The sequence below is a fragment of the Peromyscus eremicus genome, chromosome 9 (genome assembly GCF_949786415.1).
Source record: "Peromyscus eremicus chromosome 9, PerEre_H2_v1, whole genome shotgun sequence".
Lineage (NCBI taxonomy): Eukaryota > Metazoa > Chordata > Mammalia > Rodentia > Cricetidae > Peromyscus > Peromyscus eremicus.
The window spans coordinates 16,175,305-16,247,393 of record NC_081425.1 but is presented as its reverse complement, the minus strand read 5'-3'; positions in this window follow the sequence as shown (position 1 = coordinate 16,247,393).

Here is a 72,089-nt window from a genome sequence, read left to right as displayed (position 1 = left end):
CATCAGGTGTCAGTATAGTCCACAGACATCCTCATGTTCTTTTGTGGTAATGTGGGCAAGGGACATCAACACAGACCCTGGCTGTGGTAGGATCATACCAAAAAACTTCTTTATAAACCAATAATGGAACAAGATGAGTGATAAATGGGACTCCAGAATTAGTAAAGTGTTTAAAAATAATTTATTTGTTTATTATAAAACAGCATGGCATTCCCTAGGCTTGTCTATATTATTATATGAAATGCACATATGTACAACTATAATCATTTAGAAAAATTAAAATTGTTTGAAGTTAATATGTATTGTGCTATATATAGGTTCATTATGAACAGAGTAAATATAGGAATCTTTGGATATAATTTGTGAAGGGAAGAGCAGACAAAGAGAATCAAATTAACCTAAGAAGTTCAGAATTTAGAATTATTGTGAATTTTTCCTGGATGTAAAGGGACATTAAATAATGGTAAAAAAAGCTAATATAATTATACTTAGATTTATTAAGTAATTAAATTGTCACCATAAGCATTTTATGAGTTTTATCTAATTAATGTGTTTAATCTTATTAAATTAGGACAGAATTTTAAACTATAGATTTTACTATATGATCAATCCCTATTTTAATAATGGTGACATCATGGTTTAGACACATTAAGAAAATATCTCAGGATATTGAATTAATTAATGACAGATCTAGACTATAAATAGTACCTGTCTGAGAATAAGGGCCCAATTCAGTATAATACTTCTGAATCATTAAAATTATAAATGATATGATTAAAACTAATATAATCTATATAAATTATATATTACTTTTAATAGAAATATCTATTCAATTTTGCTTTTATGTTAACTCCTTTGCTTCATTTTTAATCTTACTTTCATTATACTGTTAAGGAAATTAATTCCTATATAATCAAATTAGTGGAATTCCATTTTTTTCATTTCCCAATGCTTCAAAACATCTATAGTAATACAATAGGCCAGTGCAATGAATCAAATGCAACAAGACAAGTTATAGTGCAGTGTTTAACATTGTCTTAATTGTTGACATAATTGAGTGGGGCAATTAAAGTCCCTATTTTGTAAGTTGTGATATAGGAGATAAAAGTAAAATGTTCTTTTCTTAATTAAATGGGTATAAAGCACCAATTCCTTCTTTATTGGTTAATTTAATTCCAAGAAGCTGCAAGCACTTTTTTCAGCAAGTGGCCCCATTCATTTTTTTTTTCTATTTAGGTATTTAGTTCTTAGATTTTAGTAGTTATAAGAAATAGAGAATTAATACTACTCTGGTGAAAGTGATTCATTAAAAACTACATTTAAGTTTTGATATTTTTAGGGTAACATATGTGGATTCTTGATAAATATATAACTAAGGATCTCTTGGAACACAAACATATATAAATGATGTGGAAATTGGATAGACGAGGCATCAATCAGCATGACATAGAAGGTACATGGAAAAGTAACATGATATAATTTATTTTACTCCAAGAAATTTTCATTCCTATGTCCTTATTATTATCAAAACATTAAACAGGCATTGAAAAGAATTTAGATTCATGATCTTTTAACTGGGTAAAAGTATTTGGTAGAAGATAACTTACTAAGAGAGGATACCTCAATTTAAAACTAAAGTTTTCTTCTTTTGAGAATGTGCATTCCAGACATGTGACACTGTGACTTGTATGTAAAAGAGAATTTCAAACAGTAATTGACTTTGTAGAAACCTTCTTATCTTATTAGTCTCTCTAAAAATTATTAATCAATATTATTCAGTGAAATCTAAAAGTAATATTCTGTTTAACAAATATTTGAGGTAAGTAAACCGGTACATGTGCATTAGAGATACTTAGAGAATAAAGTATCAACTTAAGTTGAAGATATTTACAACTTACTAATGAGAAATTCCATTTCCATGAGCCTACACACATACGTTTACCCATACTTTGTTACAGTTCAAAATGGGATCCAGCTCACTATATCTTATAAGGAAAATTGAAAAACATTAAGAAAGTAAAGTAGTAGTGCATAGTTAGAACTAAAGCCTCAAAACCAAAGTCTTTTTTTTAATGCAACATTCCACTGTTCATATATATTTATATACATTCAAAAATTCCATGCTTTTGGTTGATATAGGATTGTGGATTTATCAGGAGTACTGGGACAACATTAATATTTTATCCTTCTGGGACACTGTGAAATAAGTAGAAGGATGAATAGTCTAATAATGATAAAATACCAAAACTCTGTAATTCCAATAGTTTTATAACAAGTATTTGTTATATTCCTTAATAAACGTTTTTGTAGATTTGAAATGTTCCAAAAATAAAATTATTTGGAATTAGAAGAGATAATGTCTAATTTTCCTTTTACAGGTGTTTCCTTAAGTTCCATTCTGAAGACTATGTCATAAAATTGATATAAGTGTTTACTTTTTAATGAATGTTGCCTGTGTATAAAATATTTTCCTCATATAAAACAGTGTTCTTTGGTTTCTTGCAATTTACTTTTCACTGGCGTGCTCCGCTTGGTTTGTTTATCTTGCTTTCCCTAGTACTGCTGAGTACCTAGGACTGCAGCACACAGGAGCTGGAATCTACCACATCCTCCATCAAGCAAGAAAATGAACAGCAGACTTGCCTACAACAACTAAATCTAAAAACTCATTTTCTTAATTGAGAATCCCTCTTATCAACTAACTCTAGCTTTTGACAAGTTGACATGGAACTGACCAGGACAACTGACTGCTTTTCAACCAGACGTATACATGCCTGTTAAGCTAAAATATTAATTTTTGTTTACGAATGAATTATATTAATGTCATCAACACAATACAGAACATCACAGTATTTTTAACTTGTGTATTCATGTTGCTAAGTTTTAACCTTTTCCATTTCACTTTTGAGATTATAATACAATTAAATCATTTCTCCCTTTCTTTTTCTCCCTCAAAACTCTCCCATATTCCCCACCTCATTTGCTTTCAAACTTATGGCCTTTTTGTTTTAATTGATTTTTGTCACATGCATATATATATGTATATATATATACAGATGCATATATGTATATATGTGACAATATAGTCACATAGTCTTAAAATATCTTAACACTTAAGAATTTAAATCTTTTTATAATATTCAAAGTCTCTTTCAAAGTTCAAAGTTTCTCCAAAGTACCCAAGCTCTCTAAAATTTCAGTCTTTCTAAGACACCAAGTCACTTTGAAAGTTAAGAATCCCTCAAATGTGGGATTATATAAAATTGAAAATAAACTAAATTACATACTTTCTATTCCAAGAGGGATGAGCCAAGGTGTAATTTTTATTAACTCAAAGCAAATCCAAAGATCAACAATGTAAATGTTCAGTGCTTGACTCCTGGTTCCAATTTCTGCCTTTGTTACCTTTCTATTGCTGTTATAAAACACAATGGACAAAAGAAACATGGGTAAGAAAGAGTGTGCTCCCTCTTACAACTATAGTCCATCATCTAATGGAGTCAGGACAGACAGTCAAATCATGGGACTAGAGGAAGAACGTGATGCAGAAGCCATAGTGGAATGCTGATTACTGGCTTGCTCCTCGTGGATTTCTCAGCCTGCTTTTTTACAGCCCTCAGGTCATTATCCCAGAGATGCTACCCTCTACAGAGACCTAGCCCTCTCACATCAATTATCTATCAAAAAAAATGCACAACAGTGAAGGGGAATATTTTTCTTCATAGTTAAATTTAAAATACATTTGTAAAGTCCTTTATTGTGAATCAAAATATTTGAAAATTTCAGGTATTAATCTTCTCAGAAACTAAACATTTTCAACAATAAACTCTTAGAAAAATGAAAAAAGACCATAATATTATTTTACATAAGGAGAAAAATATTTATTGTTGAGTCTTCTGAATGGGGAATCAAGTTAATATCTATGTTCCATTTTTTTAAAAATAAATTTATTAATAAATGAGTACTTTATCATATGAAAATTGTACACTTATGGAGAAGTTAATGCCTTATCTAAGAGTTTCTTCTTCGATAAAAATGAATTAAATATACTGCATTGTAGTTTTAAAATAAATTTTAAAATGTTAATTTTTAAAACTGTGTCTTGCACTATCTTTTAAAAGAACATTGGATTTTTTTGAGGGATATTTTGGGTATTAAACTGCAAATTTCATTAGCACAATTTAGTATATAATGTCTAAAATCCAAAATGTCGACAAAGAAATAGTTTGATAAATGAGTGCTACTCAGATAATGGAAAAGGGAAAACTATTGTTGGAGTCATGTTTGTCTGAAGAAAACTATTAGCATCACAAAATGCCTGGTCTGACATTCAATGTTGCCTTTGAGTCTACATCATTGACCTCTGGGTCTTAGAAATCAAAGCAAGTAGACATTATTATAATTCTTGAATTTTGAAGACAAACAGTAACTGAAATGTGAAAACAGGGGCATGAAAGATCAAAGGAAGGAAAGGCCTTTTAAAGTTAGATATCTCTGAAGAGATTTTGATGTTATCCCCTAAACTCAAATAGTATAATTACCTGACTTCAGAAATAATGGAGACAAATCTCCTAGTTAACCTTTATCTAGCAGATGACATAGTAAGATTGAATACTGGTGCAGTGGAGCTCTGACGTGGTTTATGGCTTCACTAGGAAAGCATACATCTTGGTGTTATATGAGTTCCCCATGTTTGGAATAAGTGTAAATACATACATACTGAATAACCTAGATGTTGCTGTTTCCAAAGATTCTCACTAATTTTTATGAGATAAATTTGCCATATTGTGTCCTTATTCCATTAATTCTGATGAGAGTTCTAAGGAGTAAGTTCCTTTATTACATACCATTGCAGATACAAAGTTAATTATAAGATGCTTCTATTGAAAATGTATTCAATTACTAAAACACTGTTTATTAAAATCTATACACTACATTTAAATTGAGGTTCAATATACATCTGAAAAATCTATATTAATTAATCAGTTCTTAACTTTGGGAACCCATAAAATGTCAAATGTTATGTGTCAGGTCAGGAATCTCTAATATACTAGTATTCTCTTTAATTTATATCCTTATTATGTGCATTGATAGATAGAACACACATAGACATGTATGCTTTGCATTAAGTAAATACTTTAAAGAAACAACACAAATATAAATGCATAATAGATAATATGAAAAAAAGACATATCTACAATCTACATTGCAACATAATAGAAATGTGATGCAGTAATGGGAAGATAGCAATTAATATTGATTATGAAAATATCTGAAGGATAATATATTCTTTTTACACCATCAGATGTATGTCCTTAACATGAACTGTTTTGGACAGTTTTTTCCTTGATCCTTTCACTATATTCACCCTGTCCCAAGACCTCTGGCTCTCCTGTTATTCCAGTGGCTCCAATCCATTCAGCTAATGATATTAGAATGGGTTGTACTTCTTCACCTATGACCTAGTGCTCCTTGAAAACACTCAAGGACACAAATGGATAGAATCACTGCTTATTTCATTTGATTCTTCATTTTCATGGATGCATCATCCTTTCTTGCTCAATATGAATTATTTGGAACATCCTTTTTACAAATATATGTCCATAATTGTCTTATGTAAATGTGAAGTTAAACATTGCTGCTGCTGTTTCAATCTATTAGAAATATAAACTGGCACTTAAATTAGAATAAACATTTTCTATTATTTTGTTTTGTTTTCTGAGTGAAAACTTGGGTGACTAGAATTGTTTAAAGTATTAAGATTTTAATTTAAAATTCTTTCAGAATATTACTAATGAATTTTATCTGGAGAGATAATATTTTAAATATTAGTGGTTTGTAGAATAAGAAATATTTCAATTATAATTTCCTCAGATATATTTCCTATTCAACTTTTTGGAACATTTCCTACTCATTTGTTCTTGGAATCTCTTTCAAGCAGCATTATTTGATAATATCTGTTTGAAATATGAGTTAATTCTCCCCTCCATGAAAAAAAAGACTTATTGCACAACTTGTTACATTTAACATTTTCTGATTCTATTAGAAAAGCATTGTGGCATTGGAAAATAGTAATTGTCTAACAATATATAAAAGTATAATAATCCAATATAGTGAGATTTAAAAAAGGCATAAATTCAGCTGATAATATAAATAAAAATATGGGAAGCAAAACTGACAACAGATAGGATTAAAAATAGATAAATCTATATTAGTGAGAAATTTTAAGGACCTTTACCTGTATGATGTAACTATGATCAAGAAGAAAAAGAAGAAATATGCTAGCAGACAAATCAGCGAGGTTTCATAATTATACATAGAACTTATAGGTACACACCATTTCCAAAAATAGGAAAGCACATGCATTCTTCTCTTGATCCCATGAAGAATTTTCAGGATATTATGTATTAATTCTTATTAAATATCAAGGATGAAAATAACAAAAAAACTGGTTTATACAAAAATGAAAGTCAAAGGCATTAACTATAAGGCCAGTTAACAACAACAAAACTCTCTTTCAGACATACACAAACAAATAAATAAATGAATAAATAAAGAATTGTTTAATTCCTTTTGTGTCAGTTAGTTATTCCTAGGCATGAGGCCTGCCCTGGATGTGATTGATACAGCCAGTGCCACTATATTGGAGAAATTTGATTTTCATTTTTTCAGTGGATATCAATTGCAAATGTCTTCAAGATTAGGAGTGAGACACTTTGTCTGCATCCCAAACTCAGAGTCACGGCCGTATCTCACATGATTGTGTACAGCTTTTGTGAATGCTGCCACAGTCTCTCTGAGTTCATATGTGAGTCAGTACTGCTATGTCTGAAAGAAGCTGATTGCTTGAAGCCGTATGTCCCCTGTGGCTCTTAAAATCTTTTTGCATCTTTTTTCACATGGATCCTGAATTCTTGAATGGAAGTTTTGATGACGACATCTCATTTAGGATTAACTGCCCCAAAGTTTCTTACTTTATTCACATTGTCAAATTGGGGTTTTCTGTGCCAGTTCCCATATAATTCAAAAGGGATAGTTTCTGATATGGGATGAGTGAGTCAGGGATCAATGGGTATAGCAATATGATAGTAGGAGTCACTTTAATGCTATGTTCTTGTACCAGAATAATAGTATTAGATTTCCCCTTATGTCCATGACCTCTCTAGTTTCACATATTTGTTCACATCAGCAGTGTTAGATAATGGTTTAATCTTGTGGAAAAGGCCCTAAATCCAACTAAAAAGTTGTTGGTTATTCTCATAACATTTGTGCCATTATTGAAATAGTATATCTAGCAGATAAGTAGCTGTTATAGGTTTGAAGTTGTAAATAGATGATGTAGATAATTGTCTTTCTCCTACCATAGTGTACAGAGCACCTTCCAATTCCATGCCCAATAATCAGTAGGAGTGAGGCTTCCAATTAGTTGAGTGACTTTTCTGTGTCTGATGACAGAAATGTTTTATCTTCAGCAACAGTGCTTTACTGTTACATTGTGGAGAGAAACCAAAAACCTTGCCAGTAGCCTATGATATTTGGTGGATGGGTTACATTAGCCCATTTTTCAATGAGATGTAGCCTATTCCTGGAATGTGTGACTTTACTTGATTGCACAAGATGTCTAGTTGGGGTTAAGGTCAATAGAAATTATTTACTTGCCAGTTGGCGACAACTATTGTAGTTCAGGACCTGAATGCAGTCCAGAGCCTTTCTCAGGGTGGGCTTTTTGACACAAAAATACACAGCCTAGGTTGACACACCTCATTTAGCAAGAATAGTTAGCCATGAGCAGAACTACAGAAGCCAAAAAGCAAGATTAGTACATTTAGAGACTTTCCAGGACTGTGAACTTTTTTTAGTTTCTTGAGATACTATGGCTGTCCTGGAATTAGCCCTGTAGACCGGGCTGGCCTCAAACTCATGGAGATCCACCTACCTCTGCCTCCTGAGAGCTGGGATTACGAGCATACGCCACCACCACCCGGCCAGGACTGTGAAATTGATCAGTTGGATCTTTGGTCTTTTTTTTGGCAGGTGTTCTGCTTACATGCTGGTTTCAAGGCCTATAGGGTATTTCCATTATGGATTAAGTTGTGTTAAGGTCTGGGGACCAATTTCATTGCTAATTTTCAAGATTAAAACTGAATTTAAGAGAGATGGAATGAAGTTAAATTACAATGACAAATTACTTTCACTTTTCCAAATGCTGTCACCTCCACTATCAACTTGTTTTTTGAATTTACACTCTTTGGATGTTTGTAGAAATTCTCTTAATCTTCATAAATCCAAAAAGCTGCATTTGAGAATTTTGTTAAGCTTTTATTGTTTTTTGTAAAGTTGTGGTATTTTGGAGGTGTCTGCTATTAGCTTTAAGCAACCCAGTTTTACTTTTATAAACATCAGAAACTTTCTGAAACACCATTGTGAATTCACAGTTTATAAGTACTGTGATTGGATTCTGTGACACATTGAGTTTGCCTTCAACATATCAAGAGATTGTATTAAAGTGAAGAACTTCAGCCAAGTGTGATAGCACATGCTTATATTCATAGTATGTACTTTTGGGGGAGAGGAATAAAGATCTGAAATAAAGGTCCATCCAAGATTGCATATAGAGATTAATTTTCAAAAAAATTGAGATCATGTAATACAGTTCAATGACAGGATGTTTTCCTAGTTGATCTAGTCTCTGAGTTTGGTACAAATATTAAACAATTAAAATTAGGTAGGTAGTAATTTCATATGATACTGTTTATTAATATTATGCAAATATCTTTAGCAATATGTATTTAATGATGTTGTCTCTTGAATAGTTAAATTTTTAGTTAATTGCTATTATAATTTTGTATGTTATAGGCAAGATATCAAAACCTGAGCTGTATTCAATGATTAAAGATTATTCTTTAGAAATGTGATAGCATTTTTGTGTATAATTTTACAAGCTTGGGTTCAGTTTAGGAGAGCTATATAAATAAAATGGTAATTAAAATCACTTTGAGTCATAATTGTACAATATAGAAAATTTAGGTTATCTAAAAAATTTTCAGAATACATGTTAAAGAGAAATTAATCATGACCAAAATTTGAAAACATGCAAACATCTTACTACATATTGGAAGGTAAATGGCCATGTCCATGGTCACTGAAATGCAGTGAAGAATACAGTGTTTGATCAGCAATTATATTTTTCTTACTGGTGAGTCTATTGAGAAATTGCTTTCTTACAAGAAAAACTCTGTTTTCAGACTTGTTTGGTATTATAGTTTCATTAGAAAGGAGTTGTTCCCAATTTGTTCTTTCCTGCCCAGGTATGACCTTTGCTGATACAGTTTGGAAACCTAATTCCAGTACAGAAAAGATGAGTCAAGGGTCAAATATGAGAAGCATGGTAATATTCCCTGTACAGCTGTTACAATTCATGTCAAGGAGAGAGAGTAAAGGTCAGGGCATAGGTGGGCTCAGGAATGTTAATGGAAAGGCTATGTTAGCCATCTAGATTCTTAATGATTTTTAGTGTAGGTCATTTTTTCAGAAGGCAAATATGTAGAACATTTAATTTATCAATAATATGTATGATAATTATTTTTATATGATGTATTTTGTCACTACAAGTAAATATATTTTATATCATCTATTTCGTTAAAATAAAGGAAGGAGGTGCTTCTGTACACTGTAAATATGTATTGCTCTCATTGTTAATAAAAAGCTGATTTCCAATAGCTGGGCAGGAAGAGACTGAACGAGACAGGCTGAGACAGAGAGAATGCTGGGGTGAAGGGCAGAGTCAGAGGAGTCACCAACAGATGCAGGGAGAAGTGAGATGAGCATGCCATACTGAGAAAAGGTACTAAGCCACATGGTAGAGCATAGATAAGTAATATGAGTTAATTTAAATGCAAGAGTTAGCTAGTAACAAGCATGAGCTATTGGCGGAGCATTTGTAATTAATATTAAGCCTTTGAATGATTATTTGAGAGTGGCTGCAGGACAGGAAAACTCTGCCTGTAAGTATGTGCTGTCTCTTTGATAATATTGTTATGTTAATTTATAGCTACTGTATATATAATTTAAATTAAACATTGTATATATGCACATAGTTGCATGATGTATATATATAATTATATACATAATTATGGTTTTCTTAAATGTATTTGACATTGTAAAGGAAAATTTATTTATTATTTTAAAATAAAGTTTAATAAAAATATCTTTTGAAAGTATAATGTAGGTTTGTAATGATAGTGAATATTGTTATGCATAATAAAACTAATAAAATATTTCAGACATATATTAAGAAGAATGAAAATTACGTAAAATGAGCAGCAAAATTACAACTTTACCATAACCGTTATTTTTTTATTTTTTTTTTCATTTTACATATTACTCACAGTTCCCCCTCCATCCCCTTCTCTCACCCCCTTACCTCCTCCCCATCACATCCACCCCATCCACTCCTCAGAGGGGATATGGCCTCTCTTGGGTAGTCAATAAAGTGTGGCATACCAAGTTGGGGCAGGTCCAAGCCCCTCCCTGTTGCATCAAGGCTGAGAAAGGTGTCCCACCATAGGGAATAGGTTCCAAAAAGCCAGTTCATACACCTGGGGTAAGTCCTGGTCCCAACTGCCAGGGGCTCCACAAACAGATCAAGCCACACAACAGTCACCCACATTCAGAGCGACTAGTTCAGTCCCATGCAGGTTCCACAGTTGTCAGTCCAGAGTCCCTGAGCTCTGACTAGCTGGTGTCAATTGTCTCTGTATGGCTCCCCATTATGTTCTTGACCCCCCCTTGCTCATATAACCCCTCCTCCCTCCCTTCAAGTGATCTCCAGGAGCTCAGCCCAGTGCTTAGCTGTGGATCACTGCATCTGAAACCATCAAGTACTGGATGTAGGTTCTATGATGACGATTAGGGTAATGTAGATTTTACATTTGTGTGTTTTTGTGCATGTGTGTCTGTATATTGAGCCCCAGCAGGTAGGAAGAGGTCAGAATAAATCTATGTTGGTTCTCACATCACACATTGTTTTTGCAGTATCAGCATCTTTTCATTGTTTATTCTGCCAAAGAGAGTGTCCCATGAACTTCCAGATAGACTGCTGTCTCTACTTCTCAACTCTAGGAGGAGGAACGAGGAAACAGCAAGTTAGGTTTCACTTCTGACTTTCACATGAGCTCTGGAGATTTAAACTCAAGTCCTCAAGTTTGTGCCACATGCATTGCTACCCATCTAGTTAATTTCCTAGCCTCAGCCATTATCATTTCTAGTAATCATTTGCTTCTCAATACACCATTTATATAGTATATACTTTGATGAGTAGGAGAGTGATCAATTATGATATTCACCTAAAATGGAACAAGTATTTATCATATAATAATAACTATATGGAGATATAATTATCTCACAATCTTGCATATTAAATTGAATATTAAAATGAATCTTTGTATAGTTACAGGAGTCAAATTGTCCCTTTCCTAAAAGTTTGTTCAAATATTTCTTAATGATTTATTTATTTTGGAAGTGGCTGTGGATTGAACCTAGGCCCTGTAGGATGTACCACTGAGATAAACTGCAGGCTTTAAATATCTTATAATAATTTATGTTTTCTTCTACTATATTTTGATTACGCTTAACAGTTATTTTAAATTCTTTGAACATTGTACATTATATTCTTCTATAAATATTTTGAAATATTTATTTGAAAGTGATTAAGGCAAAATTAACCATTGTAGACTCTCATGATTTTCCTCTGCATAATATAGTATTGTATCTTTCTCTATTTTTAATTAGTGTAATTCTTCCTTAAGGGATGTAAATAATTTTCTTGTCAGTTCACCTTTTTCCTAGCCCTGTACAAAATAACCTAATATAAACCTTCAGAAGAACAGTATTATGAATGTATTTAAATTTTTACCACTTAGACTAAGAAAAAAAGCAAAGTTATTTAAGTTTTTCAATTGCATGCAAATACAGTTGACTCTATCTTTTGAAATGCTAATAAAGTGTCTACATTTTTCTTTGTACATGTTCTGTGTGTATGTGAGATTTTCTCATATTTAGAAAATTGATTTACAAATTTTTACATTAATTGAAATTGATCTTTCATATTTTATGTCAAAACATTAATAAAAATGGTCTTACTACATTTAAATTTTTAATGGTCATCCAAACAATATTACTTATTACTCTATAGGTTAAATCATTATTTTGTTATATACCATCACTTAGTGATTCTCCAATTTATATCTCAGTCCAAATATTCAATTACCTTTTATTAATATGCATGAGGAGAATAAATTTTAAAATACATCATCTTTTTCTTTTGCAAGCATTTTTTGTGTGTTTAAATTTTCATATTTAAATTTCACCTGAAGTGGTCCATTATATTTAATAACAATCAAATAAACTTTTCTTGATTATATTTGGCCTGTATATAATCTTCCTATCTGTTTATCTTTTTTAAAAGATTTTTATTTTTAGTTCCAGTGTGTGTGTGTGTGTGTGTGTGTGTGTGTGTGTGTGTGTGTATGTGTGTATCTTCACATGCTAGTGTAGGATGCTAGATCTCCTGCAGCTGGAATTAAAAACAGGCATAACTCCGAATCAATAGTTTCATTTCCATCATTTTGTCTTACCAGCAATGAGAATTTTAATTTTGCCACTGTGTTTTTATTTTCTAGTTCACAATGTGAAAAAAATACCACAAGTATTGTATTTTTTTGGGGGGGGTTAGTTTTGTTGTGTTTTGTTTTCCAAGACCACACTTCTCTTTGTAGCTCTGATTGTTCTGCAACACACTCTATAAACTAGTCTGGCCTTGAACTCAGAGAGAACCTGCTGCCTCTGCCTCCCAAGTTATGGGATCAAAGGCATGAGCTACTACCACCCAGCTGAAAATATCACATTTAGATTGCAATATTTTTTTTTTGTTTTTTTTGTTTTGTTTTTTGAGACAGGGTTTCTCTGTGTAGCTTTGCGCCTTTCCCTGGAACTCACTTGGTAGCCCAGGCTGGCCTCGAACTCACAGAGATTCGCCTGGCTCTGCCTCCCGAGTGCTGGGATTAAAGGCCTGCGCCACCACCGCCCGGCTAGATTGCAATATTTTTAACATAACAATTTTATTATTGTCAACTTGATTTGGCATTTACATCCTTAGTGTTTTAGACAGATATTCAATAACTTTTATGCAATAATTAGATGTCAAAACAATTATGTATTTTATTTTTATTATAGTCCTCTATCAGGGCTATACTAGCTAAAGATATGGAAATATTTTGTGGAGCATTTTCATAATTATAGATGTGGATCTGTCTCATACACTCTAGTTTTTACCTATAGCTAAACTATTTATTGAGATAAAACTTAAATATTTTCTTACTACTTATAGTTCTGAACAAGTGTAGAGCTTTATGAAATACATATATATATGTACATCTATATCCTTAAATACACTATTTTTCATATATTTCATTACATTTCTTTAATTTATATGGGAATTTTAAATCTCTGTAGCTTTAAGAAGATATACCAAACATGCAGGAATACATCATACCTTAACTAAGAAGTATTTCCTTTTTTAGTTCTAAAAGTAAAGTGTGGAAGCCACTATATTTATTGAAGAAGTGAAAATTTACCTGCATTTTAAAGATGATATCCTGCTGTTCAGCAGATTGGAATAAATGACATCGGAAAACCAGCTGTGAAGTTGGCAGGGACTAATATTTTTCTGAATAGCACACTGTAGCTGTGAAGTTTCCTACTAATGCTCTTTCTCTTTCATCTCTATCTTTGAGACAGTGCTGCATTTTTGCTCACCATAGAACTCTATTCACTACAACTATAACCTAGGAAACTCTTTGCTATTTGACATTACACCAGAAAAAGTTGCCTACACATATAAGAGATCTAAGCAAGCGTGGTAAAGTAAGTCAGGCCGACTTCCATACCAGGAAATCCCTGTGTCTCTGGCCACTTGTTGTGACCTCAGTCATAAATGGAAGGATTCTAGGAAGAAGAATTCTGATTTGGTTGAAATTATGAGATGTGGCCTTGGCCCCCTCTGTATAACCACTTGGTGTTGACACTGAGAAAACACACTGAGAAGGTTTAACATCATTGATACTTGTGGTGGTGTTGTGTTCCCAAAAATATTGTGCACTCTAATAAACTTATCTGGGGTCAGAGAACAGAACAGCTACAATATTAAACATAAAGGATAGGCAGTGCTAGCACAGGCCTTTAATCCAGAGGCAGAGATCTACCTGGATCTCTGTGTTCAAGGATACAACCAAGCATGGTGACTCTCCTTTAATCCCAGAAAGTGAGCCTTTAATCCCAGGAAGTGATGGCAGAAAGCAGAAAGGTATATAAGGCATGAGGACCAGGAACTAGAGCTGGTTAAGCTTTTAGGCTTTTGAGCAACAGTTCAGCTGAGATCAATTTGGACAAGGACGCAGGAGTTTCCAGTCTGAGGAAACAGGATCAGCCAAGGAATTGGCAAGGTGAGGTGCCTGTGGCTTGTTCTGCTTCTCTGATCGTCCAGCATTCACCCCAATACCCGGCTCCAGGTTTGATTTTATTAATAAGACCTTTCAGACTCGTGCAACAAATACTGGTCTCTATTCTCAATCATAGGCAACTCCTCAGCCAGAAACTAAGCAGCATCACTTGTACCAGTGGTGCTTGTCTCTTCTTAATTATAACTGATTCTCCAACAACAGTTGAATAGAACAATATTCTTAATTCAAAATATCCCAGAAATGGCCCTGACAGAGGTTTTTAGGGACTCTCAAACTTCACACTGAAATTTTAAATCTGAGGCCTCCATTATCCGAACTACTGTCTGCATTTTCTTCCAAGTTCTCCAAAACAGCCAAGTAATCTTAACCACTCAGTGATTTATATAGCTCTAAAAAAGATTATTACAAAGGTCTAAAGTCTTTGTAATAATCCTCCCCCAAACCACATGACCAGGTCTATTTCAACATGATCCCAGTTCCAAAGTCTAAATATTATAACTTAAAGCCAGTTTGTTTTTTTGTGTGTGGCAGGGTGGTTATTTGGCTTACCTTTCTTAGATTACAGATCATTGAAGGAAACCATGTCAGTAACTCAAGGCAAGATCCTAGATGCTTCAGAATACTGAAGCAGAGGCCATGGAGGAACAATGTTTGCAGGGATCTTCCCGTGGCTTGTTCAGCTAGCTTTTTCGTAAAACCCGGGACCACATGCCCAGAGGTGGCACTGCCCGTAGTGTCTAGACCCTCCCACATCAATCATTAGCCGAGAAATTGTCCCATAGGTTTGTCTACTGGACAAACTGATGGAGACATTATCTAATGATAAAATATAAAATGATCTAGTTCTATATAACCCTTTCTTGTGTCTAGTTAGCATAGAGTGAGCCTACTCCTCTCAGTCAAATTCCCTGGAAATACCCTCAAAGACACAATGAGAGGTTTGTTTCTTTCCTGATTCTTAATCCTATAAAATTCGTCACTATCTATCACATCATCTGACTCAATTCTGAGAACACACACACACACACACACACACACACACACACACACACACACACCTATTTCATTCGACTTGAGACATGGCTTTGTACATTAGTTAGGGTTTCTATTACTAAGATAAAACACTATGATTAAAGGCAATTTTTGGAGTAAAGGGTTTGTTTTCTTATACGTCCACATCATATTTTATTGTCAAAAGTAATCAGGACAGTAACTCAAACAGGAACCTAGATGCAGAAGCTGATGCAGAGGCCATGGAAGAGTGTTGCTTAGTGGCTTGCTCCTTATGGTATGCTAAGCCTACTTTCTTATAGAACCAAGACCACAAGTCTAGGACTGTCACCACCCACAGCAGGCTGGACCCTCCCACATAGATCATTAACTGAGAAAGTATCCTACATGCTTACTTATGCTCACGGCCCAAAGTTAGGGTGATATTTTCTGAGTTGAGCTTCCCTCTCCTCTGATGACTCTAGCTTCTGTCACATTGATATAAATATTATCCAGTACACTAATTGCCAGTCCATGAGGCTATGTGAGAGTTTTTTTTTTTTTTTTAAAAAAAAAACTGATCATTCTTTGTTTAAATTTTACTGGAAAGTCTTCCAAATCATCCCCAGCAACAGAAGCTTACTAATTAATGAATATTTTATAAACTAGTTTTTCAGTTTTTTCACTGGTCATTTACCCATAAAGCACTTAGAAATATTCTAAATCTTTAATTTATATAATTTTGTCAGTGCTTATTTTTAAAATAGTATTTTCTGGTCATGTAAACCAAATCTCATTATTATTGATTTATTTACATATTTTATGTCATCATTTAACAAATATTAAATCTGTGCTTTATGATCTACTTTGACTTAAAACATTGAATCTATTATATTACATATAACTTTTATTTTTTATTCATAAATAATAGATTTACTAAACTTTAGATAAAATTGAATTTCTTAATAAGTAAAAATAGAGGCCTACTCATGGCTCTTGGAGGATAATTACAGTTACTAGCCTTACTAAGCCAGCATAAATTCCACCTACATTTTAAATATTTATACATATACCCTCAGATGAGTATAGGCTTTACACTTCAACAATGTAATATCTTTTTACATCAGAATGAGACCATAACAGAAAACCACAATCAATGAAAATACAGAGAACAATGAACTATATGTGCTCAATGCCAGGTGAGATATATACATATATGTATATACATAACATCACAGAGGAATAGGGTGCAGAAATATTATAAAAGTCAGAGGAATAAGAAGTTTTCCATGACGTTATGTGTTCTAGAAATGTCAGATCTGTATTCATGGAGGTTCATCAACTTGGTTGCCTAAACAAGACCTAAACAGAGATGACATCGATAGATATGCTAACATGAAAGGAGAAAATCTCATGGAGTCTTCTCAACCATAGAAAAAGAAATAAGGGCAACTAACAAATGCTGAGAGCAGGATAAACCATCTTCCTAAAGGAAGAGCATATCATTGGTTATCCAATACCAAGTGATCAGCATAGAAGTCATATACATACAATTAACATTAGACAGAATGAGAAGATTATATTTATTTATTGGAACTGTATACTCAGGAATAATAACAATTAAATAGATGCTATGAATTTGAGAGCAAACAAGGGGGTACATTGGAAGAGTTGCAGAGAAGAAAGAAAAATGAGAAAATGATAAATTACACCTAAATTTTATGAAATAGAAAGACATATTTAAAAAGATATTATGTAAAATATATCTATTGGACTCTAGATTCCTGCTCTTCACTTAATACTTTTAATTTTATCTATAAATAGTGTACCATTTAATTCATATTCATTCCTTTTTGTCTGAATTCATTGTAAATTTATTTAACTTCATTGTAAGGTAAACTATAGTTATCAGTCATTATTTTATTTTCTTCCTTTTTGCATAATGTGACAACTGTAAAATCAAGGTATTTTTCCAAACTCTGTGTGTATATGTTTTTAATCGCTTTGGTTATAAATCTACCTATAGCACTCAGATATTTCTGTAACTCTAGATTTCATTAATTATTGCTAACCATATAAAAGGATCTAACATATTAAATGTACATCAACACCTCATCTGTAAGAGACTTCTTGTACATAATAGTCTGTTTTTATCTTTTCCATCATCTCATTGTTGCCTTAAGTTTTGTTCCTATTTCTCTTTTCCTGTAAGTACTTTAATAAGTAATCGTTGCAGTCTGAGCCTGTGATAAAAGGATTCTTTCAGTATCTCATAAAGTATATTATATTATCATTTTATTCTACTGAATAATTTCATTTTTCCACCTGCTTTAGAGATTTTTTTAAATCTTTATAGGTCATTATCATATTAGTCATAGTTATTTTAAATTTCATTTCTCAAGATAACAAAAACTGTATCACAGATGAATTCTTGCCTTGCGTTGTCTCTATACCTTCTTTTCTTGTCTTCTTGTCTTTTAATACTCCTCATAAATTTTGTTGTTGTTTTAAATTGAGCATGATGTAAACAGAGAGAGAAGGAGAGAGAGAGAAATATTAAATAGTGTGTGGATTCATGTTAGATTGTGTATGTAACCAATGTATTTTAAGAATTTACTATTAGAAAAAAACATCAAATTTTATCTTGTTTTCAGTAAATAATAGTGCATTTCCCCACTAGTTACATATTTTACCTACTTACTTTTAAAGGAAAAGTCAAGTAATATTACATGTCAACTATTCCTTAAATCTCATTCATAGTTATGATTAAGTCAGTCAATCACATGATTTTTTTTTCACTTATAGAAGATCAGCATCATGATTTTTTTCTGAAATAATTTAATCAAAAATAATGCAGCACTTTTTAGGGTACTTGTTTAAGGATCACAAGAATTTAGCAACTTTGACAGAAGAAAATGAATTTCACTCATTACAATTTTTTTCAAAGTGCAACCACTCAGTTTAAACTTAATAAATTTAAATAGGTTGATTTATGCAAGGTTATTGTGATTTGAACGAAAATTGCCGCCATAGGCTCATATTGAGTAACACTGGTGAGAGGTGTGTTCTTGTTGGGGTGGTTATAGCTTTGCTGGAGGAAATATGTCACTGAGCACAGGTTTTGAAGTTCTGAATGCTCAAACCAGGCCCAGTCAGTTACATTACACTTTCTTCCTACTGCCTGAAGATCCAGATGCAGAACTCTTGATTCTTTCTCCAGCACTATATCTGTCTGCATTTCTCCATGCTCCCTGACATGATGACAATGGACTAAACTTCTGAAGTTGTAAGCCAGCACATTGAAATGTTTTCCTTTAATAGCATTGCCACAGTCATGGTGTCTCTTCACAGAAGTAGAAGCATGAATAAGATGGAGGTGGTCACCAAGAGTGGGATATTGCTGTGACAGGCCTGACTGGGCTTTTGTTTGGAGCAGAAAAGCAGCTTTATGCTTTAAGCAGAGATTCATGGACCATCCTAATAGGAGCATGGAAGAAAGTGGTGATGAGGATGTTTTGAACTGTGGAGACCAGGCTGATGAGGTTTCAGAAGAGAAGAGTATTAGTCTGTGTCTTAGAGATGTTTTGGTGATATTGTATGTGGCCTATTAGTGAATATTAGTATATGGCCTAGTAACCATTTTTTTTTTTTTGGTGATGATTGTGGCTTCTATTTTCCCTTGTACAAAATGTCTGCTTGAGGATAAGTTGAAAAGGTTTGGTTTAATTGTGTTTAAAGAGAACAAAATGTACAATTTGTTGAGAAACGAAGACTAAGAAGTCTAAACAGATTTAAAGAAAAGCCTGATAATACATAGAATGAAGGGAGTGATGACCTCAGTGCAACATTCCAACAGCCCATGCTTCCAATGAGTGAAAAGGAATTTAAATAAAAAATGAAAGGAAACAAACAAAAAAACCTTAGGACTAGGAATGGTGGTGCACACACACCTTTAATCCCAGCACTCAGAAGACAGAGGCTGGTGGAGTTCTGAGTTGAAGGCCAGCCTAGTCAACAGAGCAAGTTCTAGGAAAGCCAAGCTTAGGCAGTGAAGGAAATCATCAAGTACAGAAAGCTAGTAAAGAAGTATTTGAACAAGGTGGCCATGTTCCTGCCTCAGCAAGCAGCAGAACTTGGCGAGTTTAGCCATTTAGCCATATGGTTCTGGCTTTAGAGTCAGTAACAAAAGAAAGTGGTTATAGAATCTAATTCAATGAGCCCAGACTTGTGGCAGAGGTGTCCCTGCATGGAAGCTCAGAAGAGCTAGTGTGAAGCTATGAGGGTAAAACCTGAATGCTTTGGATATGGGTCCTCTGGAAGAGCAGCAAAGTATTTTTAAATGCTGAGACAACTTCCTAACCCTTTCATTCCTTTTCTGTTTTTTTTTTTTTTTTATTTTTAATGTCCTACACTGTATTTACAATATGTTTATTTGTAAATTTACAATAAAGTTACAGTATGATTATTTGTAAATTAATTCTCAGAGAACATACTGCAAATCACATAATAGATTAAGTATTTGGTGACACTGAATTTTTTATAAGTTTAGTTTCACAATTTGAACATATTTAAAAATCCATGAAACAAGACCAAAGCCTGGACTCCTGCAGAATATTCACTGAACACCATAGAACAAAATTAGATTAATTTATGGATTTTAGTATATTAGAGGCTAGTTGGAAAAAGGAACCCTTTATAATCTGCAAAATACATATTAATTTTAACCACTGGAAAATTCTGACGATCTATGTTATACCCAAAATCCCATGAGTTCATTATTTTATTATTAGTTATTTTCTCATTTATACTTACATTTCTTTTAGATTTTACAAAACATTTTTGCACCTTTTTGAGAAAAAAAATCCAGAATCTATATTAATGGACCAGTATGCCATCCATGACAATATCTCTCTGGATTGGCACATCAATGAGACTCAGCATCAATTCTTATGGTAACATTTTATTAACCCTTTCTGGTTTTCACTGTATAATAATTAATATAATGTATAATTGAGAAACAACTGACTCAAATAATAAAAATGTACTTTTGATTACAAATTTTCAAGACATTTCTCCAAAAGAGGCTATTAATATGAAGTGGTTATTTAGTATTTACTAACCTCCTATGGTTTTCAGCCATAATTATATCCAACTTATTATTTGAAATAATCATTATGTGACACTACAAGAGACTTATAAAAGAACTGAATTCTCACAGGAACAAAAACACCATTCTCTATGCTTTTTATTTGCGACTACTAGGTAAGTTATTTCTGTAAATGTTTGTAATAACAGCCTGAAAAAATACAGTCAAAATATCCCTTAGTGTTTTAATCTTATATTTCATCTGATTGTAAACAATAAGTATTCAAACAATTAAATATGTCAAGATATTTAATCATTTTTTTCAATGAAAGTAATTAAAACTTTGGACACCATTTTTAATAAGTACAAGGACATCATGTAACATTTGCACCATATAGAATTAACTGTTGTTTATTTTTAGCTGAGCTTTAAGTCTATGAGCATGCATGGTACGAATACTTGCCAGTTTGAATGTGTGAATGTGTGGGCACACCCATGCCATCATCTGTGTTTAGCAATCAGAGGATGACTTCAACTGCCATTCTGTGACTTCCAACCTGCTCGAGGGTTTTTGTTGTTCACGGCTGCATATTCCACAGGCTATCTTGCCTTGAGCTTAATTCTCTTGTCTCTGCCATGCTTCCCTTTTTGCCAAAGGAACCTTGGCATTACTGACTTGCCCCTGGCTTGATGTGGTTCTAAAGGTTCAAAGTCAGGTCCTCATGCTTGTGTTTCAAATGCTCTGCCCACAGAGCCATCTCTCCAATGTCAATATGAGTTTTGATTAGGCCACTTCTAAAATTTAACTAATTTATTTATTTTATATCCTGACCATAATTTCTCCTCCTTCCTCTTCTCCCATTTCCTCCACTTACCTCAACTCTGCACCCACATCAATGCACTTCTTTATTTCTGTCCAGAAATGGACAGACCTCACATAGGTATCAACTAACCATGGCATATCAAGTTGCTGCACGACTAAGCACCTCTTATGGTATTTAGGCTGTGCAAGGCAATTCAATATGTGGGATAGGTTCCCAAGAGCCAGACCAAACTTTAGGAACAGTCCCCATTCCCACTGTTAGAACTCCCACAAATAGACCAAACTACACAACTGTCACAGGGCTTATGTACAGGGCTTAGGTTTGTCCCCTGAATGTTCCCAGATTGTTGGTTTAAACTCTGTCAATTCCTATGAGCCACGTTAGCTGTTTCTGTGGGTTTTCTTTTGATGTCCCTGACAACTCCATCTCCTATAATATTTCCTCTCTCTTTTGAGTCATATGCCCCAAGGTCTGCCTAATGTTTGGCTTTGGTATCTGTATCTATTTCTATCAGTTACTGGATGAAGGCTCTCTAATGACAATTGGAGTAATAACCAATCTGATCACAGGAGATGGCCAATTCAGGCTACACATCCACTATTGCTAGGAGTCTTAGCTGGGTTTATCCTTGTAGATTCATGGGGATTTCCCTTGAAAGAGATTTTTACCTGACCCTGAAAAGTACCCCCTCCCATTTCCAGTCATCTTTTTCAGTGCTGTCTCCTCCACCAACACCCCAACCTGATCCCTCAAGGTCTCATCCATACATACCCCCAAATCACCCAGGAGATCTCTTCAATTTCTTCTTTCCAAGGAGATACATGTCTGTCTTTCTTAAGCCCTCCTTGTTACCTAGTCTCTCTGAGTATATGGATTGTAGCATGGTTATCCCTTACTTTATAGTCAATATCCACTTATGACTGAGCGCATATCATGTTTGTCTTCCTGAGTCTAGGTTGTGTCACTTAGGGTGATTTTTTTCCAGTTTCATCTTTTTGCCTTCAACTTCCTGATGTCATTGTTTTTAACAGTTGATATCTATCACCCTGCACTAAACTCAAATCAAAGTGGATCAAAGACTTCAAAATAAATCCAGTTACAATGAACTTTATAAAAGAGAAAGTGGGTGACAGCTGTGAACACATTGGCATAGGAGACAACTTCCTGAATAGCACATCAGTAGTACACACACTAATATCAACATTTAATATGTGGGATGTCATTAAACTGAAAATTTCCAGTAAGGGAAAGGACACTGTCAATAGATCAAAAGGGAAACCTATAGACTGGGAAAAGATTGTCAGCAGCCCAAAATCAGACAGAAGGGTGATCTCTAAAATATATAAACAACTCAATAAACTAGACAACAAAAACCGAAGTAACCCCATTTAAAAAATGAGATACAGACCTAAACAGAGAACTCTCAACAGTAGAATATCAATTGGCAGAGAAACACTTATAGAAATGTTCAACATCCTTAGCCATCAGGGAAATGCAAATCAAAACGACTCTGAGATTCCATCTTATACCTGTCAGAATGGCTAAGTTCAATACACCAATGGAAAATTGAAAATCAGTCTATCACAAGACCCACTTGGGCATATATGCAAAGGATGCTCAATCATATTATGTGTTATGAATTTGCATGAATGGGGAACTCCCAGGTGGCCAGGCAAGAGTATCCCATGAGTGAGGGAAAACATGCTGGACAGCTGCAGAGGGAGCAATGACATGTGGAAAGTCATTCACACCCAGGCACTATATCCATGTGGAGAGTATAATATAATAGAGAGATGAAGAGAAAGATAGGAAAGAGGGAAACAAGAAAGAAAGAGAAGGGAGAGAAAGTAGAGGTGTGCACACCTAATGGGAATGGGAAGAGTGATAAAGAGAAAGAGAGAGAGAGAGAGAGAGAGAGAGAGAGAGAGAGAGAGAGAAAGGGGAGGAGATTTTCCTTAAAATGAGGCTTTTAAGTCAGGATGCAGGGCGGCCCCAAGTGGCGGGATTTCAAGGGGAGGGTCAGAATATTAACACTATGTTCATGATAGCTTTATTTGTAATAGCCAGAACCTGGAAACAACCTATGTGCCCCTCAACTGAAGAACGGATAAAGAAAATGTGGTACGTATACGCAATGGAGGCACTCTTTTATTCTCTAATCTTTTTGAAAAAATGTCAGGTTAGACTTGTTCAGTAGTATTGAGTCAAACTTAGAGTTTAATATCCTTTAGGTGCTATAAATGTGTATCTCTTTTTTAACCTACAAATATTCAGTTTTGATTGTCTCATTATGTCTGATATTGTGCCCTTTCTGTTCCAAAAGTGTCCTGGATTGGACATAAGCATTAAATCCAAAGCACTGTGATGAAAAATAATAGCCTGAGTTCTTGCTATTGCTACAAAGGTTATATATTTTCCCATTTATTTTATTATAAACATTAACTGAAGAACCAAGGACATACAAAACCTCAGTATGATCTCCAGGGTATATTTATGAAAAATTAAAAGATGTTATAAAACTAGAAACAATAATCTTCAGTAGATTCTGTTACTTTAGAAACAAGTACCAAAAGAAACATGCTCTGACATCAATATGAATCCTCTTGGAATTACTAGCAAAAGTACTTCATGTGCTCACAATTCCCACACAACTACAAACCTATTTTCATAGTTTTTAAGAGCAGACTCAAAAGATGAGATAATAGCAAAAAGTATAATAAAATCATTGTAATTGACACAATAAAATGAAATAATTGCATGAATTTTTAAAAATTTATTTGAACCCTTGATAGTTTAATTACATTTCTAATCAGTTTTTCAAAAACTTCTTTATTTTCTAAGTATAATGCTTATATAATATTTCATTACATTTCTGATTTTCTTGGTGTGAATTTTCAGGCCTCTCCTCTCCATTTGTTTTCCTTACTCCTGAATCAAGCTGTGGTAGGACAGAAGGAGCCAGAGACAGAATACTGAGAGAAGAGGAAAAGGCTTCTCTGGGTTGATCATCTGTAAGTTGTGATTTACCTCACCTTTAAAATCCAACGTTCTCTGTGAGTGCCTATATTAAAGTTGCTATTTTTCTTTATCATCATTTTTTTCTGCTTGCCCTGAATCTCTTCAGTGTCTGATTTAGCTTTTCACATACAATCAAGCCTTGATTTAGTATAATTTTCATTAAAACAATCTGCTTTTTCTGAAGTATATTACATACTTTGTTCATTTTATCACTACTAACTTCCTCTGAACAGACTGGGTCCATTGTTCTTGATACAGTGCCAACTGGCCTCACTGTATAGCCAGTCACTGCAGGGGATGGAACTTTCCATGCCAGGTTTTACTTCTCTCTATAGCTGAAGTCCTGAGTCTTAGGCATTGTCCTCTCAAGTGGAAATCATTTTCCCTTTTCTGCATTGCCAACAACTTTGACTCTCCTATGATAACATAATTTTCCATCTGTTTTAGCTCCATAGTTCTATGCTCTGTTCCTTCCATTATCTTTTTTTTAAGCTTTCTCCAGACCTTCATCTATACCAGTTCTCCAGAGAATAACAATATATGTTTTTGGCATGATCTCATGAGGCACACACATATTCTACATCTAGATTCAATACAATCACTGAATAAATTTGTTTTGCTATTTAAAGAGACAAAATAGTTTCTGTTGTTTCACTTCTTTGACTTCAGAGCATTAAAGTCATATCCAGATATCTGGCTTTTCTGCTTAGAAATATGGAATACAGAGATCTTAAATTAATTCAGATTATAGCTGAAATGAAAAATTAAAGAAATTATGAAGAAGAAAAAGTAGTATCAGCTCAAAGGCAATAGGGAAGTAAAAACTTGTGACCGTCATAATGGGTCTAAGCAGTCAAATTTGATAAATAGAATTAGCTTCAATTGACTTTTTAATTGCTGCAGATTTTTGGCCTACAAAGTTGATATTAATAATATATGTTATAATAAGAAAGTATCTGTTAATGGCAGTAGATAGTGTAGCTGCAATTTATATGTTCATTTGCCTAAAATTACACTTTTTCCTTACAATTGTACTTGCAATATTTGACTACTACATTTTCTTTTACCTCATTCAACTTCTTTTCAGTATAATTAAACATATAAATTTAGAAAAGTGTTTTGATTCCCAGGTCTTCTAAAAAGATCTAATGATTTTTTTTTTACCTACTTTCAATAGTAAATGCAAATGTAAAGCTAAGGAAGGGAATATTTTCACTTTTCTCGCTCCCATTAGCCCTATGCTCAAACTGTAGAAACCTGAGGTTTTTCAAAAAATTTCCATTTTACTTGTATAAATTAAAATAGACAGCATTGAGTGTGTACTATTCCTCTTTAATTTGACTTAGCACTGGTTTTCCTATTTTTTTTTAACTTTTCCATGCTTTCTTTATTATCGAATCCACCTGTAGTTAAAATATATGAGTCAATCATAATATTTATAATATTTATCTTTTATGTTATAGTACTTGTACCAGTAAGATGTCTCTTGAGATAAAGATGCCAGCCTTCAAGCATGATGCATTATATTACCCTTAAAACCCATGTTGTGGGAGAAGAGAACCCTAACAAGTTGTCCTCTGGCCCTCATACGCATTTTGAAATTCTGGAAACTTTATTTATTTTTACATTTCATGTGCAGGAACGTTTCATTTGCCTTACATCTGTGCACCATCTGTACGCATACCTGGTGCCTATCAAGGCTGGAAGTAGAAGTCAGACCCTGGAACTGGAGTGACTATGTTATGATTAGCCATGTAAGGCTGGAAATTGATCCTTGGTCCTCTGCAAGAGGAGCCAGTGCTTTTAAGTCCTGAGCAATCTTTCCTGCACCAATGTGTCACATCTTAGGCCTTCTTGTCAGATACAATATTTCCAAATTTTGAATTACACTTTTATGCTATTAAATTTAATATTTAAGTGTATATTATAATGTTTTTCTTACTTCCCAAGGCCAATTCAAGATATAGTTTTGATTCTAAATATCAGTCTGTTCGAAGTCCTCACCGTAATATATGCTTTGACAGTCATGTACAAGGTTCTTATTTAGCTATGTCCAACCTTTGTATACACAGAAAAAATTACAAGTTTGATAAGCATGATACTCTAGACTCTAATTCACATAGACAACACCAAAATTCTCTGCTTATTTGACTCGGCATACTCCTACCAAATGTATCATGGTGGCATGCTAAGGATATTAACAATATTAATGATATTAACAATATTAATGAATGGATGCACCATCCACAGTGAAGAAAATGTTATGTCAAGAGTAGAACCTGTCCTAGACATGTCAAGTGAAATGAAAATCAACCCAGCTGAAGACAAAGAAAACTATGTAAATATGGTTCACTCAATTGCATTGTGGGAAAGTTTCAAACTTGCATATATGGTCCTAGCATTTGTAAAGTTAAGGTATTATTCATATATTTAAACAGAAAAAGGCCTGGAAGTTAAGTCCTGTTTTACATGAATTAGAGTCAATGCTGGCAGAAGAGAATTCAGTTCTCATGAGAATGAGTATTAACCCAACACATTTACTAAAAATTTAGTGATATTAGGCTTAAACCAGAAAATACGACTGATGCATTTATAATATCAAACCAGATTTTTCCTTTCATATTCACAGCAGCTTTCATCTTTGTCAGATGGTAGATGGCAACAACATCTACATATTTTGAAGTGATCTTACTCTGTATATAATCAATTACATTTTAAGAAAAGACTGTGTGGTAGAATATTGTTTCATGGCGTGTTATTTTTGTTTATGCCCTGAAACATTTGTTTAATGAGGCAAAGATGTGGTACGTTTGTTACATTAATCCATGTCTTACATTAATTAAATAAAATTAACCTGTGGTCAGGAGGCTGAGTCAGCAACTAATGGAGAGAAAGTAGTAGGGAGGAACCTTGTAGAGAAGGGCTTTAAGTAGGGACTGGGGGAAGGATGAGCAGCTTTTTTTTGGAGATGCCACCAAGGAGAGGATGTGAGTTCCTTTCTACTCAGACTCTCTGATGAACAGAATTCCACATCAAACTTTAAACTTGAGTTCTTTAGAGGGACAGAGATTTAGATAAGTTCCCCTTAAAGCTTTGAAAGAGTCAGTGCCTGAGGGAACAGAATCCCCTTAGGCTGCAGGCCTCGGAGCCAAAGATTGTTGGTAGCAGCAGAGTTGTAGTTGCTGATTAGGACAGCCGTTGCTTACAGCTTTAAAGAAAGAAAACAAGGTTGCTAATAATTTTATTTAATTTTGTATTATGTTAATTCATGTTAATGTATCTATTGCTCTATTGATTGCTTAGTATATGATTTATTTATTTAGTGGATAATATTGTGAATATTCAAAGCAAATAACAATTTCTGACATTGAGCACTTGGTCTGTTAGACAGGAGTGTTTATCTCTAAATTAAACAATATATAAACTTATATTTCTAAAATCCAACAGTGTATAAAATTTTTGTGCCAACGTACATAGTGCAGTGAGAAAAGCAGCATGGTTCTGTAATTGATTCTAGAAAGATGGTGTTACTTACTACAAGAAAACCTGAGTAGTATTTATTGCTTAGTAATAAGAGACCCAGAAAGCTATTTATTTTAATTTATAAGATATCTGTTACAACTATATAATGACAAGTGAAGTGATACTTGTTTTTGCTCATTTGACTTATTTAAACTAGTTCAAGGAACAGAGGTTCTTTGCAGCAAGTTGTTATCTAGAAAGCATGGGAGTGGGAAGTTTCCTTTCTTTAAATGAAAATAATTTTTTTTTCACGCAATATATGCTGATCATCTTTCCTTTCTCATTTCTTCCCATTTTCCTGCCAATCCATCCCACACATTCATTATCTTTCCCTTTGGAAAACAGTCAAAACAAAACAAAATAACAACACCAAAAAAAAAAAAAAAACATTTTCAACTTTCATAGACAGAACTCTGGAGCATAAAGTAATCTCATTGATCAGTGTCTGCTTTTGTTGCCCATGCATTTGTGGTCCCATCTGAAAACATTGCCAGTATCAATACTGACAATTATCTTTCCAGTCTTCTTCCTTTATGATTTACATTTTACTTTCTTACACATAAATCTTATGTATGGTATTTTGTAAAATGGGGTGAACAAGGATTCAGTTTATGCTTCTGCAGATTGATGTACACCTTTAATTGATTCTTTCCAGTCAGGTTTTTGTTGCCCTCATTAGAGAGAATTTGATGAAAATGAATAAACATATTTATAGTTTCTCCACTCTTTAATGAATAAATGTATTTATAGGTTCTCCACTCTTTCCATTGATCTATATCTCCATGAGTTGGTGCTGTACTTTGAATGTATTTTAAGTTCAGATATTGTGACACCACTTGGTCTGGTCTCTTTGTATAAGATGACTTCCATTCTACAATATTTTTGATACTTTCATAGAAAATTTCCTGTCATTTCAATCTTTGAAAATGATACATCAGTTTAATTTCATGAGGATTCCTTGAACACTAGAATTGTTTGTAGGAACTATAAAGATTTAAATAATGCTAATTTCCTAAATTAAGTTTTCTGAAACACAAATTTATGTTCCTTATAATTTATATATTAATCAAATTCTTTATTTATGTTATTTTTTTTGTTTCTGCTCTTTTTTGTCTTCTCAGACTTTCTTTACTTTCTACCCAATCTTATAGATGTATATATCTTTCATGTCCTTAAAATTTTTTTCTCTTGTTTTTTATTTTTATGCTGCTATAATAGTGTCATTTCTTTTATTTCATTTTCTAATATTTTTCCTAGTTCCTGGATATGGCTGTCACTAAATAACTATTTCTTTTACCTCCTGAGTGAGTAGCATTTGTAGTTTTTTGTATCACATTAAAAGCTAATCAATTAATTTTGAGCAGCAAGGATTATATCACATATACTAGTAAGCAAGTATGACACTTATATGACATTGATAGCATTGATAACAGAAGGAAAACAGCGCTTTATCAAAATAGATGTGAAAAAATGCTTGACAATGGTGACAACCAGTTACGATATTGACTTTAAGACATCATATAAAATCAATATATTTTAAAAAATCATCACCATCATTGTGAACAGCACATACCCAGTCTTTCAAAATGATAAGGACTTAAAGTATTTTTTTAATCTCATCTGTATTTACCTTTTAAAGTAGAATGTGACCGAGCACTATATTTCCATTCAGAAGACTTGCTGGGTTACAAGACCTAGGGAAGCACAGAGTTTTATTCTCGGTACTTTGGAAAACAAACCACATGGGGAATTCTGTTTTAGCTTGTGTTCTTCTAAGACTAGAACATGCAGAATGACTACAGGGGATGAAAAATTTTAAGATGAAACTTAAGCCATCTTAATTTTTTTCCTTTTAAACATGAAGCTAAATCTCAGAATACTTCCAAGTGACAAATTATTTGGTCTACTAAGGAATCCAGCTTCTCAACAGTTAAACACTTCAGATCACAAAGTATTTTTTTTTAATCAAAGATGAGGAACAACACAAGTATGTTTATTCTTATCATCATTACTAGAAATACTAGTGAACTCTTAGGTAAGGAAGACTCAAAGCTTTGAAATTTAACAGAAATTATTTATGCTCTGATGATATTTTATTAGAGTGAATTGAAATATTAACCAGTCATTTTGATTTAATATTTGTATCTTTACTGCTTTAAACTTTATCTCCAATGTAACACTACAACAGATTAAACATTTATTTGTCTATTAATTATAGGTGTCAGAAATTTTGACAAATGATAAAATTCAAAGCTTTAGAATTGTACTGTTGTTATGCTGTGGAAATTGTAGTAGTGACAGGCAGGACTACGTTTCTCCTTGAAATAAAGCAGATCAGGCTTAGTAGCTTATTTACTAGTTATATACTCTAAACAAACTAACAGGAGATAGCATATGTTCACCATGCTTTATTTCTAGTTGTACAGGATTACCTGGATACCTCTAAGCTTAGTGACTACCAACTACAATTTTGTTTTTTGCATTTATTTTACTGGTACATTTGAGATACCATTCATAAATGTTTTTTGTTCTTTCTACCTTCATTCATTCTTTGATACTTGTAAATATTATTTTCACACTTACAGTCAGTAGTTTTGCTGCACTCACCATAGAGTTGGGTACAAAGAAAGTACACTCAATGAATACTGAGATAATCACATCGAATCTGCTAATCTAATTAAAACAGTTCAGAAAAACCCACATTTTTTTAAATGTATTACACATGTATAATGTTCAAAAGCTTGCATTTTAAATGAGGGATTATGTTATTGTGACTATTTTATTAAAACTGTGTTGCTTATTTTCCAATTTAACTCACTTTAGAGTATATAAAAAATACAATATATCTAATTTAAATTTACACTCACAAAGAAGAAATAGAACATTGTGGGTAGCAGCAAGGTAGCAGACACATAAATGGGGAAGAAGTACTCTGGCAGCCTGCATGGCTTATTAAGTAGGAATAACAACAAATATAGAAATGTTGTAGGAGTAAGACTGAGAACGGTTAAGGAAATCAGTGAGGATTTTATAATAGCAAAGAATAACAGATTGGGATTGTTTACATGGCCAAATAAGGGAAAACACACTGGGTTTTTCCATTTTTGAATGATGGCAACACTTTGCTAACATCTGCTCATATTTAGCTTACTGTGTCTGACAGTAGTTTCTTACTCTTTTTCTCTTTTTTTCTTTGTTTTGTTTTGATGATATGCAAAGAACTATTTGGTGTCATGAATCACTCAGAATAAAGAAATGTTTGGAATTGTCTTTTTCTCTCCTCATCACAGCTATCTCAAATATACATGTGCAGGTAATGAACTATTTCATTCATTAGGAAGAACATATTGCATGTACATCCTTAAGTGTCTTTCTGATGCAAGGATATTATTAAATGTATTTTAAAGGTTAATGGTTTTAGTTATTCATAAACTACTGAGCTACTCTAAAGAATTATTAAGAAGGAATATTACACATTGCTGCATTTTGATTCAAAGAAAAATGACTCTGATGAAATAATCACTGCAAATAAACTCAGTGATTACCTATAAATTTTATTTTTATAGTATAGATATTCATGTTTTATTTTCTTTTATTAAATACTAATACCGTTAAATGATCTACATTCTATTAAGAGTTTTTACGAACACTATGCTATTAAATTATATTTTATTTTTCTTTCATAGCGTAATTTAACTATCTACACTCAGGATATGATGCAGATGGTTGTGGTGAGCTTGAAATCAGCCTGTGCTACATTGTAAGACCCTGTTTTAAAAACAACAAACATAAAAATGCATATTTAAAGATGTATGTATAGGCAGTTCTGTAATTATTAAAGCAGAAATGCACTATGCAGATGCCAGTTAATTACTTTATTTTATTAAGGGATAAAATATATCAACGTTATAGTAAGAATGCACAACTTGTTTATTTATGTCACATGACGTATCTCATAATCTAACAAATCATTAGGAGAAAGGGGTATGATTCTGGTGTTTTCTGATGTATTCATGCTAAAAAATCTTATAGAACATATAGACACCTATGTGAAATGATGGATTACAGTGTGTTTATTTCAATATAAAGACCTTACTCATGATACTTAAATACTGAATATAGCTATTACCATGTTCATTATATTCAAGAAAGAATAAGAATCTTTAATAAACTAGAAGAAAGTCAGTAGTTTGTACAATAAAGGCATTTAAAGATAACATATAGCAGAGATTATGTTGAATAATGAATTACTGAATGCTTAGAGTAGCAAGTCAATTTATAGTTTCAAAAAATACTAAAAATTGTAACAGAGTTTTTAATAAGTGCAAGATTGGTTTTCCATATGGCCACCTATACAGCTACCAAGTATTTCTTTAAAGGATTTTTGAATTATCATATTCCAGAGATATCTGCACCTCAATAATTACTTTAGACCTCTTTGTCATGTATAAGTTGTGGAATAAATATAAATATCCAACAACAAAAATTAGAGAGATACTGGGTAGGGAAGCAGGCAGGCTAACTGCAGATCTTCACCTCTCCCTCTGCTTATCCAAGTCAATCCCCAGTCTCATTCCCAGCTCAGCAGCAGGTGTTCTGCTGCAGACTCCCTTCCCCTCCTGCATGCATCTCCAGTGGATCACCAGATCTTCTGCTCCAAACTTTCTTTCTCGTACTGATTGCTTTATCCCAGCCCCATGGACAACTCTGGCTAAGGAAACAGGTGTGTTAATTGCAGATCTCCACTTCCCCCTCCATTCCTCCAGGTCCCACCCCCAACTCTGATCCCTACCTCTGTAACACCATACCTTTTGCAGCATCCCCCTACCTCATCTCCACTGCATCCCACAGATCTTCCTCTCCTAATCTCACTCCAACAACTCTTTGCTTTGTACAGCCCCCAACTCCAGCCAACACTCCCTGGGGACCAACAGTACACTCTGGTAAGGTAAACAGGTAGGCTCACACCAGATACATTTTCCTCAGCCTTTTGAAATCCAATCCACCAGTCTCATGCTTGTCTCTGCCACAGATCACCTGACGAATCTTCCCCTCTTCTCCTGTCCCACTCTCCAGTAGACTACACAGATCTTAACCTCCAAACCTCCACCCTCTCACTCACTGTTTTATCCCTCCCCTCCACTCCAGCAAGTACTCTCTTCAAACTCACAGACACTACAAACAGGGAAGCAGACCTCAGACCTTCACCTCTCCTTTTGCTCCTCCAAATCAAATGTCTGAGTCTCATACCGAGCTCTGTAACAGAACACCACTTGCAATCTTCCATACTTTCTCTCATCTCCAGTGGATCCAACAAATCTTCCCTACCTAACCTCCCCTCCCCCTCATTCGTTCCTTTTTCTCCAGCCCCTAACTCTAGCATGCACTCTCTGGGAATCTACAGGCCCCTCCTTCCAGGGAGCCAGGTAGGCAAACTGTAGATCTTCACCTCTTCCTCTGTTCCACCAAGTCAATGTCCTTGTCCCATCCCCAAGATATGAGGCAGCCTCTGCTTTCAACCTCATCTCTTATTGATTCCACTACCTCTCCTAACCTCCATTCAACTACTCTTTGCTTTATCCTAGCCCCAAACTGCAGTACACACTCTGGAAATGCACAGGCCACTCTTAACAAAGTAACTAGTAGGTTAACTGCATCCCTTCATCTCTCCCTCCATTCCTCCTAGTCCAGTCCACAAACTCATCAACAGCTCTGTAGACCTTTTGCTGTGGCCTCTCTTCACTCTGTACTCCATTTCCAGAGGACTTACTAAACAGATCCTCTCTGAACACTCTGCCCCTTCACAGCTCCCAGCCCATCTGCATTTTTAAGTCATTGATCTCCAAACTCAAAAAACCATTTTAACCATAAGCCCCAGTGCTAAGTGGTCCAACTTTTTTCATTCTCTGTGTAGAGTCTCTATATTTGTTCCCATCCACAGCAGGAGAAAACATTGGTGAAAATGACTGAAAAAGGCCATGATCTATGAGGACCACTTAGCCTTAAGTGAGATGCCTCCATCATACCCTTCCCCTCTGAGCTCAGGGAAACCAGTGAAAGAGGAGGTGTAAAGAATGTAAGAGCCAGAGAGGATGGAAGATAGCAAGAAGAGAGGGCATCTAAATCAACGTGAGAGAAGCTCATATGAACTCACAGGGGTTGATTCAGGGCCTGTGACGGTCTATACCATGTCCCCTGAACTTTCATTGTGGCTTCTAGTTTAGTATTTTTATGGTATTCCTATGTGTGCAAATCATAGGAATACCTTGTGTCTTCTCTTGGGTCCTTTTCATATTATTTAATTTTATCTTGTTCAACTTTGATGTGACTTTTTTTGTTTTATCTTGTATATTTTATTTCTGTATGTTTTTGTACAATGACTGGATGAATGAATACCTAGCCACTAGGGTCAAGGTTAACAATGGAACTGTCACTTATACCTGCTGGGAGAGGGAATATCAATTTTCTCAAATTGAGTGACACTGGGTATATGAACCATTCAAGGACAGGCCTCACAATCAGGAAAAGCTGACCATAAATAATCTAAGCCACAGTTCTTTTATGTGTGCTTCTACTTGGTTACAGTTAGGAGGGTTTTTGTTTGTGTGTGTGTTTTGCTTTTTTTGGGGGTGGTGTTATATCTGTTTTCTTGGTATTGGGTGCTTTGTAGTTGTGGTTTTTTTTTTCAGAAAGAATATAAAATTCAGTGTATAGGGAGGAAGAGATAATATGAAAGGACTTGGCAGGGAAGAAGAATATGATCGAAACATATTTAAATTTGTAATAGTTTTAAATAGTAAGAAATAGAATAAAAATTATTAAATTGAAAAAATGGAAAATTTTTAAGTATAAATACAAAATAGAAAATTTATAGTCATAAATATCAAATTTATATAATTTATATAAAAATGGACATAAATGGAAAAATCTCAACAATTTAATACATTCTCAGAAAGGTTAGTATAATATGGTATCTCACATATCTGGTTCTTACATTGAATGGCTCCTCTCTAGTACAGCAACAAAACACCACTTGCACCTTACCTTACACTTGTATATCTCATTCCTCTTGTGGATCCCACATACCAGCCCATCCTGACTTAACTTTGTGCCCCAAATCCCTGAGGCACAGCCCCCAATTTAGAAAAATACCCCCTTTTACTAGTGGCCACACCTGCCTAAAGACCAAGTAGGCTGCCCATGGAACTTCTCCACTATTTCTCTTTCCCCAGATCCAATCTCCACGTATCCTCCAGAAAACTGCCAGAAAATGCTAGCCAAAGTTTCTCTTTCCTGCTGTGCACAACTCTATGGACACCAAAGACCATCCTTTCCTGACCTCCCTCCCTGAACTTATCACTGAATCTCAGCCTGCAACACCAATAGATATTCCTTGTGAATATTCCAGCAGGAGTAAAACAGGCAACACATAGTCCGTTTGTTCTGGGCTAAGTTAGTTGTAGGGCAAGAGACCACCCTGAATTCCACCCCTAACACTTTCAGAAAGGAAAAAGAAAAAAAGAGGTAGAAAACCAATACAAACAACACAACAGCAACAACAATAAAAACCCTACAATCCCAGAACATGGGATGCATGAAGAAACAAAACACCTGCCCAATAAAGACAAACCCTGAAATCAGCATGTAGACCTTTACTCACTCAAAACCCAAATGCCTAGACACCAGCCTAAGAACATAATCAATAGCAGCCAGGTATATGTCTCTACTAAAGCCCAACTATCCTACCACAGCAAGGCCCAAATATTCCAAAATTGCTGAAGCACAAGTAAACAACCTTAAAACCAGATGACAGAGGTTCTTAAAGAACCCTAATAAAACCCTAAAAGAAATGCTGGAAAACACAAACAATTGGTGGAAATAAATAAATCCCTCAAAGAAAGCCAGGAAACTCCAAACAAACAACTAGAGAAAATGAATAAATCCTTTAAAGAAAGTCAAGAAAAAACAATTAAAGGAAAAGAGTAAACTGTTCAAGACTTGACATGAATATGGAAGCAATAAAGAAAGAACAAACTGAGGGAATTCTGGAAATAAAAACTTAAGAATTCAAACAGGAAATACAGAGGCAAGCTTCAGCAACAGAATACAAGAGACAGAAGAGAGAATCTCAGTCATTGGAGATATGACAGAAGAAATAGATACATTCCTCAAAGAAAATGTGATATAGAAAAATTCCCTGGCTTGAAACATCCAGGATATTTGGTAAAATATGAAAAGACAAAACCTAAGAATAAAAGTAATTGAGAAAGACTAAGAAACCCAGCTCAAGTGCCCAGAAAATATTTCAACAAAATCACATAAATTTTTTTTCAACATAAACAAGGAGATGCTTATAAAAGTACAAGTAGCATACATAATACCTGTGGTGGTATTGTGTTCCCCAAAATATTGTGTACCTTAATAAACTTATCTGGGGTCAGAGAACAGAAAAGCCACAAGATACTTAGGCTAGAAAATGTTAGCACACACAGGATTAATTCTGATGCATCTGTGTTGGCATTGTGTTCCCTAAAATATTGTGCACCCTAATAAACTTATCTGGGGTCAGAGACAGAACAGCCACTAAATACAAAGGCTAGAAAATGGTGGTACTCACGCCTTTAATCCTAACATTCCAGAGGTAGAAATCCCTCTGGATCTCTGTGAGTTCAAGGCCACATTGGAAACAGCCAGGCATGGTAACACATGCCTTTAATCCCAAGAAGTGAGCCTTTAATCTCAGGGAGTGATGGCAAAAACAGAAAGATATATAAGGCATGAAGACCAGAAACTAGAAGCATTTGGCTGGTTAAGCTTTCAGGCTTTCAAGCAGCAATTCAGCTGAGATTCATTCCGGATGAGGACACAGAGGTTTCCAGTCTGAGGAAATAGGATCAGCTGAGAAACTAGCAAGGTGAGGAAGCTGTGGATTGTTCTACTTCTCTGATTTTCCAGCATTTACCCCAATAACTGGCCTTGGGTTTGATTTTATTAATAAGACTCTTTAAGGTTCATGCTATATGCATCCAAGAAAAACACCTCATCATCAAGAATAGACATTGCCTATGGGTAAAGGGATGAGAAAAGAAATTCCAAGAAAGTAGACCTAAGAACCAAGCTGATGAAGCCAATTTAATATCAAGCCAAATAGACTTCAAGCCAAAACTGATTAAAAGAGATGGGGACAGACACTATGTACTCTTCCAAGGAAAAAAATCATCCAACATGACATTTCAATTCTTAACATCTATTCTCCAAAACAAGGAATATTTTGTAAAAGAAACATTACTAAAGCTTAAATCATATATTAACCCTCACCTGTTGATAGCGGTAGTCTTCAATTAACCATTAACCAAATGAAAGGTCATCCAAACAATACTTAACAGAGAAATACAGGAGCTAATGGACATTATAAACCAAGAGGGTCTAACAGATATTTCAGAATATATCACACAACACAGAAGAATATACCTTCTTCTCAGCACCACACAAAACATTCTCCAAAACTTATCACATACTTGGTCACAAAGCAAGTCTCAACAGATAGGAAAATTTGAGATAGTCCCCTATGTCTTATCAGACTACCATCATTTAAAAACAATTCTGAAAAATAAAGAACTCCTGGAAGTACAACCCATCTTTGATTTTGAGTTGCACTACAGAGCTATAGTAATAAAAATTACAAGATACTGGCAAAATATAGACACATTGATCAATGGAATCTAACTGAAGGCCCAAACATAAATCCAAAAACCTATGGACACCTGATTTAAAAAAAAATAATCCAGAAGTACAGCAAATTAGGCTGGTTAAACTGGATGTCTGCATGTATGTAGAAAAATGCAAATAGATTCATACTAATCACCCTGAACAAAACTCAAGTTCAGATGGATCAGAAATCTTAACATACAGCCTGATATATACAGATCTTGGTAGAAGAGAATGCAAGGTACAACTTTAAATGCATTGACACATGAGACAACTTTCTGAACAGAACACCAATAGAGTAGGTATTGGTGAAATTATTAAGGCAATTCCACGTAGTTAAAAGGGATGTTTATTTTGTGGGGTTACTCACAAATGAAGGGATAGGTAACAGGGTCTGGGAAAGGTGTAGCACAGTCCGGTGGTGTTCTCTGGAGAACTCTGCTCGGTCTACCTCCAGCGCCCAGGGTCCAGGAACCAAGAGAGCCGGCACATCCGGATCTCGGGTTTTCAGGGTCCTCTCTTGGCCCCACCTTGTAGGCATGACAGTTACCAAAGCCTCAGTGGGGGCTGGAACTTCTATATCAAAGCTGGAACGGCTACCCACTATAAGTAGGCAGTAAGATTAATAATTAACTATTAATTTGTTCATTTATGCTTAATAAGTGGTATCTCATAAAACTTAAAACCTTCTGTAAGACAAGGACACCATTAATTGGAGAAAGTGGTAGCCTACATAACGGTAAAAGATTTTTATCAACTCCACATGTGATCGAGGATTAAACAGATCTAAACAGAGCATTCTCAATAGAGGACTTTCAAATGACTGTGAAACAAAGAAATGCTCATTGTGGGGGGAAAGGAAATTGTGATTGGGATATATTGTGTGAGAAAAGAATCTATTTTCAATAATAAAAAAGAAAATGATTGGATTTATTTGTTTTATATGCATGAGTGACATGTCTGCACCAATCAAATGTGTGCATTTCTGGTGCTCACAAAAGCTAGAAGATGTTGTCTTACTCTCTGTACTGTGTTACTGCTGGATGTAGCATGCCATGATATATCTGGGAATCAAAACCATGTCCACTGCAAGAGCTAGTGCTCAAAACCACTAAGTTGTATCTCCAGCCACATAATTCTCACATTTTATAAAGATAAAATCATGTGTGTATATGGTGATTTGAATAAAAATGGTGAAAATATGCCCCCTGGGAGTGGCACTGTTAGGAGGTGTGACCTTGTTAGGATAGGTATGATCTTTCTCTAGCAAGTTTGCTACTAGGGGTTGGCTTTTAGGTTTCAGAATCTCCAGCTAGGCCCAGGGTCACACTCTCTTCCAGCTGCTTGCCAATCCAGATGTAAAACTCTCGGCTCTTTCTCCAGTACCATGTGTGCCTCGTGGCTCCATGCTTCCTGTCTTGACAATAATGAATTAAACCTGTAAGCCAGCCGCAGCTAATTGCTTTTATTTATAAGAGTTGCTATGTCATGGTGTCTCCTCACAGAAGTAGAAACACTAATTAGGACAGTATATAGTACTTGGAGGTAGAAAAAACATTGCTTTGGGAACAATTGGGAGAAGTAAGAAAAAAGAGTATAGATGGTATGAGGTACTATCTTTAGTCTTCAGCATATACATGTATGAAAAAGTAAAACACAGAAATAAATTCTGTAAAGTAGAAACTATCCTTATTCACAAAACATATGCATACATTAACACAAAATAATCCCAGACTGTGTAAAAAAATAGAATATAGACTTTGAAGACATCATTTATATTTGTATACAATATACATTAATTATTTTTACTTTGTCATGACGTGACACTTGATGAAAGCAACTTGGTGGAGGAGGTATACATGTTAGCTCACAATTCCAGAGGTCACTGTCTGTCATGGCCAATGAGGTGATGGAGCAGTACTTTTTTACAGGTGGAAACTTGTAATGGATTATCCAGAAGGCACTGTCCATGAAGTAGATACAGGACAGAAAATAGAGCAGATTGTAACCCTAAAAGTCCTCCCCAGATAATCAGAACCATTAGCCAGGCTCTGCTACATAAGACTTCCTAAACCACTGCAAACACCTCCAAAGCTTGGGATAAGCTAGCTAAATACATCAATTGGTGGGTGATATTTTGCATTCAAATTATAAGATGAACTAGCTAATGGTTGAAATAATTTTAGCAATTGAGCAAATTAAAAAAAAAACATGTCGAGTATAATCAAGTGAAATCAAGGTAATTCAATGTTGTATGAAGTATTTGTCATAGCTTAGAAGATGTAACATTGAATAACATTAATTTACCATATATTTACCTGTCTATAAATTATAATTGCAATGATAAATGCTATCACATGGAGGTGGTTAAAAAATGATATTGTTGAAATTATATGACAATCCCTTAAGCTAGAAATAACCAAGGCATCTTGAAAATGATAATAAAGTGAGAAAACTCAACTAAAATTGTAAGAATTATCATTGAGCTACATTAATGAAAGTTAAGCTAAGCAAGAATTCAGAAGCACAAATCTCCATAAGAAGTTCAAGTTTAGAAAAAAATTAATAGAGTCATGATTCATTAAAGTGGCTGCATCTGGATATAAGGGTGGCTAATTGCTTGTAAGGGCATGGAGTGGATCTTTGAGTGCTGCTAGCATCCAATTTCTGTATTTGAAATTTGATTGCACATATGCAGCTGCATTAAGCTCTCAATGAGCCTAAAAAATGATCCATTTTTCTTTCCAATTTTTCCACATATGTTGTGCTTCTTCATTATATTTGTAACTCTCTGCTATTGTGTCTAAAGTGACCATCAAAATACAAAAGTGACACCATTTGTGATTTTGTTTCCCTGCTTGTTGTTCCCTGCCTCATCCTAATCCTTACGACAAATGAGTACAATGACCTCATTCTTACTCTCTGCGTATGAAAATATTTTAATTTGCATACAAAGAAACAGACTGGTCATGTTAATCACATTAGGCAAAAATATGACCACTACCACAATTTAGAGCCAAACTTTAATTAAATTGAAGTAAACTTTAATTAAATATTGACCAGGATAATGGACTCTAGCCAGGTTCATTCTGGGTTCACAGAAAATGGCAATGAGTCACATTTTGCAGAGCTTTATAGATGCAAACCCATAAGGTTACTTAATTCCCACCAGGAACAATCAGGGACAAGTATATATTCTGATATACTTCCTGCCTGCACACCTCCCGCCTACATAAATCAGGGGAAAGCACACATTCAGACATATTTTCTACCTATGTACCTCCTGTGCTCATGTGATTAAGCACATCCAATGCGGTTGAGTTTGGGGGAGGGAAAACATATGGCTTGTCATCTTTCACAAACAATAGCCTCCAACATCTCAGAAATTATCTTCCCTGTACAAGGGGCTTACAGTTTAGAGATATTTTGTTTTATGGATCTCTTAGGTATAGTAACTAAAGCTTAAAACATAACTTTAGTTCTCAAGTTCCCCCTTTAAGTTGTATCCTGAGTCAATTCCTTGATTCTGTGGTGGGTATCTGTTTGTATTGGGACCTAATAACCATAAATTTAGTGGCACCCAGATAGGAATTTATGTATCAAGTTAAGATATTAATGATGCAAGTGCCAACAGTAATTAGCAGAATCAGAAATGTCAAAGGCCTGTGATGGCTGATATCAGGGTGGCTATTTAGGAGGCACCTGGAAAAGAGAATGGGGATCAGTCATTTATTTAATCTCAGGTCCCCCATGTTTTTGGCAATGTTTTGTGTATACAGCCAGATTATTTCTAATGATTCATGAATGGTTTGCATTGAAATAGCAATTTTCTCTTAAAGGTACACCATACATTCTTGTTCTTTATAAAGCAGGTCAAGTGTCCTATTATATTAAAGATTTGTTTCAGCCAATGTATCTACATGTCAATAGTCCTGGGTCTATTTAGTTTTGACAAGTCCCTTTCCTGATATGCCAATAAGCAATATAGGTAGCCGTTTTGTCTGCTATGTCAGGAAGTTTCCTTTTGACCTAGTGTTCCAGCCTGTTGAGGACAAGGGATGATGTACTCTCTTCTGTGACTACTTCCTACTGAAACCAGAAGGTGCTTGTCAGGGCCAAGTGAGTCTGGATTGAGAGTTGTAGGCTGGGAGGGGATTCAGGCAATTGGGCATTCATCAGAAGCATCTGGTTACCTGACCCAGATGAAGGGACAAAGAGCACTAACATTAGATGGATTGGTTGATATCAGCTTTCAGCAAGTCCAGAGCTCAGAGTTATTTGGTGCAGTTTGTAGTCTGTGTCTGTCAGCCAAGTGGAAATCCACTGAGACAGATACAGACTATGAACAGAAGGTAAAGTTCAGGAATTTAAAGAAAAGTCTGAGAGAGAGAGAGAGAGAGAGAGAGAGAGAGAGAGAGAGAGAGAGAGAGAGAGAGAGATTCTATCCTTAGAAAAAGGCAGATGGGGAAACTTAGGGGCTGCACTTATCTGAAGTCCATTTGACCTGTGAGAAGGGGATCCACGTCTTACAACTTACCCCATTACCTGAAGCATATATGCATTTTATAGTTGACAAAAAGAGATAAAAGTTTTATATATATTAGCCATACCATTGTTTGTAGTCTGTACTAAATTCCACACTGTAGAAAAAGCAACTAACAGGTGTCTGGAAAACAAATGAAGTAGTCAGTGCTTTACTAGCTTGTCAGAATGCCATTGATCAATGTCAAAACTCTGAACATTTGAAATCTTAGTATAACAGTGGGCATTGTGGCAGTGGAGAAATCTGAAACATTCCAATTTTTCATATATCTGAAATCATTTTTTTAGATGCTCAGATCTTACATAAACTTAAAATTTCTTTTTTTCCACCTGGTTATTCACTATAAGACAAAAGTAGCTGATTACTGAGAGCAGTCGTTGTAATGCAAACTCTTTTAAATAAAGGAATAGGAAAAATTACATCTGAAATCTGTTCATTCCTTAATATGAATACTATTAGCAAACCTTTCTGGCTTTTCTCAACAGGAGATCTAGTAGATCTAGAAAAAGCAAGGCCTGATTTTTATGTATGAAATGAACTGACAAGATAGCTGCAGGCTTAGGGGAAGGAGCTGGTTGTATCCTGCTGTTAAGCTGACAAAGCTACAGTTGGTCTTGCCATTAATGCCATCGGGGATTTGAGAAGGAAAATTATAGAGGGAAGTATAATCCGAATGGCCTACATATCAATTAAATGACAGAGATTATCCATTAACTAGACAGTCACCTGAGGTGTTGATTGCTTTGTTCAGGGCAGAGGTCCCAAGGCAGCTTCTGTCTTCACCCACCAGACTTAGGTCTGAGTGAGATTCTGAGACCTCTAGAGGAGGAACTTGGGAGACCAACCTTTGTTTTTCTATGAAAAGTGTGGCAACCAACTTTCCAGTGTCTATTGGTGAAATTATTAAGGCCACTCCACGTAGTTAAAAGGTGATTTATTTAATGGCATAACTTACAAATTAAGGGATAGGTAGGTTGCGGGGTCTGGGGAAGGTGTATCACAGTCCAGCAGTGTTCTCTGGAGCTCTGCTTGGTCCACCTCCATTGTTCAGGGTCCCAGAACAGAGAGAGTGCTGGCCCATCCAGATCTCGGGTCTCCAGGCGCCTCCCTTGGCCCCGCCTTGTTGCCGAAGTCTCAATGGGGGTTGGAACTTCCAGATCAAAGCTGGAATGGCTACCCACTACATCTCCCTCTTTTTGTCTAAATAAGAAGGTTCTAACCTAATACAAGACTATATACAAAGGAATGGTTATCAAATATTGTCCAGGAATAATGAGGGATTATGACCTAGATAAGATGGAACTACAACCAATGCAAACAATATTAAGCGAAACACATACTAAAATCCAGAGAAGTATAGAGCATAGGTAAATGGCATGTTACAAAGATCATTCCAAAAGGTGTCCTATCCTAAAGAACCTGAATCTAATACTTAATATGTTCTATCTAAAATATTATATATATATATATATATATATATATATATACACTAAGTTGTAACTATTATATATATATATACACTAAGTTGTAACTATTATATATATATATATATATATATATATATATATATATATATATATATACACTAAGTTGTAACTATAACTGCTAGTCTTCAATCTAATCAAAGACCTGAGAAGGAATATAATGGTACCTGAGAAATGGTAGATGGATGCAAGGATAGATGGATACAAGCAACTTTTGGGAATCTTGTTTTGGTAGGATACTGGCAGAAAGAAAGACACTGAGGCAGTTTTTCCTACTGGTTAGCATTACAATAATCCAGGTGGAATTACCAGGCCTCATCATCTTCTTTGGAAAACTTGGAGTTACCACTAGTGTACAAGGTCTGTCTGTCATAATAAGCTTTTTCCATTAAAGGTTTTTAAATGCCATAATCAACAGATCCCTGACAAATTTGAAGAACAATATCTATTAAGCATATCTTAACTGTATAGGCTTGACTTGGTTTTTTTGTTTGTTTGTTTGTTTTAGTTGTAAACTTGAAATCATATATAGGAGGCCAAATAAAACTTTTTCCTGTAATTAATTACAGTAATATTTAGCATGACTACAAGTGTAGTTCTGAACACATTAAAAAATTTGATTATTTATAAGGTGATTGAACATTAACTTTCTTGTGTTAGTCATGTTTAACAGTTTACAGTAAGTTTATAGCTTTTCTAAGATTAGGATTTTATAGCTTTATCCCCATTAGGTTTATTCTTAAAAATTAACAACTTCCAAATTGAATTACTTTTATTATCAAAATGAAATTTTAGTCATAAATAAATTCCACAAGAAGGCTTGCAACTTTCCTAATCCTTACATACTGCACCATTACAAGATATAACAGTTTCTTATATGAGTCAGTTTATCAAAATAGCTAAAGCTCAGCAACTTTAGCAAAGATTAGAAAATGAGACATACATTCTTTTTTGTTTGTTTATATTTCTTTCTTTCTTTCTTTCTTTCTTTCTTTCTTTCTTTCTTTCTTTCTTTCTTTCTTTCTTTAGTTAGTTAGCTAGATAGTTTTTGTTTTTTCAAGACAGGGTTACTCTGTGTTGTTTTGGTGCCTGTCTTGGATCTCACTCTGTAAAACAGGCTAGCCTTGAACTCAAAGAGATCTGTCTGGCTTTGCCTCCTGAGTGCTGAGATTAAAGGTGTGTGCCACCTCCGCCTGGTGGAGACATACATTCTTAAGCCTGAATAGACCTTAGGTAAGGAGAGACATTCTCTTAGCCAGTGTTTGTCAACGTTCTTAATGCTGTGACCATTCAATACAGCTCCCTATTTTGTGGTGTCACCAATCATAAAAATCATTCTTATTGCCATTTCACAACTATAATTTCGTCACTGTTATGAAAGGAATGCAGATGTTCACCATGTAGCCTTTCCCAGGTTATTCCTGTGAAGGGGGTCTTATGACCCTTGAAAGTTTTCTACCCACAGGTTGCGAACCACTGCTCTGAACTCTTTGCCAGACTACTTAGGTCATTGTTTGTCTTGCTGCATCATAGGCTAGGAATATCCTAGTTTCCAGTGGTTAGTGTTTAGTGTTCATAGATGTGGGCTTAAATTTTTAGCTTCTTATTTATTTATTTTAAGATGTTACATTAATAATATAAAACATTTTATAAACATAAAATTTCCCATAGCTTTATACATTTAAATATTTTTAAAAGCTGTTTTGAATTTAATTTAATTTAAAGTTGTTTTAGGGTTCAATTATGTATACCATCATATCATCTGCAAATAGTGAAAGCTTGACTTCTTCCTTTCCATAAAACTATAAAATTTTCCCTTAAAGAAGTTTAAAATATTTCAACTGTGTGTCCCTGCAATGCCAAAAAATACTTTAAGTTTTACTTCAAGAAAAACAACATGGTACATCTATAATCACAACAAGACAAAACCAACCTCACATAGTGCAAAATAATTCAATGCTCAGTATCTGGAATTCACACATAATCCTCTGGGCTTTCACAAAGGGACTGGGTCAACTCTCTGGTCTGACTCTGGACAGCATACAGCCTACCTTTCAGGTTCTAGCCTTTTCTGTTTTGTTGTGCCTAATCTTTCCGGTGACTGTCCCATGGCATCAATATCTCCACAACTGCTAGAGGACCCCTTGCTCACTCTAGGTTCTCCAGCCTTGCCACACACTTGCAACTCTCAACCCTTCTCTATGACTCCATATCTTTAAAATCAACACCACCTGGGGGACTCTGATATTACAAAGTTTGGCTGTCAGTGCAAAGTACATTCTTGTACATAAATACATGAAGGTGCAGTTTTAGTACCTTATTAAACAAGCATTGTTTTAAAATCTTTCATAAACCTTGCTTTCAGGACAGAAATTATCATACAAAGATCTATCCTAACCAGAAATGTCTTGAAGACTTTTTATTGCCTCCTTTGAGCAAAGGTGGTTTCCAGCCACATGGCTGTTTTCATCCTGATGGAGGACAGAAGCCAAAATGGTGCTAAGCCACATGTTGTTTATATCACAAGATGGAGCACATCACATGATTCCATAAAGATTACCTATGAATAAATTTTTAGATATCAATCCTGTGTTAGGATTTTTAAGCTAACTTTTTTTCACAGATTTTATATATTTTAGCCATACCCAATAAACTTGCAAATCTTGAGATAAGGTTTATATCTTATCAAAAGTCTCAGGCAATTAAATGAAACCAATATGCTGTGGGATGTTCTGTATGGCAAATGTGTTGCTCTTATTGGTCAATAAATAAAACACTGATTGGCCAGTGGCTAGGCAGGAAGTAGAGGCAGGACTAACAGAGAGGAGAAAAGAAAGAACAGGAAGGCAGAAGGAGTCACTGCCAGCCGCCAACAGGACAAGCAGCATGTGAAGATGCCGGTAAGCCACGAGCCACGTGGCAAAGTATAGATTTATAGAAATGGATTAATTTAAGATATAAGAACAGTTAGCAAGAAGCCTGCCATGGCCATACAGTTTGTAAGCAATATAAGTCTCTGTGTTTACTTGGTTGGGTCTGAGTGGCTGTGGGACTGGCGGGTGTCAGAGATTTGTCCTGACTGTGGGCCAGGCAGGAAAACTCTAGCTACAAATGGCGCCCAACATGTTGGCAAGAGTTTCCACCTAAAACCTGAGAAAAGATCCTAAAACAGAGCTAAAAACAGTTTCCTAATTATCTCTCTCAAATGAGCCACAGCTTGCCTGTTTGAGCTACTGGTGGTTTCCTAGCATGCACACTCGACCTGCCCTATGGTGGGAATGAGGCCTCTGCAAGTGGCACATTAAGCTGTGTGGTGGATTTAGCCTTTGCTAGTACAAAACAAAAAGAGAGGTTTCTGGGATACACACTGCTTGGATAAAAGCATAGACCCATGATGGCTCCCAGAGCTGGCGGTAAACATACCACCTCCATGTTGGGAAGCTGAAGTGGGCGGAGCCAGCAGCCACAGCACCCTTTCAGTCTTGGAATGCTGCAGTTTAAAGCAATAGGCTCAAGGTAATATAAAAATAAGCCATGGAAAGATGGCTATAACACAGATAATCTGGATTATGTTCTCTTTGATATTCATAACTGAAAAAAAAACATTTGATTGCAAAAGCTGTTGACTTATGCCAAAATATATATTTTAAAGGTACCTTGACTTCAAAATCTGGATGTAAGGATATGTTGCTTTGGAAAGGAGGCTCTGCTTTTGTTTCCACAGAAGGCAAGAGGCTATGGATTTGTTCCAGATTAAGATACATCAGATTTGACCAGCCAAGACCCCCTGAAAGGTCTCTGATGACACCATGGCCCAGATGATCCAACATCCAGAACAGTTTGAAGGCAACTGGCTCAGACAATACAGCCTCATGGACTACTCAATAATCCTAAAATTTTCTTTGTGTCTCCATAAGATATAGCGCCCCCCTCCAGCAGGAAGTAGTAAGAGAAGCTATGCCCAAATTCCCAAATTATATGTAATTTTACTTTGTTAAGGTTAAAACATTCCTTTTTGGAAAAAAAAAAAGGGGGGGAAGTGCTGTGGGATGTATGGCAAATGTGTTGCTAATTAATCAATAAAACACTGATTGGCCGTTGGCTAGGCAGGATCTGTGTTTACTTGATCGGGTCTGAGCGGCTGTGGGACTGGCAGGTGAGAGAGATTTGCCTGACTGTGGGCCAGGCAGGAAAATTCAAGCTACAATATGTAATTTTACTTTGTTAAGGTTAAAACCTTCCTTTTTGAAAAAAAGAAAAAAAGAAAAAGAAAAGGGGAAGTGCTGTGGGATGGTCTGTATGGCAAATGTGTTGCTCTTATTGGTCAATAAATAAAACACTGATTGGCCAGTGGCTAGGCAGGAAGTAGAGGCGGGACTAACAGAGAGGAGAAAAGAAAGAACAGAAAGGCAGAAGGAGTCACTGCCAGCCGTCACCAGGACAAGCAGCATGTGAAGATGCTGGTAAGCCACGAGCCACGTGGCAAAGTATAGATTTATAAAAATGGGTTAATTTAAGATATAAGAACAGTTAGCAAGAAGCCTGCCATGGCCATACAGTTTGTAAGCAATATAAGTCTCTGTGTTTACTTGGTTGGGTCTGAGTGGCTGTGGGACTGGCGGGTGACAGAGCTTTGTCCTGACTGTAGGCCAGGCAGGAAAACTAGCTACACCAATACTTTTTTCTTTAGCTATTTTGCTTTGTTCTCTCCTTTCTGTCACAAGGAATGAAGGAATGAACCTTCTGAGGCCATGCCTCAACCTTGAAATTCCAGAGCAAAGGTCTGGCTTTAGGATTTGGGTGAGTGCTTTGAATTTCACTGAGGCTTCCAGAAAATGTGAATCCCACTCGGTGAAAACAAGACCATTAATATAATTTTGAGCCAAATTTGAAGCAAGCTTTAATTAAATACTGTCTTGGATGATAGACTCTGGCCAGATCCATTCTGGGGTTCCCAGAAAATGGTGATAAATCACACTTTTGCAGAGCTTTATAAAAGCAGACCCATAAGGTTACTTATTTTCCACCAAGTCCAATCCTGGGCAAAAACATCTCCTGACATACTTCCTGCCTGCATACCTTCTGTCTACATAAATTGTGGGTAAACATACATCTTGACATATTTCCAGGCTATGTATCTCCTGCTTATCTAATGGTCAGGAAGATCCAGTGCTGTTGGGCCAAACTAACTTTTTGAGGGGAGTGAAAACATGTGGCTTGTTATTTTACATAAACAATATAGCATATAGCATTTCAGAAAGTATCTGTCCATGTGCAAGGGATTTAGAGCATAGTCATTTTTGTTTTTAAGGATCTCTCAAGCACATTAATTAAAAGTTAAAATATAATTTTAGCTTTCACGGTCACTCCAACTCACTCACCTGGATTTGATTTCAATATGCTCATTTTTATTATATGTATTCTAGTGGAGATGTTATCTTTTATTTTCTAGCTAGCCATTATTTTACACAAATGCTACTTGTGTTAAAGTTTTTATATTTAGAATTGTATTTCTTCCATTTTTTCCCTTTCATTCACTTTTCTTTCTTTATCTTTATTCTTTTACATCAGTACTAGGTATTTACCCCATGCCTTGTGGACTGCAATAAATCACTCTACAACTAAACTTACAACTTACGCTATACAGAAGTACTTTTTAACTATCCTGAATTAGTTTATCATTCACACAGTACTTGGAATCTTTTATTTGATAGCTGGGCTTAAAATCAAGGCACTCGTCCTGCCTCAGCCTCTTGCTTTTTATATACAACATAGTGTTTTGTAGGGAAAAATATTGGAATTATTTTCAAAATGAATAATAGCTACAAAAAGAAAACAAGAAAAAATTCTCAAACAGGTCAAATGCCTAAATGGATGAACAACAAAAAGCAAAGCGAAACCACAATAAACTTACAAATAAATTCAACAAAGCATATAAAAGATCTCTACAAGAAATCACAAATTATAATGAAAATAGTTTGGCAATAATACAAATACATGGAAAAATAATGATCAGCCTTCTGAGCAATTTGAGGCTAAGGCAATACAAGGAATTTCAGGAATGCAAAAGACCCAGGATGTTCTCTCAGATCTGTGGAAGCACAGGTCTATAAAAGTAATTTGTGGTCTTTGCCTTTAATGGTAGCCCTCCCTATTTAGTTGGGATTCAGTCCCAAATAAAGGACAGCTACAACTCAAATAAAAATTCAGCAGATTACCATTAGCACTGGGTGGTCTCTCAGTATTTTTTAACTCTGTAATGCTAGCATATGTTTATGCTCTGGAATAATTAATACTGATAATACGTTCATACTACTGAAATCAATCTGCAAATTGAATATAATCAATGACATAGCAATACCACTCACTTCCTGCAGAAAGAAACTACATCAGCAGGGGCCAGATTCTGAAACTGTGTCAATCACAGACATGCTCAGTATTCAAGATAAATTGTACTAGAAGATGCTAGGAAGAAGCATCATACCCAGTTTTAGCTATATTATAAAATTATGGCCCAAATAAGGTATTAGAATGAAAAAAAAAGTCCTAACTCATTGTCAGGGTCATTCTTTAATCCCAAGATATTCTATATGCAATGTACAAAGCAGGAATGAGAAAAGAAATTGTAAAGTAGGAAACAGAAAACGATATTTCATAGGCTGATTCATCTGCATGGTTTTACACCATTGACTAATACTTTGGTATGTGGACTGGACTGTCTCAAAGAAAAAGTGAAAATTATTCTTTGGTTTGAGTACTTTTACATCTAGTTGATAGGCATGTAAATCACAATGAAAGAAGAAATAATACTGGGAATAAGTAAATTTTAAAAATTACTTTATTTTGCTTTTTTGTAATTTACATATTTATTCTTGTTTTAGAAAAAGAATTAATGTATTCACTGTTGATGATGTAAGTAGAAATATACTTAACAATTGCATGTTTTAAATACTAGAAATCATTTTTTCCACCTACTTAAATACCTTCTGAGCTATAATTCTGTTTCTTTTACAGTAGATTTATAGAAAAATTTATGGAATATATATTTGAATTCTTTCTTACTAACAAAATGAAACAGAGATTTGACTCTATCAAATATTCAGTTAGATTTATTTATTTACTGATGCTTTTCCAATACTTATACTCTATTTTATAAGAAAATGTAAATGCTTAGTAGATATAAAATCTGGGTAATTTTCAACTTTAAATATATTTTTTATTATTTTCTAAGAAAGTATTACAAGATCATTTTATTTCTGATGAATACATTTATAAATATCTAAAATAAAATATTTCTCCCTTTTAGTTTCTATATCATGTCTCAAATATAAGCATTTTATAAAGTAATGTGATTTATTTGATAAATTATTTTCTTCTTTGTAGAAAATATAAAATATATATTAACATATTGTATTTATGCAGGCATTTCTATTTGTATGAATGAATATTTTATCTAAGATTATAGTAAGATGTACATAACACAGAAGAAGATCAAGAAATAATTTGGGTGCTTACAAAGAACAGCATATTTAAATTTTAAAAAGTGAATTCAGTGTACCACTGTTTACACATGCATTGAAAGCTCTGCTTTGAAATTTCTTTAATCACCTGTGCAGTAGTGGCTCAGGCCTTTAATCCCAGTACTCAGGAGACAGAGACAAGTAGATATCTGAGTTTAAGGATAGCCTGGTCTACAGAAGGAGTACCAGAACAGCCAGGGCTACACTGAGAAACCCTGTCTTGAAAAACAACAAAGAAACAAAAACCCCTCACACACACAAAAAATCTTTCACCTTCTATTTGTCTTCTTTAATCTGGTAACCATAATTTCATTCTAAACTTGGTAATTATTTTATGTTTTATTGCTATGCAGATGATTACATGGATCCACATTCATTTTACAACCTGTGATTAAATTCCTTATAACACATTTTTTTTTCATATTAGTGTGTATTTATACTACTGGGAATGGAAAGAAAATATTTGAACTGAAGCAGATTATTATTATTATTTTCAGCAATGGCATAGTATTTCTCTTTAGCTATAGTTCTCCTATGGAATGACTGTTTGAGAAATACCAAGGTAGGCTACCTGTATAGGAGTCACAGCATTTAAAAAGAAATGTGTAGGTAAAAGTCTCACTAGCATATAGGAAGAGAAACTCAGTTAACATAATTTTATCCATTTTTCTTTGGAATCAGAGGAAATTCCTTCTTTACCTAATCATTAGCTTCAAGGGAAGTTGATGGTATATAAAATAGAAGCCTAATCAACATCAAATTGTATCTGCTCTTAAATATAACCATATGGGCCATTGTTTTGGGGGGGGCTTTTAAGTTTCAGGTATGATTTTTCTAAAGTACTCAGATATGATATCCACTCATTAATTCAATCACTCAAGAAAATCAAAGACACACATCCCAGTAGAGGTTTTCTCAGCCTGAAAAGCCTTTCTTCATTGTTTCCCCTGCAGCTGATATGACCCTAAGAGACTCTGACAATCACTCTGATCACTATGTTTTATTTTTATAAGAGTGGTTCTAATGTGGAATCCTAACATAGTCATTTATACATAACAAATTTAATTAAATTAAGGTGATTTGAATGAATTTTTAATGATCAGATTCTAAAAGGAAAATAAATAGATGGTTAAAAGGAAAATTATATAATAAAATGAGTGTTGACTTGAAGAATATGACCAAAGTTAAAAGCAAGACTTTAACAATGCTTCACATTTTGATGCATAATAAACAAAACCAAACATTTCATATAGTATTATGCAAAAAAGGAGCATTATCCATATTCAACATGGTCTTGTGTGAGAGAGAGAAGGAATATTGGTTCTTTCAAAGTTTATTTTATATTTTCCAGGGTCCATTTCTTATCATTTGAATATTGAAATAAAATAATGCCAATAACTTCTGGTAATAGTCAAGTCACCAGAAACAAATGAACCTTTTTATTAAAATACTTAATTCTTTAACAGGAAATTTAGAAAAAAGATTATTGAGTATGGTGATATTTTATTTGTACTAAAATGTTATTTGTATGTTAATAAATAAAGTTGCCCAGGGGTCAGAGCTATTAGCAAGCCATAGGAAAGCAGGGTAGTGGTGGCGTACGCTTGTAATCCCAGTACTTGGTAGGCAGAGCTGGGTAAGTCTCTGTGTGTTCAGGGATACAGCCATTATTGGATACACATGTCTTTAATCTCAATACCAATCATGGAAAACCTGGAGGCCTATACAGACAGGCCGTGACGAGGCGGTCATGTGGTTGGGTTTACAACCAATGAGAAGGCAGAACAGGAACTCTATATAAAGACTTTAACACAGGGGTAGCTCTGGTTCAGAGAGGTAGGACCACTGCAGGAGGAAGAGTAAGGTATTAGCTATTAGCTCTGACCTCTTGGCTTTCTTCTTTGCATTGGTTCTGTGTTTCTTATTTAATAAGAACGTTGGTTACATCTACATTTGGCGCCCAATGTGACAAGAATCCATTAAAAACCGCTTGGCTTGGCTTGGCGGCAGGTGCGGTTTCCAGCTTGGGCGGCCCGGCTCCCTAGCTAGGGCCCAGGCATGACTGACCCACAGCTGGAGCTACTTGCAACTGCTACAAACAACTCAGGCCTGCCATGCCGAACAGGGCCCCTGCCTGTAAAGCCAAGGCTTGACTTGGCTCAAGCAGCTATGCTTCCTCTCTCTCTCTCTCTCTCTCTCTCTCTCTCTCTCTCTCTCTCTCTGGGTTCACAACTCGAACACCAGGTGGCTATTTTGAAATTCCCTTGGATTCTACTGTTCTACCCAGAATAGGTAAGTCAATTAACATATCTATTTAAAAGAGACTTTTTTCTACATTAAAAAAAATGGGCTTTATGTGTACATTGGAAGAAAATTGGGCTTTGTTTGAAATTTTAGGCACTCTGACAATGGAACAACTATATGAAAAGATTAATATTGATCGAATTATTCAGTTTATTACTTTTCTTATCCTCATTTTACTATTTAAAAAGATAGTCAATTTAAGTGCCAGGATAACAGTCTTAGAAAAATTTGTTAAACAGATAAAAATGAATTATAGAGAAATTCAAATTCAGACAGAAGAAATAAACAGTGAAGTTGTTTCAAAATTGGATCATAAGGTTACAGAAAGAAAGCCAGTTTTCACACAGTCACCCTTAATTTATCCGATAGCCATACAGCAGCTACCTGATGAAGAGAATGAACAAAATACTTGGGTTGCAGTTAAAATGTTAGACTTACGAAGATTTAAGGAGGCAATAGCATCTTATGGCATGCACTCCCCATATGTAAAGCAAATGTTAAACACCTGGTCAACTTGTAATAGGATTCTACCAAAGGACTGGAGGGATTTGGCACAGGCAGTTTTGAACCCAGACAAAATCTCCAGTATAAAATGTGGTTCAATAATGAGGCTAAAAATATAGAAAAAGAAGGAATAATGGAATACAAGACTGCTAGGATCAGCTTATTGGAGAAGGCCAATATGCTTCAGTACAAACACAATGTTTATATGATGTCCAAACCCTAGTTTTATGTCGAACGGCAGCTTTGAATGCATGGGACAGAGTTGAAGAACCAGGAAAAAAAACTGAGTCATTTACAAAGGTTATACAGGGCCCAAAAGAATCTTTCACAGATTTCTTACAAAGATTGACTTCAGCAGTACAGAAAATGGTCCCGAATTCAGAGGCTAGTCAGATAATAATTGAATCTTTGGCCTTTGAGAATGCAAATGCAACATGCAAAAGAATAATCAGGCCGTTAAAGGCAAGATCTGCACCTTTGGAAGATTGGATTAGAGACACAGTTAATGTTGAGGCTTATGACCATGATGATAATGTGGGTAGGAAAAGTAATTTCAAAAGGTTTGAGAAATATTAGAAGTTTTGGATGTGGAAACCAAGGACATTTGAAAAGGGATTGAAAACAGGTCATTCCTAGAAATAATGTTTCTTCAAGGAACACTGGCAACAGAATGCCCCTTCTTTCTGGAGTATGCAGAAGGTGTGGTAAGGGAAAACACTGGACCAACGAATGTAGATCAACAAGGGACAGACAGGGTAATCCTCTGCCTCAAGCTTTGGGAAACTCCCAGAGGGGCCTCAGGCAGGCCTTCACAGTAAAACCAGTTCAAACCTTTCCTGCAGTTGTATAGGAAACCTCTACCCAAAGCAATTAAATAACCAAATGTCTATTGGAATATATCATGTTGGTCAAGATGATGAAACAGAGAAAATAGGAAATTCAGGAAAAAACATAAAGAAAATTTTTTGGCAAACTTCTATTAATGAACAAAGACCAAAACTAACAATAAAAATAAATGGTGTTTTGTTGTCTGGTCTGGTAGACAGGTACGGACATTACCATAATTGTACTAGAATTTTGGCATCCAACTTGGTCTCTTCAGGAGGTAAACGTTCAAATGTTAGGAATTGGGACATTATCTCGAGTGAAACAAAGTGCAAGATGGCTTGAATGTATAGGTCCAGAAGGACAGAAAGGAAAATTAAACCATATATGGCTAACATAGCTATGAACCTGTGGGGTCGAGACTTGTTACAACAATGGAATACTCAGATTAAAATCCCTCCAATCTCAGAAACAAATCATAAATTAGTACATGTTTCTGAGAGAAATATTAAAAGATATTATTCTAATGAGTGCTCACCAGCCAGCCATGTCATACAAGAACAGGGCACAACAACTGATAATCTTCCAAAAACACCAACAGCTCTACCTTTAAAATGGTCAACAGACAAACCTGTATGGGTTTAGCAATGCCTTTAACAACAGAGAAACTCCAGGCTTTAGAAGAGCTGGTGGAAGAACAGTTAAATTCTCAGGATATTGAAGAATCAACCAGCCCTTGGAATTCTCCTGTATTTGTTATTAAAAAGAAATCTGGTAAACGGAGAATGGTAACAGACCTTAGAGCAATTAACAAAGTAATTCAGCCAATGGGCTCTCTACAATCTGAAATTCCTTTGCCTACTCTGTTACCAAAAGGATGGCCTCTCATAGTTACTGATTTAAAAGACTGTTTCTTTTCAATACCCTTACAAGAAAAAGACAGAAAGATTTGCTTTCACAGTGCCTACTTATAATAATTCTCAACTGGTTAAAAGATTTCAATGGAGGGTTCTCCCACAGGGAATGTTGAATAGCCCAACTTTGTGCCAATATTTTGTACAACAGCCATTAGAAGTACTACATAAAAAATTTCCTAAATTTATAATTTATCATTATATGGATGATATTTTATTGGCTGACTCAAATGCAGATACTTTAGAAAGAATGTTTGAAGAAGTAAAGAAAATTTTGCCTTGCTGGGGATTACAAATTGCTCCTGAAAAGATACAAAGAGGAGATTCTATTAATTATTTAGGATATAAAATAGAACTTCAAAAAAATTAGACCTCAAAAGGTGCAAATTAGGAGAGATCGACTATAGACTCTTAGTGAGTTTCAAAGATTATTTGGAGACATTTCTCATCTATGAACTATTGTTGGGGTAAAAAATGATGAACTGAATAATTTGTTTAAAACCTTAGAAGGCGACAAGGACTTAAATAGTCCAAGAGAATTATCACCTGAAGCTGAGAAAGAATTGGCCTTGGTAGAAAAGAAAGTACATGAAGGGCACGTAGATCGTATTGATCCAAAGCTGGATTGCATTTTGGTTATTTTACCTTCTAGGCATTCCCCAACAGGAATATTAGTGCAAAGGGAAGATATTATATTGGAATGGATATTTTTACCAAATAAACCAAATAAAAAATTAAAAACTTATGTGGAAAAAATCTCTGACTTGATTTGGAAAGGAAAATTGAGACTTCGTCAATTAGCAGGAATAGACCCAGCAGAAATTGTTGTACCTTTAACTAAGGAGGACATTGAAAAATTATGGATTGAAAATGAAGCTTGGCAAAAAGCTTGTAGTATTTTTTTGGGAGAAATTAACAGCAAGTATCCCAAAAGCAATAGAATTGATCTTATAAAGAGAACTGATTGGATCTTGCCTCGAATTGTGAGGAAAAAGCCCATATCTGGAGTTCGTACATTTTATACAGATGCAAACAAACAAGGAAAGGCAGGTTACAAATCAGAAAATTTAAGTAAAGTGGTTCAAAGTCCTTATAATTCAGTTCAAAAATCAGAATTGTATGCTATTCTGTTGGTATTAATGGATGTTTCAGAACCTCTCAATGTAGTAACTGACTCTCAGTATGCTGAAAGAGTAGTATTACATATTGAGACTGCAGAATTTATCCATGATGCTTCAGAATTAACTTCACTATTCATTCAATTACAAGATACAATCAGAAAAAGGAGTCATCCTTTATATATAACTCACATCTGATCCCATACTGGTCTGCCAGGCCCTCTAGCACAAGGCAATGATGAGATTGATAAATTATTGATAGGAAATGTGCTGGAGGCCTCAGAATTTCATAAAAAACATCATGTCAATAGTGAAGGTTAAAAAAAGGATTTTTCCATAACATGGCAACAAGCCAAAGAAATAGTAAAGAAATGTCCTACTTGTTCCTTCTACAATCAAACGCCATTACCAGCAGGATGTAACCCAAAGGGTACTCAAAGGAATGAAATCTGGCAGATGGACGTGTTTCACTTTGCAGAATTTGGAAAATTGAATTATGTACACCACACTATCGATACTTATTCAGGATTTCAATGGGCAACTGCTTTGAGTTCTGAAAAAGCTGATTCTGTAATCACTCATTTGCTAGAAGTTATGGCCATTATGGGTATACCTGCACAAATCAAAACTGATAATGCTCCATCATACGTCTCTGTTAAAATGAAACAGTTTTTTGCTTATTAAAATATAAACCATATTACAGGTATACCACATAATCCTACAGGTCAAGCAGTTATAGAAAGATCAAACAGAACTCTAAAGGATATGCTACATAAACAAAAAGGAGTAACAAAACCCCCCAGAAATAGACTACATAATCCTCTATTAACTTTGAATTTTCTCAATGCCAATGAGAAAGGAACAACAGCTGCAGAGAGACATTGGATAATAGAAAAAACTACAGAATTAAATCAACCTATATACTTTAAGGATGTGCTGACCTCAGAATGGAAACCAGGATATGTGTTACATTGGGGACGTGGATTTGCTTTTGTTTCTAAAGGAGAAGATAAGCTGTGGGTACCATCAAAATTGATAAAGGTTCGATTTGAACAAGAGAAACCTCTTAATTAGAGGAGATGATAGTTCATCAACCAGCATGAACATCCAATTTAAACTAACTTATAGTAGTAACACATGTCTTTTCATTTAATCAGATAATAACTTGCTAAAAAGAAACAGCCCAAAAAAACCTTGGGGAAAGGTTTTTGTTTTTGTCTTTTAGGAGAATGAAGGTTAAGGAATTTGAAGAACGCTGGACAAATGAGACAACTGAAGAAAAGGGACAAATCATCTATCCTAAGAAACAGAGTGAAATGGCATATGGGTATGTTATCTAAAAAAATTTTATGTCTTCCTAAATGTTTGTTTCTGCTTTTCTTTAACGATTTAACACTATTTAACTTCTAATAGTCCCAGTTCAATTAAAATTTAAAGCTGATTTTGGAGTTGGAGAATAGCTTGCTCCTTCTTTAAACTCAAGCATGTTGTTAAAAGGAAAATACAAACTCCCTGTATCATGCCAGAAGAAAAGAGCCATCTTCTGCTATGGCACAAGAGAAAAGCCAAATTAATTAAGGGACTATTACTAATCTCAACTCTTTGATTCTATTCTGATTGTTTAAACTTTTCTTAAAGTTTGAATTTTATATCAAAATTTACAAGATTAATATATATATATATATATATATATATATATTTGACACTTTATTAAGATATAAATGGTCATATAGAGTACTAACTAATTCTAAAAAGCCGCATATATAGTCTTTGTGTTCGAGTCTCTTATCAGTTTTTTGCAGGAAATCACGGTCAGGCCTAACACCAACTGAAGTCTCCAGGAAGAAGATGGGGCCCCACAACAACAACAATTCCATGTGGACAATAATAACATCACTAAGCTGACAAACATCATCTACAGATCAGCTTTGAACTACAAAGTGCTCAGAGCAATTTTGAGAGAGCTAGCTGAGATGATCCAGTCTCAAAGACTACTTGAATAAGGATTTGAGATAAACCCTGAACTTTGGCATTATACACAGACTGGATAATGAAGGATATAGTTACCTTTCCTAGAATTCGACAATTAACCTAAAATTTTTCTTTTCAGGATAAAGATACCTTCGCCCATACCCACCAGGAAGCAATTTCAAGAATATGACGCCCATATTCCCAAAGAGATGTGGTGGGGTGGGTGTTTTTTTTGGTCTTTTAATGGGTTTTGGGTCTGGAATAATTTTCATTGATTAGGGGGTTTGGTTACAAGTTGTTGTCAAGGGATAGGAAAAGGGCTAAGCAAAGGATATTAGATTTAAGGTTCTTATTTAAAAAAAAGAAAGAAAAGAAAAGAAAAATGTAAATACTTTACATTGGATTGGATCATTTTATATTGTATACAAAATATATATATATTGAAATTGATATTGTTAGAAAATGCTATATGTATATTTCTAATTGTACTGTTCATTTAACAATGTAATGCAATTTTCTGATCCTTGAATGTTGTTATTACCAACTATTAGGATATAAAGAAATGAAAGTTAGTAGTTAGACATTATAATAGAACTTGTAGTTATATTAGGTATGTTTTCAAATTGAGTAGATATATTTTAGATAGACAGGTTATCTTCAGACCCTTCAGAGATCTACAGAATATGGCATTTAAAATGTTTTAATAACTTAGAAAATTTTTTCTTTTTTGTTATGACTATGAGACATCTCAGCTCCTGGCAGTACCAATCTACTTCAGAGAAAATATAGGCATTGAAAAAACTGCAATTGGAGTTAACTTTCATTGTGGCAAAGTTAGCCACTGGACAACAAAGTATCCTCGAATCAACTGTTGACAAACAGGACAGACAGGACATGAAACAAAGGACTACTGATTCTTGCCAAAACAAGTGTGGTTATGGCTTTATCAAAAGGCATCTTCTGAGACCAGGACAATATGGCACCATCCCTGAAATGGCCTTCACAATCCGGGAAAGGTACAGTGCCCTTTTCTTCGAAGGCAGCTGAACAGGCAGTGGGCCGATGGCTTCTGATGTGCAATAGGAAGGTAGTTGAAACAGTTATTCTTGAAGAGTAATTAAGCTCACACCTCTCAACAGTAGAATGACATTTAATAGAGGGATGTGTAGAAGCACGGGATGCTGAAATGAAGCCACATACACACATAGCCAAGAAGAATGGACAGCTGAATTCAAAAAACATCAACAATTTCCAGAATTTAAAATCCTGAATCATGACATGACACTAGTGGAATTCAGGTGTTTCTGGTATATAGACTGCTCTCACCCAATGTGAGGTTGAACTGTTGACCTTGTGTACATCCTACTTCACAAATGAGTCTGTCAGATACGCTAAGCCTATAGGCTGAAGATGATGCCTCAACACTGCGGAGAAACCTCAGATGATTGTCCAGGCAGCTGGCTGTTTCTGTCAACTCACAATTTTTTGGAAGTTGCTTGCATATACTTCCTGTTTTTATTTATTTTTTGTTAGCTAATATTATTTCCTTCTTGGGTCTCTGAGGGAGTTGAAGATTAGTTAGTTATAGTTGAAGATTAATTAGGATAGAAAGTGAATTAGATACAATAGAATAGATAATGGAATTATTTTCTCTGAATTTGTCAAATACAAATGAACTAGACATTGTTTAGGTATTTATTACTTGTATATATTGGATATAGTTATTGTACTTTTGTATATAGTTTTTCTTATGTTAGTTATAAGCTTTTTCTTTTTTTTCCTTTTTATTAAAATAGAAAAGGGGAAATATGGTGATATTTTATTTGTATTAAAATGTTATTTGTATGTTAATAAATAAAGTTGCCCAGGGGTCAGAGCTATTAGCAAGCCATAGGAAAGCAGGGCAGTGGTGGCGTACACTTGTAATCCCAGCACTTGGTAGGCAGAGCTGGGTAAGTCTCTGTGTGTTCAGGGATACAGCCATTATTGGAAACGCATGCCTTTAATCTCAATACCAATCATGGAAAACCTGGAGGCCTATACAGACAGGCCGTGATGAGGCAGTTATGTGGTTGGGCTTACAACCAATGAGAAGGCAGAACAGGAACTCTATATAAAGACTTTAACATAGGGGTAGCTCTGGTTCAGAGAGGTAGGACCACTGCAGGAGGAAGAGTAAGGTTTTAGCTCTTAGCTCTGACCTCTTGGCTTTCTTCTTTGCATTGGTTCTGTGTTTCTTATTTAATAAGAAGGTTGGTTACATCTACAATTGAGAAAATCTTGTTTGTCTCTAAAAGCTGCCTTTACCACTTCTACGTTCTCTTTCTTCAGATTTAAACATTTTTCTTTGTCTGTGAAAATGGGGAATTTAACAGGATAAATTTTAGAAGTTACCTCAAAAGTTACTGTTTTCAAAAATTATCAATGTTGATTTTTGATATTCATATAATTTTTGATATTCAATGAAAATATATTCCTGTATAAAAAATAAACTGAGGCTAAGGTAGTGAAAAATGTAAAATGATGAACTATTATTAAATAACCAGTGTAACATTTTTCTCAAAATTATTAAAATTGTTGTGGTGATGGCTATGGTACATATGTCCACTGCAGCATGTGCTAGGAAAAGTCTATAATCACAATGCTTGGGAAACTGAATCAAGAAAATAGCAAATTTAATGCCAGGAAGACTACAGAAATGTCCTTTCTCAGAATACAAAATAATTAAATAAATAAACAAACAAAATTGTGTTGTTCAATGGATGCTTCAAGTTTAGGAGAGATACAGAATAGAACTAATCTCCATTATCATGTTAGCAAATAATATGAAATACGTGGTGGCATGAATGAGAAATGTCCCCAGAGTCTAAGGCATTTAACCTTTGATTCCTAGTTGTTGGTGCTTTGCAATATGTTTAGGAGGTACATCTGGCAGATACACACACACACATACATACATACATACATATATACATACATACATACATATACATATACGTATACAAATACATATACATATACACACATATATATAATCTCCACTCCCTCACTTCTGCTGCTGAGACTGTCTAATACTGCACATCCATCCATATATATAATTAAGTTACTTAGATTTGCCCTAAATCCAGTTATCTATTGCTGCTTTCACCTTATTGTGGAGGATGGGAGCCCTAGCTCCTTGTTCTTATCACTAGGCATGCCCACTTCTATTCTTCCCAGACATGACAGACTCTTCACACTCTGGAGCTATAAGCCAAATTATACTCTTCCTTCTATAAGTTTCCTTGGTCATGGTGTTTTACCAGAATAATAGATACTAATACAACACCTGATTCAGTGTGAGGTGTCTTTCTGTTATATGAGGACGTCAATTACATATCTCTGTCAAAACACATCACATAGAAGTCTTTAATTATAGTTTGTTGTATCTCAAGCATATTTTACAGTAACATTTTCCCTTCCCCAGCATTTGTGTGATTTTTATATTCAAAAGAATTATTTTCAAACAATATTTTCTGAGCAGACATTTCCCCTCCCCAAATTCTCCCATATCCTCTCCACTACAGAGAATGTGTGGTTTTGGAAAACTCAGTCCATATGGAAGTCTTCATCAAACCCCTCTATTCAGGGCTCAGTAATCTATGCAGAAGAGGAGACAAAAAGGGAATAACAGCCAAATATGATGAAAAAATATTTTTAGAAAATATACAGTACACAAAATGAAACGAGTTTGCTAGTCATTTATCTCAGTAGAAATTCAAAAGGTGCATTGTGTGGCAAAATGGAAATCACACATCACTTACTTTGACATTTTTAAGATAAAAATATGCACAGGTTTTCAAGTTTTAGTCAGCATTATATAAAATATTTTAACAACTCTGAATCCATTATTTTTTGATTGACTTACTTTGCGAATAAAATGTTCAATTTACATTTTCTGACAAATTATTTTTTATCAGAGTGAAGTTAAAGTGAAACATTTCTTTTCCTCCCATGGCCTACTCTGAATGCTCACAATTTGTGACTGCTAATATTACTTTTACTTACCAAATATAGCAACTTTTATCTAAAATGGATAATACATGTTAAAATTCTTAACAGCTGTAGCATGAGTTTTATCAAAAGCAATAATAATGTAGGACTGAAATATAACGTACAATGTCGTCTTCTAAATTCCTTTCCTTGTCAAATGAGGTGACATGTGTCACAGGTGCACATTTTGTTTGAAAAAAAGGTTTGGAATAAGTTATCTGAATACAGTGTTTCTCACTTCTTTATTTCAAGTGACTGAGTTCACTCTCTCAGGATACTTGCATTGGAATAATCTTTCAGGACAACTCTATTTTTTTTTTTTTTTTTTGGTTTTTTGAGACAAGGTTTCTCTGTGTAGCTTTGCGCCTTTCCTGGGACTCACTTGGTAGCCCAGGCTGGCCTCGAACTCACAGAGATGTTCCTGCCTCTGCCTCCTGAGTGCTGGGATTAAAGGCGTGCGCCACCACCGCCCGGCTATATTTTTAATTTGTTATAATTACAAGAAAAAATACTTAAGATTCTAAGTAATTAATTAATTTTTTCTATTTATTAAATATGTGGAATATTATAACTATTTACCATCACATTTTCAGTACTAGAACAAGCTACTTGAGTAACAATAGAAGAAAATGGCAGAAGTGACTAATAAAATGGCAAATCAGTAGATTCTATATAAAACTATATATTTTATCATTGATATTTCTTATTGCCAATTCCAGTCTAGTAATCAATGACTTGACCTAATACTTTTCCAATTATCCAATTATCACAAACTCCCAATAACCATAATATTGACTTATTAAACTCATGTCATAGATATAGGTTGTAAGAAGCATTTATTTCTATAATTATATATATATATATATATAAAATGATAAATTAATCTTACTTGTATTTTACAAGTACATATTACATGTATCTTAAGTGTTTAAACACAGTAGTCATTTGTAGGCAGTATTTTTTCAATTTGTAATGCAACTCAAATAATATGTAGCTGAAAAGTTTGAATTCTGAAAGTTATGTTTATATAAATTTTATTGCTTGGGCTATATAAAACAAGATACAATATGTTTTTCAATTTATACACAAAATATATGTGCAAAAATGATGTCAGTCTGCCTATTCAAGTTATTACCTCAGAAGAAAAAAAATTGATGTATTATACTTGAAATTTTTAAATGCATGGAATTTATTGTTTTAAATTCTTCTTCCCATTATTTAAATATTAGCATAATGCAACTTTTATATTCAAGTTGTGTTAAGTACCCCATATACCAAAATCAATCATTTGAGTAAATTCCAAACATCTTTTGATTCTTTACTAGAAAAATAGCTTGCTGAACATATGATAATCTGAATGATATTTGCATGTCAGTGTCTGTAACTCATGCTTTTAAATACTTGAAATATTTTTATAGATCTATATGAATCAAAAGTACTATAAATTGTCCTTGTCTACGCAGACCTTACCCCTGCAGACATTATATTCCTAAGGTCTCTTAAAGGATGAGGCTCTCGTGTTCTTATATTTCTGTGTGTAATTTATATTCAAAGAATTTGACATGCTTAGGAATAGCTAACTTCACATTGAAATTATTTAAAGTCTTAATATTATAATTTTCCCATGTGTAGTGAATAAAATTTTAGCTTGGAGAATGAGTCAAGATTGCTGATTATTTGATTTTCCATGTGATTTTTGAAAACTTGATATTTTCACACATGGGTATTTTAATTATTATCACCATTTTCACTAATTAACATTCAATATTTAGCTTAATAAAGTTAGTTCTCTTGAAAAAAAAAACAAGGAGTATAAAAAAAACGAGTATAAAAAAAGTTAGTTCTCTTGAATACAAGGTAAATGCAGCATATTTCATACAGAGGAATTTGAACAAGCAGGCTATAAATGATTGATTTCCCCAAGAAAGTGAAAAGGGGTATTTCCTCTTTGTGTATAAAATTTGTTTTCTGATTTTGTTCAATAGCTATTTTTTAAAAAGAAATAATTACAGAAAATACTCCTATCTTTAAACAATTAGAGTTTTTACTATTGAAAAAGAATATAAAATAGAAACACAACTCAAAATTATATTTACAAAAGTAGGAAATTTGGGGAAATTTTATTACTTCATAAAAGTTCTTTTTCAATTTTTGAAAAAACAGAGCTTGGTGAAGGAGAATTGCTTCATAGAAACAAAATATAATTAGATCAGCACTAAAATAGTTAATATGTGTTTTTAAAAATGCATAAGAAATTGAATTATCTCCTTAAACTGCTTGCACAAATGAACACACACACACACACACACACACACACACACACACACACTCTTTAACTGCAGGTCATAAAGAATCTTGAACTGACCAAGTAATCTCTATCCCTGTTTGCCAGTTTTCATCATTTTGCAGGGTGCAATATATGTAGGTGGAGTTTCTCTTTGTCTTAGCAGTCACTCACAAATAACTATTCAGAGACTTATTTTTAATTATAAATGCTTGGTATATAGCTCAGTCTGGCTACTAGCTAGCTCTTACATTTTAAATTAACCCATATTTCTTATATACCCTCTGCCATATTGCTGTATCTTCTTTCAACTTGGCATGTTCATTTTGCTTCTCTCTTGTCTCCTCATAATTCTATGATACACCTCCTCTTCTCCTCATGCTTTCTTTTCTTCAAGTCCCACCTAACCTCTACTTGTTCAGCTATTGGAAGTCAGCTTCTTTTTTTTAAGAGGGAAGGTATTAACTTTGACATAATAAAATTATATTCAACAAAAGCAGTTATTGAATAAGAATTACAGTTACAATATCCAGTCCACTTGTGTTTGGCAAAATTGAGAAAATATTGCATCAGCTGTACTCTCCTGAAAAGTTAAGAGTTTCATGCCTCATTTGCTTCCTACCATAATTAGGGAGAACTGTAACTGTAACTATTTAGTATTCAACCCTATCAAAAACCTGAGAAGGATATAATGTTACCTGAGTAAACAGGAAATGCACAACAAGCGACTTCCAAAATTAAGAGATGACATAAACCAGAAACTGCTAGCTGCCTGGAAAGTCACCGAAGTTCTGTAACATTGGAGCATCCAACTGTGGCCTACAGGACTAGTATATCTGACAGACACTTTTGAGAAGCAAGGACTTTTGAAGGATTATCCTATCTTGTCTTGGTAAAGTTTGGCAGTTGCTTTCTTTTGGGTTCTGCTGGACCAGTTTGGACAGTATACTATCAGCAGCTGAGGCAAGGACAATTTCTTTATCCAAGTGGCTAGTTTGTGCTATCAAGAAACCAAAATTCAGGCACTCTCTCAACCATTGCCAGTAGTCCACAGTGGAGGTATCTTTGTGGATTTCTGGAAACCTCTCTAGCACTCCGCTTCTTTCTATTCCCCTGGGGTCTTCATTCATCATGGTATCTCCCTCTCCATTCTCCCACACTACTCCTGATCCAGCTGGGACCTGCTTCTCCCATGAGCTCTCTTTCCCCTGACTCTTTTTTTTTTTTTTTTTTTTTTTTTTTCCGAGACAGGGTTTCTCTGTGTAGCTTTGCACCTTTCCTAAAACTTGCTTTGGAGACCAGGCTGGCCGTGAACTCATAGAGCTCCACCTGCCTCTGCCTCCTGAGTGCTGGGATTAAAGGCGTGTGCCACCACCGCCTGGCATCCCTGACTCTTGCCCTCCATTACCTCCCCCACCCCCAGTTTGCTCATGTAGATCTCATCCATTTCTCTGTCATTGAACGATCCCTGTGTCTGTCTTTCTTAGGGTTCTCTTTACTAGGGAGCCTCCCTGGAGTTGTGAGTTACAGTCTGGTTATCCTTTGCTTTACATCTAATATCCACTTATGAGTGAGTACATACCATGTTTGTCTTTCTGAGTCTGGATTATCTTACTCAGGATAATTTTTTTCTAGTTCCATCCATTTGCCTGCAAATCTCATGATGTCATTGGTGACCTGCTCTGGTGATCGGATGGCTGAACACTCTGGCTGTCATGATAGAACTCTCATCAGTGTCTGATGGAAGCAGATGCAGAGATCCACGGCCAAGCATGGAGCTCCTGGAGTCCAATCGGTGAGAGAGGGGAGGGATTGTATGAGTGAGAGATGTTGAGACCATGGTTGGAGGAAGCACAGGGACAAATAGCCAAAATAGTGGAAACACATGAACTATGAACCAATGGCTGAGGAACCCCCATGGTTCAGGACCAGGCCATCTGGATAAGTGAGACAGATGATTAGCTTGAACTCTTTGGGAGTCCCCCAGGCAGTGGAGCCACCTGTCCTTGGTGTATGGGCTGAATTTTTGGAGCCTGGGGCCTATGCTGAGACACTTTGCTCAGCCTTGGTGTAGGGAGGAGGGGACTGGACCTGCCTTGGCTGAGTCTGCCAGGCTGGGATGACTCCCCAGGGAGACCTTGCCTTGGAGAAGGTGGGGGTGGGTGATGGATTGGGGGTGAGGGCTGGGAGTGGGAGGAGGGAGGACTGGGGAATCCGTGGCTGATATGTGAAATTAAGTTAACTACAAAATATAAACACTATAAAAAATAAACCAAAATCCATATGGAGTTTCTTCAATGACCATCATTCCCTTTTTGAAGATAAGTGCCACCAGGAGCAGAAATATCTCACATCAAGAAAAACCTATATTATTAAAACATTTTAAATACCATATTTTGTAGGTCTTTGAAGTGTTTGAAGATCACATATCTATCTAAAATATGATGCCTATCTAACTAAAATAAATCTTTATATGACCTTGAAAAGACAACTAACATGAATATAAGTTTGATAGTTATGGGTGACTATTAACTTTTATTTCTTTATTATTCTAAATAGCTTTCAAGTACTAAAACTTCACATGGCAAAATTATACTATCTGTATAAGTACAAGCTGCATAGATATAATATCTTCAGCAAAAATAGAAACATATGTACAGTATTACAAAATTAATTTTAAATTTGTATAAATATACAAAAATATCTTAAACTGGAGTAGAAATATATATATATACAGTATAACAAAAATAACTTTAAATTTGTAGCAATATACAAAAAATCATAAATAAAAGTAGAAATATATAGAGAGTATAACAAAAATAACTTTAAATTTGTATCAATATATAAAATTTCTTACCAATGTAAAATTTTTTTAGATCAAGTTCCTTTTGGGATTCGGTTAGATTCAATAATCTACCATTTTTTTCTTATTTTTCCCATACCTATATCTCCTGTTTTTTCTTTTCAAAAAGAGATCCCCAATATATAACCTCCTTGATTAGTATTTTCTTGACCATGACCTATCACAAGCATCTATAATCCGCTGAATAACTAAAAACCACCCACCACACCTCCTGTGAATGTGGGCATTATGCTTTTCAGACTGTTTCCTGTTGACATGGGGTACTGCCATCTTTTGGGGAAATAGAGATAATGGTCAAGTCCTGGGGAATCCAGTTGTCTAGTCTGGTGTGACAGGGCAATGCAAGGCTATCTGAGGTCCTGGCTGGAGTAGTATAATAGGCTCAACCATCTTAATTAACTGTTGACGTTGTCCTGAGCAGTTTGTAGTACAAAGCTGATCTTTGGGTGGTGTTACTCAGCTTAGGGGCATTACTACAATCCAGGTGGTATTGTCATTATTTGGACCCATCCTCCTTTTGGCATTTCATAGGTCACTGTTAGGAATGTCCATTACTCACTGTGGAAAATTTAAATATATTAAATGTTGTATCCTGGCAGTCTTAGGGAGGTTAAATGACAATAATTTATTAAATACCTCTGGGATACACAGGCTTAATTCCTAAATATTAGATTCCTAAATATTGTTCATCAGACTCAAACCTGAAATCACACACAGGAAGCTACATGAACCCTAAGGTTCACGTTAGTTAGCACTCTATAATAACATTGATATCAAAACAGAAAGTTGAAATTTTGATATAGTATTTATACCTTAAGAAAAGTTATAAAGAGTCAAAATAAATCTGAGGGATATGAGATTAGTGACAATATAGCAGGCCTTAGATTTTGGCTTTCTTCTGTCCCATACCAGATGGCTCTTCTCATATGAGACAGAGATTTTTTATTTCTCTTAACAAACATGCTTGGATTTGGAGAAGGAGAGAGCCATGCTCCAACTCCAAAGCCAGCTTTAGATTTAAATTGCATTGGGACTACCAAAGGACCAGCTGCCTAACACGTCTATAATACGAGTTGCTGTGAGAAGAAAGGTATCAGTGGTTTTACACAGGGCTAGACTCTGCGAGTTGTGAGAGGATGTGCTCAGGAGTGCATCAGCGTCATGTAATCAACTGGTACCTTACTGTATTTGAAATCTGATCCACAGAAGGGAATCTACGTCTGGTACTGGAAACCTGAACACATACCTATGGCTGAGGAGTTCATAGGCACTTGTGGTGGTATTGTGTTCCCCAAAATATTGTGCACCCTAATAAATTTATCTGGGGTCAGAGAACAGACAGCCACTAGATACAGAGGCTAGAAAATGGTGGCACTCACACCTTTAATCCTAGCATTCCAGAGACAAAAATCCTTTTGTATCTCTGTGACTTCAAGGCCACATTGGAAATGGCCAGGCATGGTGACACGTGCCTTTAATCTCAGAAAGCAAGCCTATAATCCCAGGGAATGGTGGTAGAAGGCAGAAAGGTATATAAGGCGTGAGGACCAGAAACTAGAAGCATATGGCTGGTTAAGCTTTTAGGTTTTGAGCAGCACAGTTCAGCTGAGAGCCATTTGGATATGAGGACACAAAGGCTTCCAGTCTGAGGAAACTAGATCAGCTGAGAAGTTTGCCAGGTGAGGTTAGCTGTGGCTTGTTCTGTTTCTCTGATCATGCAGTGTTCACCCCAATACCTGGCTCAGGTTTGATTTTATGAATAAGAAGTTTTTAAGATTCCTGCTACAGGCTCTAGGGAGATAGATTCATTTATTGTTTTCTGAAATAGCCTTGTGACAAACTGCCTTCTAATTGTGTATTTCAGTAAGCTTATGCTGCTCCCAACTTTAGTTAAAAGAGACTTATCTCATTAGGTAGCAATTAATGCAGAGACTCAAAAGTTCAAAGTGAATAGTATAAATACTACATCACATGTAGATGAATGTCTAAGTGGTCTTATTAAATAAAGAACACAGAATCAAATATAGAGGCGAAAGCCTTAAAGATCAGGGAAATAGTGAGAGCCACCAACCACCTTACCTCACCAGCTCTGTAACTTCTAAAATGCAAGATACTTCCTGTCTAACCTGTGTCTTTATTGCCTTGCTTCTATTCCCTCTCATTGGCTTTTAGCTCAGCTACCTCACTTCCTTGTCACTGTCTGTCTATAGAGACCTCCAAGTCTCTATGGTTCATACTGGGATTAAAGGCGTGTGTCACTGCACTTGGCTCTGTTCCCTAGAATGACCTTAAATACACCGAAACCCTGTATGCCGAGTTATCAGATTAAGGGAGTGTGCTATCACTGCTATCTCTGACTGACTTTTGTGTTAATGGCTTGCAATTTCTCCAATCTCCAGGCAAACTTTATTAACATACAAATAACATATCATCACATTTCAGCACAAATAAAATATCACTACAATCACACACACACACACACACACACACACACACACACACACACACACACACACACAGAGGCATCATATCCCACCAAACCTCAGGAAACGTCTCTGAAGAGACAGAAAGTATATGAGACTAAATGGGGAGAAGGGCTGGGAAATGCTGTTCTCTGGACATGCTGTAGCTGTTGATAGATGAGCTCATAACAGCTTCAGTTACGAGCACAACACATTTACAAATTTAATCCAGCACCAGGCTGAGCTCCAGGAGTCCAGCCAGTTGAAGAGAGGGAAGGGAGACTACTTGAGCAAGGTGTGTCAAGATCGTGATGGGGAAATCTACAGAGATAACTGAACCAAGCTCAAAGGAACTCATGAACTTTAGACAGAAAGCTGTGGAATCTGCAGGGCACCAGGCTGGACCCTCTGCATATGGGAGACAGTTGTGTAGCTGGGTCTGTTTGAGTGGCCCCTGGCAGTGTGATCCTGATCTATCTATCTATCTATCTATCTATCTATCTATCTATCTATCTATCTATCATCTATCTATCATCCTCAGGTACATGAGTTGGCTTTCTGGATCCCATTACCTATGATTGGACACCTTGCTCACCCTTGATGCAGCAGGGAGTGGCATGGGCCTGCCCCAACCGAAAGCACCAGGCTTAGCTATCCCACATGGGAGAACTTATCCTATTGGCAGAAGGGATAGTGGGGCCTGGGCGGAAGGTGTGGTGGGGAAGCAGGAGGAGAATTGAGGGGGGATCTGTGGTTGATATGTAAAAATGAATAAAAAAATTTAATCCTGCTAAAAATTCAAAAACTGTCAGCAAGGTTCAGAAGGACCCACCCTTAGCTGAGATACATTTGAATGTCTGTGTCCTAGTGAATGCCCTCAACCTCATTTGAATTTGGGAAATACTAATTGATTTAGTGGATTATAAACATGTTTTATGACATCAAATTAAAACAATCACATAACATAATCAAGATGAGTAAAAAATGTCACAAGCTAGAAGTAGCTGAAATCATAAAATGTTATTTTTTACCACACACACATTTGATTTTTTTATACTAAACAAATTTGTTCAAGTAATATAAGGCAGGTAAAAGAGTGCAAATTCAGAAAGAAAATAAAATTTCACAAATACAACAAAAGAAAGAGAAATTCTGAATAGTCATCTAAGGATTGAGAACATTGTATTATTAAACCAAAATATGTATTAAGAAAACCCCGTATCATTGCAAAGATGTTCTGTAAAATTAATTTAAAATATTTTTTTTAATTATCTTCGCACCAAGGACATCATTTAATAAAAACTCACCTTGTGAATCAAAGGGTTTTTTTCACCTTAACGTTGGATAATTGAGTGTTTACGGAGACCAGTGACTCAAAAGGAGTAGAAAAGGGTGCTTTCCAAAACAGTTCAAGCTCATCAACTGGCTGATAAGTAAAATTAAATTAATTATAAAATAAAAATATTTATTTAAAAAAAAGAGGAAAAAAGGTGCTTTCCAGATGTGACAGGCCCTTTGAGACTGCAGAGGGACTGTAACTATATCCAGAAGGTCAGCACAAAATGAAATCAGTTGAAAATCTCAGCATGGATGATGAAG